Below are 72,089 nucleotides of genomic sequence, written 5' to 3'. Positions count from 1 at the left end.
AAATAATTATCTCTCTCTCCTCCCCCCTTTATATGAGATGAATACCTGGAGAATAGGCCCCCATGGTTGGTGATAAATGTAGGGCTTCATCTTGGGAGTGAAGAGGCTGGAGGCAGGAAACACCTGCCCCAAGGAACTTAAGTATCAGAAAAGGAGAGAAAGAAAGCACAGTTAGGACCTCCCACTAATAGAGAGACCAGATCTGCACACTTTCAAAAGAGGTGCCACCATGTCATGTGCTGAAATATCTGCTTCAACAAAGAAGCACCTCAAAAGGGCTATCTGCAGTGCTTGAACTGGGAAATGGACACAAGGTAAACACATCAGACAACTTGTTGACAGTTTGATAAATATCAACTGAAATGGCTGAGTAACCAGAAGAAAGGGAATGCTTAGATATTTTAGGCCTTAGAATGAAAAGATGAATTGTATCAGACATTTTGTCTTTTCTATTTAATAAAAAATGTAGCTAACACTTGGGTGATTACTAAGGGACAGGAACGTTTAATCTTCACAACAGCTCTGAAAGCTGGTTACTATTAGTCACCCTTTTCCTAATTGAAAATCAGAAATTTAGAGAGCTTAAATACCTTGCCCAAAGTCCTTAGTGCAATTAAGATAGATGCAACTTTTATATAACCAAAGACAATTGAATATTAGGAACATGCTTTTCATCATCTTGTAATAATATTTTAAGTTCTAATATACTATCTAATATTGTGTTCATAATTACTCAATAAAATAAAATTATTGAACAATATGTCAAATTCAATACATCATTCAAAATAATGATCTCATAATATTCATTTCCATAGGAAAAACTAAAAAATAAAGCTTTATGATTTCTCAAATTCTAGAATTTGGTTTCATTAGGACTTCCCATTAGAATAAGTTCTTTAACATTTCTGAAAATCATTTTATTAATATATGATATATAAAATGTAGTGTCTCAATAATTTTACCTGATCTTAGGAAGTATACAGTCATCTTTAGATTTGTATCACACAATTATTAGTTTAAGTTAGGAAAACAAAAATCAACCTGATGCTTATCCCATTATTACAACATAGCATATAGTATGTGAAATCAATGCATCCACCTGTGAATAAATGAATGAAATAATGGAACTGGTAATAAAAAAAACAGGCAACCGAAATTTGATAATCCAAAAAAAATTTATGTATAAAAATAGATGAACATATTTATCAATCACACACACGTTTTATATGAAATTCCAAAATGACTTAATTGACTCTTTAATGAGAAATAATTAAATACTATGTGCATATTTTCAAAGGGAGCATTTGGAAGAAAAGTGCATCCAAACACATATATTAATATGATTACTTCATCACAAATTGAGTTGAAGGACTTTATAGTCTCACATTATTAACCACATTATATTTAATAATTACCCCGATAATGGTACCAAATTTACTGTTAAAAATTTTAGATTTGAATCTATCCCAGTGGTTGATTCTAGCTTTTATTTCTTGTGCTATGGGAGTCCTGTTAAGGAAGTTTGGTCCTAGACCAACAAGGTGAAGATTTGGACCTGCTTTTTCTTCTATAATCTGCAGGGTCTCTGGTCTGATTCCAAGGTCCTTAATCCATTTTGAGTTTAGTTTCGTGCATGGTGAGAGATATGGGTTTAGTTTCATTCTGTTGCATATGGATTTCCAATTCTCCCAGCACCATTTGTTGAAGAGGCTATCTTTTCTCCATTGCATATTTTTGGCCCCTTTGTCTAGTATGAGAAAATTGTATTTATTTGGGTTTGTGTCCGTGTCCTCTATTCTGTACCATTGATCTATCTTTCTATTTTGATACCAATACCATGCCGTTTTTGTTACTATTGCTTTGTAGTAGAGTTGAAGATCTGGTATTGCAATACCCCCTGTTTCACTCTTCCTGCTAAGGATTGCTTTAGCTATTCTGGGTTTCTTATTCTTCCAGATGAATTTCATAATTGCTTGCTCTATTTCTGTAAGGTATGTCATTGGGATTTTAATTGGAATTGCATTGAATTTGTATAGCACTTTAGGTAGTATGGCCATTTTGACAATATTAATTCTTCCTATCCAAGAACATGGAAGATCTTTCCATCTTCTAAGGTGTTCTTTAATTTCTTTCTTTAGTATTGTATAGTTCTCATTCCTTGGCCTATACCCAAAGGACTTAAAATCAGCATACTACAGAGATACAGCCACATCAATGTTCATAGCTGCTCAATTCACAATAGCCAGACTGTGGAACCAACCTAAATGCCCTTCAATTGATGAGTGGATAAAGAAACTGTGGTATATATATACAATGGAATATTACTCAGCCATAAAGAATGATAAAATTATGGCATTTGCAGGCAAATGGATGAAATTGGAGAATATCATGCTAAGTGAGATAAGCCAATCTCAAAAAGCCAAAGGACGAATGATATTGTTAATAAGTGGAGGATGACACATAATGGGGGGGAGGGAAGGGTTAGTGTTAGGGTTAGAGTTAGGGTTAGGGACGGGGGCAAGTATGGAGGAAGGAAGTACTGTATAGAGGGTAAAGAGGGGTGGGAGGGGTGGGGGGAAGGGAAAAAATAACAGAATGAATCAAACAACATTACTCTATGTAAATTTATGATTACACAAATGGTATGCCTTTACGCCATGTACAAACAGAGAAACAACATGTATCCCATTTGTTTACAATAAAAAAAAAAATTTTAGAGATATATGGAAATCTTTTAAGATAAACTAATTCAATGCCTCTTAAACTATCCCAGAGCACAGAAAAAGAGGGAAAACTTTTGAATCAGTTGAATAATGAAAGGAGAAAGTTATTTTCAAAACTGTCAAAAGCACCACAAAATAAAGACATATACAAATGAATTTATGAATGCTAGTTTATAAATATTAAATGAAATATTGTAAAAAATGAAATAGCATATAGAAAGAGTAAAAAAGTTAAAAAGAAATTGAGACTGAATGGAGTTTATATCAACACAAATAGAAGTGTTTCAGTATTATTTAATGCTTCAGGTAATCTATCATAATATGATAAGAGAAAAGGCAAAAAAAGGATTTGAATACTCATTTACATTAAAAGCTCTAAATAAAATGATAACTAATGGAGTTACATACTTTCAATTGAAGTCCATGTTTCATTTAATGGAGACACAAATACACATTTCTGCTAAAATCAAATATATAATGCCCTCTTTTTTAATTATGTTTTTCAATGTGGTCAATGACACTGCAAGTAGACAAGAGAAAAGAAAAAACCACACAATCTGAGAGAAGCGAAGTAAATGTTATTGATGATATGATTTTGTATATGGAAATATTAGTAAATCAATGGAAGAAATGCAATGAAATAAGGAAACAGTATAGTACTAAAATGTAGATAATTCATTTCTTGGTGAACTGTCTGCTTTTGTGTGGTTCCCCATGTTTATTCTTCCTCTGGACATCTATCCTTATGTAGGCTTGAGCCAGGGATTGCTTCTTGGCTGCCTGGTCAATTTGGGACCAGTCACCACCACACCGGTTTGGATTTGGAATCCTATCAGTAAAACTCACCAGCCAGCAAGTTTGTACTGGTTAAAATCCCCACCCCCACCCTCCATAAAAGCATAGGATATCTGAGCATCAGCAAAGCACTAGTTAAAAGCTGAGGATCCCCAAACCTCAAGGTGCCTGAGAAAGAAACCTCAAATATCTCTTGTATCTCTTGGTCTAAAGTTTTAGTTTTACAGTGAGAATACGAGAGCCAGTTTCAAGATAAGAAAAATCATCCAAGGTAGTATGGCTAAGCAGAGGCAGAAACTAGAATCATGTTGCACACTTTTCCCATCATATCACAAGCACAACAAACCCAAGGCTAAAGGTAAGAAAATTTGTAAGTAAACCAAAATAAAGTCTACTATATGAGAGAGTCTGAGGATCTCTCCATAGAATTTTAGCCAAAATATAGGCAAGCCGATCAATGAGAAATGCTGCTCAGAACTGATGTAAATAAGTAACAGGTTATTGTTTTCAGTCAGGAACTGAGTCTGTGACTTCAGATAATATTTCACTATTAGAGAATAAGAGGTCCCCCCATCTCCATCTCCATCTATTCTTTCCAAGTCTTTACTTAAAAAATTAGGTCTCACTCTCATCCCACAACATAAATTAATCAATCTGAATTAGGATTAAGGAGGTACATTCAAAATAAAGTAAAAAGGGGAAAAACATTTTACAAGCAAATCATTCCAGTTCCTAAAAGGTTATGTACATTTCAGATTAATTTACAAAGTAGTTACAGAAATATATAATTTCAGTGAAAATCGATAAAAGAGATCTCATTTTAAAAGAGATCAATTCAGAAATACTCGAGTGAGCTTGAAAAATTCAAAATATAAAATAAATGCAAGGCCTGTGGTTCAAGTACACTCAGGTTGAAGGTGTGCTTGAAGATGCTGAACAGAACCAAATGAATTCGAAGCAGAAAGGGAAACTTCAGAGATCAGCAGACCAATTTCCTCATTTTATACTTAAGCAGACAAACCTGGAGAAACACACACAGCAAGATGAGGGTGCACACAGACCACATTCCTCATGCTGTTTGCAATTATTTATATGTAAAATATACTTAAGATATATAGTTAAAAAATAAGGAGATTTCTGGGTGCAGTGGTGAAGGTTTGTAATCCCAGTGGCTCAGGAGGCTAAGGCAGGAGGATGACAAATTTGAGGTTAGCCTCAACAACTCAGTGAGGCCCTAGGAAACTTAGTGGGACCCTGCAACAAAATAAAAATTTTAAAAAGATCTGGGAGTGTAGTTTAGTGATGAAGCAAACTTGGATTCAATCTCTGGTACTAAAACAAAACGAATATATATATATATATATATATATATATATATATATATCTCAATAAATATCCAGAACATATTACACTCACTGGTTTAAACAGAACATTTCAAGACTGAGGGTAAAGGGGTTAACACAGAACAGCAGCTCACCTCACATGCTACAGAGATTAAACTGAAAGAAGTGATCTTTCAAAGATGTCAGTGCGCAGTTTTCACAGATATAGTGAATTTTCTATCCAACATGCCTACTGAAAATTTGGTACCTTAAAAACTTTTCTTCATCAATCTCCTACACTTTATATATATATATATATATATACACACATATATATATGATAAAGTACAGGTTATATATTATATGTATATTATAATTACAATATATTATATCATATATATATATATATCCTATCTTTTAAAATGGAACACTGGGTGTTTTAAAACTAAGCAACACTATGTTGTATATACATTTATTGGCATGTCTTCGGAATAAATGGAATCCATGATGATTTGGTAACTCAGAGTGTTTTTTATAAAAATGAAATGTTCTCTATCAGAATACACATTTTACTGGAGAAAATAAAACAGACAAATAGATCTATTCAAAGTTGACATCAATTTTTGTAGATTTCAGTGTAGGACAGTCTGTCTTCTCAGAGCTGCACAACTTTCAAGTTAAGATTTTTATTTGAGATTACATTATGTTGTCATTTCTTCTGTAAGAAGATGATACCACATCATCTTCAAGGCAGCCTGAGCCCTTAACAATTTTCTGAGGAATTGTTGGGAAATTTGTCAGACGCCTCTGAAGCACTGGTGGTGGAAGAGCTTGCTGCAACATTTCCAGCAACTGCTGTGGCTGTCCAGAGACAGCTATTGCACTTGTTAGACCACCTTGAACTTGCCACTCTTAATCAAGTTGGATTTCTCTGAGGGAGAATTATCGAACAGATTCAGTGTCTTCAAGGTCAGTTAGGTACCTTGGAAAGCCTAGCTCTCTCCTTGACAAGTTGTTTCTCTATCTGGTCTCAAATTTTGTTCCTAAAGTGGGAGTCACTTTGCCTCTCACAGTTGAAGTAGATGCAGTATTGCATGAAAAACAGCCCTGAACACCCACTGGCAATGGTATCTTTCCCACCATCTTCTCTTAATCCCAGGGTGACCTTAAGAGAGAATCAGCTCCATACTGACAGCAGCTCAGAGTTATGGTTAGAAAAATGAATGACTCAGTCTTGAAAAAAAGATAGTAAATGGAAGGTTGATATGGTAAACACAGCAACCTGTAGAGCATACAACTGTATAATACAAGGCCACAATATGGCCAAAAGAAGTGAAGAGAAAGTTAACAAAAACTATACAAATGACTAAAAATCACATAGATATGTACTCAGCAGCATTAATGTCAGGGAAATACAGATTAAAATAATAATACTGTATGAAATTCAGGAAACAGGTTAATATGAAAAACTGAGAACCCATTGTGTTGGCAATTATTTGAATGTGCAGATGCTCTCATCATCCATTGCTGGTGAAAGTGTAATCTATTTCAACTGCTTAGAAAATAAAAGGTATTGGCAAAGTTAAATATATAACATGTCCAGTGAAACTAAATGATTCTCTGAATTGAGTCAAGGAAAATGAAAACACATGATCAAAATAGATTTGCTATAGTAACCTAAAACTGGAAACAGCCCAATAGGTTATCTACAAGTTCATAGGGAAGTAAGTTGTGGAATATTCAGTATGATAAAACACTTTAATACCTCAAAGTAACTGATACATGCAATACATAGATGAATCTCATTATATTGAGGGCAAGATTTTGGCTATAAATACTTCATATTAAATAATGTCAAAATAAGAAAGAACAAAACCAAAATGCATCTCTAGTTAGAGAATTATAAATGCGGCTTAGAGTTAATTATGGAGGAAAAATTGCCCTGAAAGGTGCCCAAATAATCAACCTTCCTATTATACCCATTCAAGTTTTTTTCTAAATAGTATTTAATTTTTATGTTCTGATCCCTAAAACTTAAACTGAAGTGGGTTTCAATATGTTATTTAGGTCCTGACATTCCTCTCATATTTATATATTTAGTAGTATTTGACGTAATTTTTCTAAAAAAGGACTTTTCTGTCCATTTTCTGTCTAGAAATCTATGAATCTTTGACTCAGAAAGAGTATGTGTGATTAATAAGTTTATTAAAAGATAATGCTGCAAAAAACACGATTGCATCTTAACAGATGTTTAATTTCCATCCACCATTTTGTTTGAGGAAAACTTTGGTAACATCATCTAAATGACAATGTTAATATAATTTTAAGACAAGGATCTTGTGGGAGATATAAATGTAACTGTTTTTCTTTAATTAGATATGGCAAAAGACCTTTACTGTAAAATAACTATATTTAGGTTAATTATCAATTCTTAAAATGACCTTGAAAAATATGTGCCTGTCTGGAGACTAAAGACAGATGGATTTTTATGGATTTGAAAGAGCAACTTAATTTTGCTTATAAAATCTAACAGGAAACAAAACGGGTCACTGAATTCTTTAGTATCACTAATTAGGCATATAGTAAAGATATTAAAATTGCCTTAAGACCCCAATATTCACTTGTTTCCCAATTTTCTGAAAAAACTTATAAGCTATATTACACTATTATTTTTATTTAGAGCATCAGTATTTAATATTTATAATCTATGTAAAAATAAAATAATACATATTGAACTCTGAGTGTCAAAATACAATGATAGCTAATAGCACCACATTTAAAGGAAAAGAAATCAGATTGTTCTCAAATCCTCCCCACTCTTTGTGTCCCAGCTGACTTTTGGCACTATCTAGAGCCTGCTTTTGTTGTCATAACCAGGGCAGGGGTGGAGAGCGCTGCTAGTATCTAGTGGGTAGAGGCCAGGCTATTAATCCTGTGATACACAGAATGTCTCACCACAAGAATTATCTAGTCCAACAAGATCAATAGTGCTAAGGTTTATAAACCCTGGATTATAGTACCTTCTACTTTCCGCCTCTCACTTCTAGTAAGACTAATTTCCCTTTCTTCACAAGTACATTCAAAATAATGTGTATCCTAAAAGGTATTGTAAAAATTAAATGAAGCAACATATCTAAAAGATAATAACTCTGTGTATTCATGCAACAAAAAACTCAACTAATGCCTATTATTTATATAAAATTTGTTTACATACCTATATATCCTGAAATGCTTAAGATTTCTATATTGTTCAGTTACACAAAGAGGAAACATGGACATTTTTCTCATTGCCTACTTCTAGAAGTTCTTCGAAATAAATCAATTGTTAATTAAGTCCCTTCCTCCTTGTGAGTCTATCATTGCTTTTATAGTCTGATTACTGATTTCTTCATTGGAATTCTGAAAATTTTGCACTTGAGCTCACTCCAAATTTATATACATCCAGTCTCATATCCCTCAGAAACATTATGTTATTGATCTCATAAAAAAATCTTAGAGAACATCAGTTTCAGGAAGGGGGAGATATGTGTTGAGTACAGATTTATGTAATTCCACCAAAACAGAAGGAAGCAGAGCTCAGTTTTAGAAACAATGTCCTGTTGTGCCAAAAATCTCTAAAATACGGCCAAAGAGTCTTGTGTGTAATGTAACCATGGTTTCCAGGTAGGATGTAGAACATTTAAAACATCACTTCTTCAATTAACCATAAGGAAAACAAACATATGTAAAACACTGGAATATTTACAAATCCACAGTTTTCTTGAATCCATTTAAATCTGGTGTCACAAGGTCATCATCTTCAAAAATTTAAAAAAAAAAAAAAAAGAGAGACATCTTTAAATATAAAAGCGATACCAGTACTATACTACATGGGACACATGGTGCTAAACAGCAGTAAGAATGAATACAAAATATTGTATTCATCAGTAAAAGAGGAAAAGTCAAAGATTACAGAGTATTTCAACATCATTCGCATAGAGAAATTCATTTCCCTCAGGACCTTCTAGTAGGACCATGTGTGTGCACAAAAACTGTGTGAGACCCCTGAGAGTCTCACTTGGCAGAGTTTACAGTGTGATAAGGGCACACAGGCCGATAGTTCTTCCTAAGCCCCTGCTCAGAGGTCCAAACCAGAAGTCTACAACTGCTGGAAATGCAGCAATAATTAATACAACAAAACATCATTGAACAGGTGAGGATATGGCTCAGTAGTAATGTACTTGCCTGGCATGTGTGAGGCCCTGGTTTTGGTCCGCAGCATCACACACATACACACACACACACACACACACACACACACACACTGAATAAAATCACAGAATATCTAAGTTTTATGTTGTCCCTATTCAATGCTGAAACATATTAGAAAGTTTAATCACAACAATGTGTTATAATTGTACATACCTGGTTATTTTCCCTGTTGACTACATTTATTACGATCTTCATGGTGCACGATATGAATATTTCATTATATTCTAGTTAAAAATGTGTGATTTTGTTAAAACACTTATCTTCATTTTTGTGATTTAAGCATACTGGTTAGGATGTGAATAACAAAAGTTACAGGGGAAGTTACACCTCTGCTGGTTGACGAAGGAGGCTTCATGTCTCAACTGATATATTTAAAATCTAGTAAACCTTCCACTGTCTAAAGCCTCAGAAGTACAGATTTGCCAATCCTCCACCACCTACTTGTGACATGAGAAAATATAGGCATATAGATCAACAAAAGAGGATCTATAACCTACAAACATTACTAGCCCTGCTTGTCTATCAAGGGAAATTGAATAGTGTTCAGTGGAATGAGTAAAAAGGAAGAAAATTTTTAAATGAATGTTGGACTGGCATACCCTAACCGTTCAAATTCAAACAAAAAAATAAATAAACAAGTTATACTAAAATCAACTGAAAACAAATTATTATCCTAAACATAAAACCTAAAACTACAATTTCTCAAATATGCATAGTAGAAAATATTTGTATCTTCAGGTTGGTTAAAATATTTTAAATATGTGATTGGAAAACAATTAAACAATCATAACAAACTGGACTATACTAATATTAAAAGAGTTTGCTCTTCAACAAACCAAGACAGGGATGCCCATTTTCACCACTTTTATTCAACACAGTCCTTAAAACTAGACAGAGCAATGAGAGAAAAAAAAAAAAAAAAAAATCACAGGGATACAAATAGGAAAAGAACTCAAATTATCACTAGTTGCCAACGACAAGATTCTGTATTAAGAAGATTCAATAAATTCCACCAGAAAACTTCTAGAACTAATTAATGAATTCAGCAAATTATCTGGATATAAAATTAATACCCATAAATCCAATGCATTTCTATACATCAGTGATACAGCAAGAGGAATTAGGAAAGCTACCCCATTCACAATAGCTTCAAAAATATAAAATTATTGGGTATCAATCTAACAAAACAGGTGAAAGACCTCTAAAATGAAAACTATAGAATACTAAAGAAAGACATTGAAGAAAACTTAGAAGATGGAAAGATTTCCCGAGCTCTTGGATAGGCAGAGTTAATATTGTCAAAATGATCATACCACCAAAAGCACTATACAAATTCAATGCAATTCCTATTAAAATCTCAATGACATTCTTCATAGAACTAGGGAAAGCAATAATAAAATTCCCCTGGAAACCGAGATCTCCTCTCACAAATTTGCACTCATGCATACAAATTGTCATCTTCAAATAAGATGTTTCATGGCTCTATTTGTTCTTATTCTACTGCTTTTCTCATCTTGTAAACCCTGAGACCTTGTCTATGAAACCAATGCTCTTTTTCTATTAAACTCCACTCGGGTAAACTTCCTTACCCTTTCTGAACTCTCTTTTTTCTAGACAAGGATGATGTAACTCTTAATTTTCATGTCACCATTGATGTCTTGGAATTACACCTTCTATAAAACTATACCTTCACTTTGACTATTACATATTTTAATATAACTTTGTTTCATCAAATTTGAAGTGCCCTTGAAACCAGATTCTGCTTTTTATATATTGTTTTTCAATTAGTACCCAGTATTTAGTATAAGCTAAATCAAAACTTGTGAAATGGTTGATTTGAGTCAAACTGATACATTTTTTACACTGACTGAAAGAAAATACAACTTTTCATGTGACAACATTTTAAAATTTTTAAAAATTAAGTGTAATATCATGATCAAGATATTTTTAAATGCTTTATTTCCTTTGGATTTCCTGTTTTTACTTATTGATTTCTTTTCTAATGGAAGCTAATTAGTGAGATGCCTCATTTTCTATTTCAGCCTGAAATCTCTCAGATCTTTATGCCAATTTGAATATTTCAGTAATAATAGTTTTATTACTTTTCTTGCTATGCTTTGATATAATTCGATTGTTTTTACTGTCTTACTGTATATATAGATATGTTAAGAATATAGAATGTGCACTTTTTGTCTCATGTTTTCTAGTTATTCTTTCAAGAATCTGTGTGGAACAAGTGTTATTAGTCTTTTCCAGAAAAATAGAACCAATACAATGCCTAGGTACATAGACACATAGATACAAATATTTATAGATATAGGTAATTTATGTGTGCAAATATGTACATATAGGTAGATACAGGCAAACGAAAGAGAGACAGAGAGAAAGAGTTATTAGAAATTGATACCTATGCATGGTGACACACACGTACATAATTCCAGAAACTTGCAAAGCTGAGGCAGTAGAATTGAAAATGTGAAGCCATCCTGGGCAACTTAGCAGGACTTTATCAAAATGAAAATGAAAATGGATGACCCAGTGAATACAGTACCCCAGAGTTTAATTCCCTAATTCTGTACTGAAAGAAAGAAGAGAAAGAAAAGGAGAAGAAGGAGGAGGAGAAGGAGAAAGAAAAAGAAGTTGACTCATAAAATGTGGGGGCATGTCCTAAGGTCAGTAGAATAAATCAGAAAGCTGAAGACCCAGAAGAGTCAATGATTAGTTCTGCTCCGAATGGCAAAGGCCTGAGAGCCTGGAGAACCAGTGGTATAGTTCTAGCCTCAACACGTGAAGGCTCAAGATCCAAATCTACATTGCTTCAGAATGTATTTGGAAGAGGGGGATCGTCAAGTTACAGTTCAAAAGTCATTCACAAGAAAATAAATTTCTTAGTGGAGAAATCATTCCAATCATTTCATTTTTCTTGTTTTTGTTTTCCTATTCGGCTTTCAACTAAATTGGATGAGATTCTCTTACATTAGGGATAGGAATATGCTTTACTTAGTCTACTGATTTAACTGTTCATCTCACCCATAAACACATTTAAAAAAAAAAGAATGATATTTGACTACATATCTGGATACCATGTGGCTTAATCAATTTAACACATAAAAATAGTAATCACAAATAGCATGCAGTTTTTTTCATTTATATAATACAAGTAAAGTTTACACTATTATTAAAATGATATAATAATTTCATATTCAATGTTTAGATATTAATGTCAAATAAAAAATCTTAGGGAAGAATTTCTGGGCTATTTAAGAATATAATATAACCATAATTGGAACTGACTATGAGGAAGTTCAGAAAATAATTGAATATTGAAGGTTAGTAGTGGAGCAGAAGTAAAACTTGACAATGATTTTTATAGGAGAAATCAGTGATGCCCCATGACCAAAGAGAAAATAAAAAAGTAAGTAACTTTTTATGCCTGGCACAGTGGCCACTGCCTGTAATTCCAGCAATTTGAGAGGCTGAAGCAGGAAGATAGTGAGTTCAAGTCCTGCAAAAATAAGCATGATGTTGTAACTAAGGATGACATGTTTAAAGGCATTTGATTTTCTCTTCTTGAAAAATGAAGAGAAATAATGGGCTAAATATCTAATTCAAGTGTTTTCTAAAAGTTCTTTTGATTTATTTTTAAATTATCTTTAGAAAATAATAAAGATATTTAGAATATCATAAATAAAGATTCTTGTTGCTGGTAAATTATGCTGGATAAGAAATCTGAGTTCAAAACTATAAATAACTTTTAACTTAAACCTTTATAAAGTAGGCTTATTTTAAATTAATTTCAAAATTACTTTGCTGTCAGTTGTCTAGTAGTGTCCCTTTTTTAATTGATTTTCTTTAGGATACATTTGACATAATCACAGAAGCTTTGAACCTAATTTGCTCTAATTCAGCCTTCAGCACTTCCTCCCTCCCCTCTTTCCTCCCCTGCACCCCTTTCTGGACTCCACTGATCTTTCTGAAATTTACTTATAGGTGTTTGTCTTTTTTTTTTTTTTTTTGAATGAGTGTCCATGGATTAGCTTATCTCCATTCCTTATGTTTGGCAAGCTGCCAGGCATACATAATTATGTGAAAAATGAAAATTTCAGTGTGAAACAATATTATTTAAATTAGTAAAAACTGTTTATTGTTTTAGCATATTAATCCAAAATCTGTTAGTTTAACACAGATGAAGTTTTTTTTTTTTTTTTTCTTTCTTACTTATGTGAACCTGAAATGGATGTTCCTGGTAAAGGTTCTTTCACATGATCATCAGGGACCCATGTTCAATCCTCAGTTTTGCGTCCCCTGCTTCCAAAATGTGCATCCTGTGAATGTAGGAAGAAGGTTGCATGAAGAAGATGAAGGATCACTCCTATGAGATACCTAAGACTAGACCCATGGTTAGAAATAACCCATAGCTTCTTAGGACATTCTGTTTACCACAGCTCAGTCAATGACCAATGATAACTAAGGTGACTGGGCAAATGACATATAGGTAGAAATTTGCAATGAAAATATAACATTTCTCATCTTCTTTTAGGAGACATAATTTTCAGTTGTACAATTCTTCAGAAATGAAATGTTTTATACACATTAGCTAATATGTAAATGTAAGTAGGCATACTTGTTGGAAAAGAACCAAAACATTCCTAAAAGCATATAGTAATCAGTCATGAGATTTTTCCTAATAGCATATTCCTAAAATTCAGAAGTAATATTTTTTAGTTCCAAGTTAGCCACAAAAATATAAAAGTTATAATTTACATTGTGATTAAAAAGAAAATCTTCCAAAATCCTGTGAAAAATCAATAGGAATTTTCAAAAAGTAATAAAAAATTACATAAAGCCTTACCTTACCTCATTGTCAGGTGTCACCGAAATTAAGGGAAAAATGTGAATTATCCAATACAATATGTTTGATTTTGCTATGAGAATTTGAAAAGCTAATTATGAAAATATACACCAAACCTGAAGGCCAATTTTAACCGGTAAATATTCATTCTGAAATTCAAAGTACAAGGCAAATAAACACATAAAAAATTACAATGAAAAGCTATGGTATTGCCAGATCATATGGTACTTCTATTATTAACATTCTGAAGAATCTCCTTAGGATTTTCCAAAGTAGCTGCACCATCACACATTTCCACCATCAATGAAACCAAGGGTTTAAATTTTTCCTTATGCTCATACATATATATTTTTAAGTATGGCCAATCTATCACATATGAACTAACATCTTGTAGTTTTCTATTTAAAATACTGTGATAATAAATGATGTCTAGTGTTTTTTCAGATACCTATTAGCCATTTATGCATCTATATGGAGAAATGTCTGTTCAAATACTTTGCTCATTTTCAAATCAGTTAAAGGCATTTATTTTGTGTTTTGTCTTGCTTGTGTTACTATTGATTTATATCCTGGTCTGTTAGGGCAGCTATAAGAAAAATACAAATATATCTAGCAAATTATAAATAACAGAAACTTTTTCATAGCTCTGTAGGATGGGAAATAGAGGAGGGTATTAGCATGGTCAGATTCTAGTAAGAGCTAAATTTCTTCATAAATATCTTTTTACTACAAAGGCACATGAAAGAAGGGACTAGTTAGCTCTTTGGGGTTTACTTTCTAAGGGCATGAAACAGTTATTCAAGCAGAGTCCTCATAACCTAATGTTACCATATTAGTAATTAGGTTTCAATATATGAACTTTGGGAAAAACAGAGAGAATATAACTAGCTATATAACTACCTCGTATATTTTGAAAATCACCCTTTTATGAGATACATGATTTGTAAACATTATCCCTTGATCCACAAGTTCCTTTTTCATTTTGCTGATTGTTTCCTTTGGTGTACACTTCTAGAAAAGAAGTGTACAGGCCAATATTCATAAGAAAATAGATGCAAATTACTCAACAAAATACCAAGATACTGAATTCAATAGTACATAAAAATCACACATCATAATGAAGTGGAATTAAATCCTGGGATGCAAAAGTGTTTCAACTACTCATATCAATAAATACGATACACCAGAGAAAGCATGTAATAAAATACTTTAGTGGTACAAACAAAACAGACTAGGTATAGAAAAAATGTAGATCAACATAATGAAAGTGATATATCAGAAATCCACAACAAACATACTCACTGATGAAAATTTGAAAGATTTTCCTTCAAGATCAAGAGAATATCATGCTAAGTGGAATAAGACAATCCCAAGAAACCAAAGGCCGAATGTTTTCCCAGATAGGTGGATGATGATATATAATGAGAGTGGGAGCAAGGGGCGGGTGAGAGAAGAATGGAGGAACTTTACAATACATAGAGGAAAATGAGGAGGGGTGTGAAAAATGGTGAAATGAGACAGATATCATTACCCTATGTACATGAATGATTACACAAATGGTATGAATCTACATTGTGCACAACCATAGGAACGAAAATGTGTACCCCATTTGTGTACAACAGATCAAAATGCAGTCTGTAAAAATAAAAAAAATAATTAAATAATTTTTCAAAAAAGATCAGGAACAAGACATGGCTCCATTCACTATTGATGTTCAAAAATGCTAAAAGTTCTAGCCAGATACATTAAGAAAAAATTCATATCAGAAAGGAAAAAGCAAAATTATTTCTATAGATGACAGAGTCCTACATTTTGCCATCAAAAATTCTACATAAAACAAACCTTATAAATAACAGTAAAGTTGCAGGACAAAAGATCAACATGTAAAATGTCAGTTGCGCTTTTATACACTAGGAGCTACATGAAGAGAATATTAAGAAGACAATTCTGTTTATGATACCATAGAAAGAATAATGTACTTAGAAATGAATTGATAAAGATTGTGAAAGTTTGTACAATGAAAACTAGAAATATTGGTGAATAAAAGACAAAAATACATGGATAGCCATGTCAAGCTCATAGATGGAAAGAGCTAATATTTTTATAATTTCCATACTACCTCAATTTATCTACAGATACAATGCTATTTTCATCAAAAGTCCTACAATATTTTTACAGAAATAAAAGAAACAATTATAAAATCGACAGAAACTTGTGTAAAACTCAGGATAGCAAAAGAAACCTAGAGACAAAAAAAAAAAAAATAGACAAATTCATCACACTTTCTGTTTTCAAAATATATTACAAAGCTACAGTAATTAAAGCAATGATACTGGTATAGTTACAGAGAGATGGTATAATTGTATTGATAGGGTGCTCGTGCCCTCCCATTCATATGTTGAAATCCTTCCCCCATGTGATTTAATTAGGAGATTAGACTTTTTGAAGATAATCTGGTCATGAACTTGGAGCCCCCATAAATGTGGTAAGTATAAGAAGATGGCTATTAGGAAAGGTCCCCAAACTGATGCAAAATATGTCAGAGCCTTGACTGGATTTCCCAGACTCCAGAACTGTGAGGCATAATTATTCTGGTGTTTAAACCACCTCATCGACTGAATTTTCAATATTGACTTCAAAGGACTAAGACACCACTGGAATACAATGGAAAGTTCAGAAATACATGTAACTAATCTTCAACCAGGGTACCAAGACTTGGAAAAGCATTGTCTCTCTGACAATGGGTAATGAGAAAACTGGATATCCTCATGCACTAAGTGAAATTGAACTCTAACAGTATATAAAAAATTCACTCAAAATCAAAGAAAAACTTAAATGTAGGAACTGAAACTGAAACTTCCAGAAGAAAACGGGAAAACTTTCTGATGTTGGTCTTTGAAATACTTTCCTGTGGAATGACATCTGAATGAAATTTTAAGTCACAGTCATAGACACACATTTTTTTTCCCCACTAAAAGGATCTGAGAATATAGCAATTTCTTTTTAAAAGTGAGTGATTTTCTCTTTTCTGTTTCTTATCCAGAAATCTTTAATTATTTTTCTAAGTAGTGGACATCCTTTTAATGTTTTGATGCTTGTTGTAAATCTATGTTTTCTGTGTGTGAACATGTTCATATAACAACCATGACTCATGCATCTGCTTTCAGTGCTTCTTAGTCTGTTTACTTAACTATATGGAGAATACAGTTTAACATTCACCACAGCAAGATTAACAGCCAAATTTACACATGCACAAACATAGCAGTGTTAAATGCCATTGATTGTTAGATAATCTCAGAAATATTGAAAAATGACAAATACATTTAACACATTAATATGAAGCTTTTTAAAACTGAAACTTGACTTTGAATTTCCCAGAGTCGTAATGCATGAATAATTATTGCCAACTACAAATGCTGAATTAACACAGAAACAAATACGGCAGACAAAAGGACAGAAAGGAGCAAAAGTATTTCAAAATGAAGTTATGACGAATGTGCAAAATCTGCTTGAAAGTAAAAGAAACCATTAAATGACAACAATCAAGTATATTCCTATAATAAGAAATCCCTACATTTAAGTATCAATATAATTGGCATTAGGTTATAAGAAGTAAAAATAAATAAATAAATATTTGAGTACTTAATGTAACAATTTCTTGTAAGAATTTTATCCCTGAAGATCTTCAATATATTTAAGTCTCTCAAATTATGTAGTCAGTCAAGGATCATTTATACAGATATTACTTGTGAAACTATCATTTTCCCTTCCTTAAAAATATCAAATCCTTTGAAGATACACTGACAATGATTTCAATGTATTTAGGTGACATATCAAAAGCTTTATTTCCAGAAACATTATTCAGATTCTTCATTATAATTTTTCAATACATAATTTAAAGATAATCCCAAAATTAGTGTATCAAGTACATTTGACTGAAAATATTATCATAACTTATTTACATTGTTTTTGTGACCTTTACTGACAGAAAATAATATAGTAGAAATCATAGATGAAATACTGAGAATCTAAATTTCTAAAACAAATTTACTGATTTGCAATTTTCAAAAGAAGTTACTGACATTGCTGAACACCATTTGTCTTCTCCCTTCTAGATATAATCAGTGGGTATGGTCAATCATCAATAAGGGAATTTCCTAATCTATACGTCACATTTTATGTCTCGATATTAAACTAGTCATGACATACAAGTGTCCAGATTTATAAATATTAGATTTGGATTCAATTTTCTCCTATCATTACAGATTTCCTTTTATCCTTTTTACCCTAAATAAGCGTGAACTCAATAATAATTCCCATAGTTGATACTTTTGGATCTCCAGCTGTTAGAGACCACTTAGCTCTTGACAATTAAATTTTATACTGAATATGACCCACAATTTTTTGTTCAGTTTTGTGCTACTGTTTGTTTTGGGTCCTATGACTATGTATGTGACTTAGAATTCTGATTATGTTATTCCACGTTACCCGGTGAAATGTGACCTTATTTTCTAATTTTCTATTACTCTCTTCCCTTTTGTACTCCTGAATTTTATACTTTTTGTGATCAATTATATAAAGCAGCAAATGGGTGGAGGAATTTGTTCAATAAACCTCACAACTTGAGGTAGTCCCAAAGAACCCCAAGGAGAATGCTCCAATGCATCATCAGTGTTCTTTGGCCATTGCCTTGGGTCACCACTAAAATCTTTATATGGAAGCTTTCCTTTCATCTCACTGTTTCTCTTAGATTTCAGTTGATGTTCCTATAGCTGGAAACTGCATGCTGTCAGTTCACAGGTAGTGTCAGTTGGGTTTTGGCCAGGATCTAGACCCATGAGGTGCAAAGTAGCATATTCTTTCCAGCTATCTGTTTGCACAGGGTTGTCTCTGCTGAAGTCTGTACCATGTCTGGGTAAACTCCAGCTTCATAGTACATGTCTTCTTGTCATTGCTATAAATAGTATTGCTGTTTTTCAAAATTGCACATTTTTTTTAATTATTTATTTATTTTAATTAAAAAATAATAAATTTATATAGGGCAATCTTGTTTGATTCATTGTTATTTTTTCCCAGCCCCCCCACCCCTCCCACCCCTCTTTTCCCTCTATGCAGTCCTTCCTTCCTCCATTCTTACCACCCTCCTTAACCCTAACCCTAAACCTAACCCTAACCCTAATGCTAACCCCTCCCACCCCCCATTATATGTCCTCATCTGCTTATCAGCGAGATCATTCTTAATAAGAACAACTTAGCACTTCTGTGGCAGTTTTGAGAAATTTTTGATATAACTTGCATTGTCTTCTAGATTCTTTAGCATAAAACTTAAAAATACAATAGTGATCAGACTTTATGAATGGTGTGGGGAGAAATTACATCCTAGTTTTGACTACAAAATATTTTTCTAAAAGATATTTTTTTCTGGTGCATACTAGTAAAATATGTAAAAATAATCAATCAAAAAAGAAAAAGAAGGGAAAAAACTTTAAATGATTTTCCTCTCAGAAGGCTCCATGTCCAGAGAGCTTTTCCACTTAATATTCTTGTCCTCCAAGAGTGAGTTCTAATTCACAGTGACAGGCCTCTCCCACCTGCTAGCATACTATTTTAAGGTCAGGAACTCATGACACATAGATTAACACATAATCAGAATCAAATTTGAAGGATATTTTCAAAAATTTCCAAATGCATGAGAATAAAGAAATAAAATCAGAAATTCTGAATTATCTGGGGGGCTTAATACTCAAGTCCTCTGATTTTTATAAAATTGAGTAAATGTTAATGGTCATTTAATAACCAAAAACTGGGCAGAGAGAATAATCAGTGATAAAGGAGAAGCCCCAGAAAGCATATGAAAGTACATAGATACAACCTATCTGAGAATGGATTTTAAATAGCTCAGGAGATAGGATAAAACCACTCCAAAATGATTTCACAAATTTTATCTTACAAAATGGTTGGACCTAAATATAATCTTATAAAGACTGAAGAAATGAGATAAATTGAAGATTTCAGAAACTACTTGAAAAATACTTTTAGACCTTGTCAAAGTAAGAATTGTACTGGACACAATCCAACAAGCAAGGATATCTTTATTCAAGATTATTCTAACAAGGTATAAGAATTGAGCTCAACAGAATTCGTACACACACACACACACACACACACCCACACCCACAACCCACCACAAACCTGAACTTTTAGAACTGGGGTGAGACAAATTACAGGCCATCTATGTTTGTTAATTGTCCTTACCCAAATAAAAAATATACTTTCTCTCATTTGCATGGTAATTTTTCAAGGCATTTATTTTTATAATTTGGTGCAAATTATTAGCTACCTAGGCTCCTACTCTCCCAAAGTGACTGGTAGATGGGGAAATATCCCTTGGAACTTTACTTTTGAAGAGATAATTCTCAGGTCCTTGAGAAAGACATTCACTGGGATTTAAAACTGGTAAGAGACTTCAAAAGGAAGTCAGTTACATAAATTTCAAAGAGGACGTAAGAAAACATCTTAAATTACAAATGTCTAAAATACATGCTCTAAGAAAAGGGTTACTAGGGAGCCTAGAGTCAAGAAAAAATTTGTCTAAAATTAAGACAAGCTAAAAGGAAGGCTAAAACTATCTTAGTCAACGTATTTTAGGTACAGACTTAGTGATGATATTTCCACTGCACATGCCACATTTTGTGCATCATTTGCAATATGAAAATTTGGCCTATAAAATATAGGTAGATTGGCAAATGTTCTCACTGGCTAATCTACAACAATCAGTGCTTTGCAAATATCTGCAATAAATAAATAAGATAAAATTCAGATTAAGTTGATTGTTCTTATTCCACAAAGAAAACCTTGTGATCCATGTTTTCCATTGACAACAAGTAAAAAATATTCTGTTTGACACAAAAGTTAGGAGACATTATGAAAAAAATAGGTCTTTTTAAAGACAATTTTGCCAAGGTGAAAAGGCAGAGTCTTCTGAAGTTTCAGGGAGTAACTGTGAAGGGATATATCATACAATTTGCATATATTCCCTTAAGCAAGAAAGGAGGAATTTCTCAACAATCTGAAAAGAAGGAGCAGAGCTTCTGAAGAGCAGACACTATTTTGTCAAAGGTAAACCCTAGTATAAGGTCTATCTACCTCCATTAGGATTCCAAATCTACTTAAGTGGTCTGGGATTTCTAATTCCTTCCAGGCACTTTCACTTATCCAAACCACTGTTTACTTTGGTACACTCACAAAATAACATTTAATTTCTTCTCTATTTCATCTAACTTAGAAGTTCCCCCTTTCTAAATCAAGTTACCAAATCAAATGCTCCTTAAAACCTGCCACTTTCTGATATATTCAAGGACTTTCCACTGCTTAACTTGCCTGAATTTTCCCCATTTCTCATACTGAAGCCAGCCCCACACTTGAGATTCCTGAGAATAGGTCTTCTACTGATGGAGGTAGAGACATCACCTGGAACTCAGCTCATCAAATAAAACAAGAATATATCTGAGTTCATAACCAAATTTTTCAGTACTTTACTAGTGTGAAGCAAAAGTTGGCCTGAGACTCTCAAACAAATAATTGAACAGGGGTTCATTTTTCCCTGTGCCAGCTCTTGTTAGATGTCCAAAATGTATGTAAATGCTATGAATTTAGGCTCTTGTGGGAGCCGAGGACATAAGGAAAATGGCCATGTCCCACAACTTGATTGTCTTCTATTGGTAAATTTGACAATAGCATCATAGATAATCTAACAAAAACACAACAGAGCAAAATTCTGAGGTTAAAAATATCGTTTTAAATAGTACTATAATAGCATTGTGGGCTAATAAAGTGTTTTTCTAATAAACAGAAAGGTTTTTCCAGGGGTACAATTTCATTTTTAGAATATCAATTGTTTGACTTATTTATTGGGCACATAACATTCATCACTCATTTTCTTAATATGGTGAATAAAAAATAAGCCAGGTGGGCAGCTGCTTTCCCAGCTACTCAAGAGAGTGAAGCAGGAGGATTGTTGAGTTCCTCAGGTTATGTTAACCTGAGCAACGGAGTGAGACCCCACCTGAAAAAAATTATAAATTAGAGAATATTTTATTATATTGAACTCTATCAATTTACCAAATTTATTGACTCAATGTCCCATGCTTTATTTATTTGTAATTTTATTTATGTTTTTGAGACCAAATTTAGACAGAAACACTGCACCTATACCAGTTATCATCCTTACACTGAAAATCTTAAATTTTGTAACCTGGTACCCTCTATTGTCTTGGCTTACCCTTGGCTAAGTTAGATGAGGGCAAGCACAAACCTGAACCTGCAAACCTGAGCTGACGTTCACAGGAACAAGCTGCCCTTATTAGTCCATTTATTTCTGACCTTGATTTGAAGGTATAAGATGAGCAAGCAGAGAGTGAACTATGTGACCTAAGAAACAATGTTGTTGTAATTTGGACTTCAAATCACACAAGAATCTGTTATGATGCATCCCAACAGAAATTAATCAGGGAAGATATTTTAGGAGATCCAGTTAAGTGTAGCCAAATAAACATATTACAAAGGTATCAAGTGGGTTTTATTTATTTAATATGTTAAAATATCTGTACTGACAAAATATATTTGTTTTCTAATGATTTTTTAAATGTAGCATTCTATAAAATATAAACAATAAAACTTGAGAAACCAGGGATTATGGCATGACATTATATAAAAACAAAGACAATATGAATTTACAAATAAGTGACAAAATTTTCCAATTGTTGCATTCTTACTTGGAGTATTCGTCGTGATGGAAAACAGTATTTAGGAAGATGCGACACTTCACTGATTACGCTTCAAGTATTTTGACTTATATGCAAGCAAACTTGGCATTCTATTTTTCTTCAAATATTCTCAAAAGTTTTTGCAAATGACCATAATCAAATTTCGAAGAACCTTTCAATGACAAAAAATGCTTCTGCAATTCCAAAAACACATTAAGAAAAGCAAAGTTTTCACATGATCATCTCTGACGGTATACAGTTAAAATTGTGGTGCTCTTGTGTTCATGCTATAGAGGTAGAAATCATTCTATTTTAATCAAAATTATTCAATCATAATAATTGTGCATATCAATGTATTACTTTGTGACACTTCCATACATGCAAATAACATACTTGGATTATATCCACTCTCCCTACTACCCTCACCAATCCTTTCACCTCTTCCCCTTCCACCCAGGCCCTTTCCCTTCCTATTAGTTCTTCAATTTTCAGGTTATATTATTTTTTATTTTTAGTTTACTCATATGACAGAAAGCATGCTTACCTTTTTGTGGTAGTACTCATTCTTTAGACAATGACAAATGTGCTGCAGTAATACATTACTTATAATGCTCACATATGTCAGTTGGTAAAGGCACAAGTGTAAATGCACACATTTTAGATTTAATTGCTTTTTGGGTTTATTTACCTTCCCATACGAGTTTACATTTAATTTTCACTGTTTATTTCTATGCCGATATCCAATCTAAAAATCTCGATATACCTAAAAATTTACATATTTTGTTTCACTAACAATATCAACTAAATTTAGACTCTGCTATTAACACCTGTTATTTAGTGAGAAATCACTAAGCATAAAATGGTTTCATAATGTCTTTATGTGTTTCTATGGTGATGAGGAACTTGAATTGATAGACAAATATAGTTGAAAAAGTGATGGTATCTCTTGCATTATAAAATCTGTTATCATTATCTGTATAACTCATTAATCTCATATTGTTCCTAAATCTTCTCAAAGTGAATAAAAACTTAAAATAGATCTTTTGTGATACTCCATAGGAACTGCAGCTGGGTAATTTGTTCATCTCCAGTAGTGCTGAAAATTCCCAATGACACCTAAATGCACTCCCTGGCATACTTGTGAGACTGCTAACACATCAATTATAGATGCCTCTGTTAAACTTTCCTGGAAGTATGTGTCCCAGGGAGCTAATTTATAGACCTAAAGAATTTGATATAGGTGTCAATTATGTTGAATTTAGATTTCCCATAATCAGAATATGATAATTGAAATGTACATTCCTTTTCAGTATAGGTAATCAGTTCCAGTCTTTAGCATATTCATTCCACTCTTTTCCCCATTTTATTTCAACATATCTCTGATGACCTTCACGGGAAGTTGAGTGTGGTATTATCTAGTGAAGATTTTTCTCTGCTACAGGAACACCACAAGAGCTGATATGTCTAATAATTATACTGAAAAGAGTACAGACATTATGTCATTGGAGTGTCCTGCATGAGCCTTTATTATTTTAATCATCTCTTATCCCAGGGATTTCTGGGAAAATGTCTAGAACCAAAAATGCATTTTTTTCTTTTTTTTGCTTAATGGTTATTTATCTGGACTGTGGTATATGCCTGAAACTCAAAGCTAAACAACATTTTGATAGTCCTCAAATCTTTATTTATTCAGAATTAACCTTAAGTATTCTACTGAGCATTCTCATATCTCATCAGTTTACTAAAACAAATGTTTGGTTTTTCATATATCACTCATTAATTTGGAGGAGTGGCATGAAGTCAATGTTTGCTCAATCTTTCAGGTTCTTAGTCTTTTTCCATTTTTATCACGTGGCCTGAAATCTGCCCTAACATATTCAAACAGGATATACAGAGAAAGATAATATGGAGGATCCCATCAGAAGTTTTAGGGACCAGGCCTTGAAATGGATTGTCTTCATTATTTCTATCCTTATCCCAATGTCTGTTCATTTACCTGCATACCTCAAATGCAAATGGAAAGGAAACTGTAATCTTGAAGTAGCAAGTTTTAAAAAATGCATGAATATTGGAAGATTTTCATTTTATGCTATAATACCTTTTCTTTTTAACCTTTAGTATTAAATACCCTATACTTTGCCAGCATGCCTTCACTCTGAATGTATTAAAATATCTGCTTTCATTCAATATATGAGTTTGATTTGCTTTGTTTTGTAATGATATACTTATTCAATTATTAATATCTTAATTTGTTCAGCATTTGATTTGGCAAACCCTTTATAATTGCATTTTCATTTGAGGATGTTGGAAAATTATTAGGATACACATCACACTTTAGATCCTAATCTGGAAAAAGTGCAATTACAAAATTAATGATTACTTATAGAAAGAAGTATTAGAAATGTACACACATTGTCTCATTCTCTTAGGTAATGCTATTCAGATATCTGTCCTTTAATTTTTGTTCTACTAATCATTCAAAATGTGTTGTGCTTATTATCTGTTAATTTCATGTCATTTTATGGATGTGTTAACATGAACATAGAGTTTGCAATACGGTTAGAAGATATTAAAACAGCAACCACCAAAAATATAAAATAAACTCTTTGAAAGAGCTACCATCAAGGAAATGGCATCATCAAGAGGCCAGATTTCTGGAAATATGGTATATTTGCTGCTCTACTTCTTGTTTTATGTTGGTTTATATTTATTGAAGTGAATATTTTACCCACTGAAAAAAGTGTCATTTGAATTGAATGCCTCTTAGTATGTTTCCTCCTATTATATCACCATTGCTGTTTTTATTTCTAGAGATAATTATTTGGTTTTAGTATTGGCTTTAGGCCATCACTGTAAATAATATTCCAGAACAACAATACTAACAAGACATAGAATGGGACATGAACCTGGTTTCAATGTCCAATCTCAGGTACTTTTCTTCTATATTTATTTTGTAAAACTTGGATACTGTTTCTCAAAGGAAAATTTTTTATAAAAGAATGAACTGCAATACTAAGTTGGGACAACAATAATAAAAAACTTAAGCAAAAGTTTTATCAATGATGCTCCTCCCTTAGGTAGTCAAATCCCACTTCATCCAAAGAGTTAATGAAATCTTTTTATTGGGAAATATTAGAACTTTATGACATACTACACTGGGGATAAACATAAAAATGATCGATTTCCCTTGAGAGCTTCTACAGGAGGAAATTAAATAAATCTTAGGAATCAATTAATTCAGTCCTTTAAGACCATGTGATATTGGAAGTAGTAATAATCCCATTGTATAGAGAAGAAGAGTGAAACAAAAGGAGGGTAATTTAGGCTTTGAGCATTTGCAAATGTCTTATTCCTTTGCAAAGTATGAATTTAACTATTATTATCAACATAGACATAAAATTTTAGAATAGTAAAACCATAGAGGGAATGGTCACAATATACAAAGACCAAACTGACAACTCAAGTTTTCAAAAATTTTTCTGACAGGGAAGTTTGCCTAAATGGGCAATATATTTTATTCTATATTGACTTATGTGATTTCCCTGAATCAAACATATAATGTATATACTGATTTCGAGCCTTAAATTTCTGCATAACAATATCTAAGGATGAAGTCAAAATAAGTTGTAATGGTACATGATAAATGGAGTGGGGTCCATATTTCAGTTACATTAAATTAGTCTATAATTCAAGTGATTTCAATTCTTAATCTCATTCATGGAAATAAAAGTTTCTCATGTTATATGAAAAAACTATTCTTATAAATATTTATGAAGATTATTTGTAAAAAAAGTGGGCCAACTTTTTCTCAAGTTTTTTTGTTCAGTGAGGGAATACAAAATTGTTCTTGTCTCAAATGACAAAATTCCAGTTCATTATCCCTCACCACAATTAATAATGCCTGCTGTGGATAATGGCCCTATGTGGAAAAGACTCTTATTATCAACCTGAAACTGTTCTGTCCAATTCAGTAGCCACTTCCACATTCATGTTAATCAAAATTGAAGTGTTCAAAAGACACTTGTGGCTAGTGACTATCATGTGAAAAAAATCTTTAATTGTAGACATTTCCATTACTAAGGAAAATTCCATGGACAGCCTTGATTTGAGATTTTTTCTTAAAATTCTGAGAGATACTTTAGAATATCTTCACTTTTAATGAAGCATTAATATTATTTAGAACAATATTCTTCATCATGAATATGATCAGTGCAGTAAAATTGCCTAGTATTGGCATTTCACATTATTATTTTATGTGAGTTTAATAGTGGTGTATGTTACAATTTCCTATCAAATTATGAATGAACTATAATTTTTTATTTCATCATTTTGATAAAAAACTTTTAGGGACAGTGGGAAAATAGTGTATTTTCTCTTCAGGGTTCATTAAGCATTCATTAGACATTTATGATCACCCCAAAAAAAAATACCTCTGAGTAATTTCTGAATGATGTAAAAAAATATAAGACCAATATCATCATGTGCTATAAAACTGCAATGTTTATAATAAAAATTAAACACCTATGATTTCACAGCTCTACTGTACTACAAGGAGGAAAACAAATTAAATTCATAAATTAGGCCAAGATTTACATTTAGTTCAATGTACTTTATTTTCACTCAGAAAAACTTTAGTTGGAACTATAAGAAAATAACCAAGCTATTTCATTATTTGTTATACAAAATTGTACACTTGGTGATAATTACACATTAGCACTTTACAGTTCCTATGTAATGTATATATTCCATTCCAGGTACAACTAACTGATTAAAGCATTGAAGGTTTTTGTATGTTTGTTTGTTTGGGTGTGGAGAATGTAATTTCAAATGCAAAGGACCAATCACTTTTTTAGTTTATTCTAATATGTATCATGGCATGTAATGATCACTGGAGCTAACTGAAATAACTTTTTCTACCTTCAGTTTTAGGATTCTGGATCTGAATTAGATGCAATAACTTACCAGCTGGTTTACAGCTAGTAGATGATGCAATCATAATTCAAATATGCATTTCAGTATTTTATTCTGAGACAGTTTTATTTATTTTTTGTCCTGATTGGAATGTTCAATACCAAGAAAGAGACTATCCCAAATATTTCTTCACCCAATATACTTGTGGAAATTATTATAAATTCTTTTGTTAAGGATCTCCTTATCTAGCTATACAAACAACCTCCTTGCCTTAAGCACTCATGCCTGATTAAAAATCTATTTTCTATAATTAGTTTTGCTTCTTAAGAACTTCATGCAAATATTCTTTATTGTTCCTGGCTTCTTCTATGCAAAATAATGTTCTTTAAATTCTTTTGTTTTGATGCATAGTCCATGATTAATTTTAATACTCTGCTAAATAATGCATTGTATAAATATACCACAATTGGTTTATTCAGTCTCCTGTCAATAAGCATTTGAGTTATTTTCTGTTTGGGGTTACTATATTCCTTTGATTGCCCAGGCATGATGACAAGTAAATTTGATTGCTAAGGGACATGAAATAATATTTGGAATAATAGTTTGTTACTTAAGTGTGTTTCAGGTATATTTAACTGTATATAAATAATCTCTCCATTCATATGGTAATCAAAATGAACTATGGAACACAAACTCATTCTAGTCACTACTTTTCTCTTATTTCTTTACCTGTTAACTACTCGCATACTTCCCATCTACTGATTTAACTTGAAGTCCTTGCTATATTTTCATATCTAAATCATTAAAAAGTTTCCTATACATGCTAAAATAGCTATGTGTATTCATTTCCTGAACTTTCTTTCTCTGCTTTTTTATATATTATTTTTGCTATGCAGACATATGACCATGACCATCATTTCAACACACAAGCTGACAACTTTATCACTCTATAGAACTTAGTCATTGGAAGCTATACTTCTGACTGGAGTCAGGTATCACTTCAACAAGAAATGTAGTTAGATGGATGTATTTTATAATCCCTGCTCCATCATTCACAGGTGTGGAACCACACAGAAGATACTAACTGGTTTGGTGTTTGAAAGACACCAAGTCTTTCTAATTCTTATATTTGTCATTACAAAATCAAGCTATTGCAAAATAGAGGGGTTTTAATAAGGATTCAGAGTGAGAATTAAACAAACAAAAAACATGGGGATAAAATCTAAAAGTATGCCATATGACAAACATCTGCATAAGTTAGATTTGAATGCAGTATGATATCAACTTGTATTTTAAAATTATTTTTTACTATTTTTTGCTTTGTGTTTAATATTAATATGTTGATATATGTAGGTATGTGTTTTTGTGTTCAGAGGTACATAAATATATGATTATAATTATAGTAGATAAAATGAAATGACAACCTTAAACATTTATTTTTACAACACTACATACATATTATAATTAACTAAAAGAATATGCTGAAATTTTAAATGATAACACAATCTATTGGAAGCCATAAAATATTTTTAAAACTAAAAAGAAATGATCTAGTTTGTTTAAAAATTTTCAACTCATGATTTTTAATTAGAACCTTATAAGAAAGTCTGTAGTCTTATGTTTAAACTATAAAAATTCTTTAATTCCTGATAAAAGTTCAAAGTGGCTTGGTTTTCTTCTTACCTAGGAAGGAAGACCATTCACAATTTCTTCATTAAAATGTTCCTTCTGAGGTATGGTTTCAGTAAAAGAAAAAAGTTGTAATAATTTACTCTAATTTTATAAAGATAGTATAAATAGTTTCTCTCTATAGATATTTCTAGTGTGCATATAATGATAGAAAACGTTTTCTGTTTATCAAATGCACAAAATTTCTTATTAGAAAGTAAATTAAGAAAAAAATTGCAAAAAAAAGAAAAAGTAAAAGATACTTGGCCCTGAGTGAGGTATGTACACAATTAGCAATCTAAAAAGTTCATTATCTTTTCTCTGCAAGCAAGATAAAGAACTTATTTGTGGGAAGACCCATTTATTCATGTGCATAAAGAAAGGAAAAAATTATGGCTTATTAAATAATAACATTGTTTTGAAAATTGTATTTGCTATAGAATTAACAAAATAAAATCACATAAATATGCCACAAGGTAGAGGAATGAAAATGAAATATTTTCCACATTAACTATTATAATCTTTTTTTAATTGATGATAAAGAATTCTCCTCCTGACAATTACATTACCTTTTTTAAGCATTTGTCAAAGGAGCAATGGATAGTTCCTTGGTTATGGAGTTTTCAGAATTTATTTGGTAGAAGTTTGCTTTTCAAAATAATGTGCACATGAGAACTTCAACATAGATAGAATCATGCTTGTAAAAATCTTATTACTACACAATCTAGCCCAAAACAAAGTCATCACAAACTCAGTGTCCAACAAATCCAACAAATCTTTCAACAAAATAAAACTGGTCTCAAGGTCATTGATGATTAAATTAAAGGAAGTATCTGCATCATTTTGAAACGGCTGATCCAAAGCAAAGTTTGTAAAATTAATGCTGGACCAAAAGGTCCTGCTAAGCCAATGAGGACTTTGAGAAACTCCAAGATAGACCATCAAGAATATGGTGATCTTCTGCCTATGTTTTTCCTTTTAAGCACATAGCAGACAATAGTTGGAATAGACACAGAGGCAGATGGTAGTACTATTAAATGAGCCAGATTTTCTTGCAGAAGTGTTTTGAAATATGATCATTTAATCAAGTGATTGTTTTTAAAATTCCCTTTCTTAAGGGTCAAAATGAAGTGAGAGTATGTGGAAATTCCATTATTGCAATATAGATTCGATGGGTGCGTCGTGAGCAAGCTTTGTCACATTAACCAAATACATTTGTCTTTCCAAAGTGTCAGAAAGTACTGGATAACAATGAATTCACAGGTGACCCCACTTCCGTAGGTGGCAGTCCTCTGAATACTCATGGGTCATCTACTAGTTACAAGGATTCTGAGCCAAGAACACAGGTGGAGAGAGAGATGAATTCAAAGAGTTACTGTAGGTGGTCAGATAAGGATTTTATTGAAATAGTTCTCCATTGTTTTCAAAGCAGAAGTTTCCAAAAGAGGACAGTTGCATTTTCAGAATATGAGCTCAAGGGGTCAGGTTGGAGTTTCTGCTTTAGCTGTCAGCTTAGCATGGGCCATGGGTGGTCATTACAGGCAGGAGTAACTGTGCTCTGCTGAAGTCCAGTGGGATAGGAAATTGGAGATTTGTCACTGTGGCAGTTTTACTAGGCTTGTGGTGAATCAATAGGAGGTGTGGTTTCTCTTTTTATGGGTCTTAGGTAAGGGGTTTGCATCTGGTTAAACTGATAATCTCCTATGTCTGGCATTCCTGATATGACTTGGGATGTCCATGTGTCTAGGGACTCCTTGATATAGATTGATAAAGAGGCATGTGTAAGTTATTTATCGATTTGGGCTTTATGGTTGGGAAGATGGTGGTTGTTTACTTGTACAGACATATCGACATATGGGTATATTACCCCTTCACTATACTTAAAATGAAGCAGCTCATGGCAAACTACTGCTTTATAAAATGGAATAACTCAGATGTGGCCACAGCCTGAACACTGCTTTCTAACATTGTGTAACATAGACCTGGGCAGAGCCTGATGTCCACAGGCCGACTTTTCACTTTATCTCACTTTCACCATCTGGGAGTGTAAGTCTGGAGACTTCTTAGCACATTTTTTTGAAATGATGTCACTGGGGATGTAATAACTGGATCTGAATGGAGCCTCCAGACAGTGACAAGTATCGACTCTCGAATGTCTACCAGAAAAAAGAAAACCAGAAAAGTCAAGTTTATTGACAGACTACACTAAGGGAGAATATATACCATCATAACAGTATTTTGACAGTTTCTGAAAAGTTTTTTAGGAGAGGAAATTTGAGGAAGAACATTTTAAAATTTTCAATTAAAATAAATGTATTAATGACTATCTCCATGACAACCATTACACATCTGAAATATATTTCTAGGATAGGTAGACAAGACACTGTGTGTGTATGCTACAAAACCACATGTTTTCCAATATTTCTTACAGATGCAATTTTTGATTGGCTCAGATAACTCTCCATCAGGTACACTGATTCAGTAATGGCTAAGGAGAAAAAAAAGTAATTTAAATATCAGCATTTTCCTTGTTTCCCTCTAAATATAGTTGAATTTATGACTTATTAATAAAGATTGAAATACTGCATTTTAAATAAGTTTCAACCTTATTCAAAATATGCTTAAAAAGGCAGCTTTTCAATGTATAATTATTTATATTAATATTAATATTATATCACATTATACTCATAATCTTTAAAAATTCAGTACAATAAATTTTATAAAGTATTAAAAAATAAAATGAGTACATCAAAATTATTTGACTCCTTAAGTAGAGAATTAGCAAGATGGTGACACTTGTCCAAAAGAAAAACTGATGAATGGCAGACTTTTATAATTCTCCAGAGGAATGCTGACGTGAATTTTCCAGCAGATAAAAAAGTAGAAATTATACTGATTTTAAAAGAAATAACATTTCGGGTTGTATTATCAATTAGATAATCAATCAATTAAGTGATTTTGCCAATGCCTGAAATATATTCCAACGGAAATACAGAAACTCAAAGATACATTTTGCAGAGAACAAATTTTCCATGCCTGCATCTGTTCTCTAGCATGACCTTACAAATTCATCTATCAATCCTTTCCTTTGTCTCTAAGTTTTGGATTATTGTTCTTTACCACTAACATCAGTATGTTTAAACTTCTTAAAGTTTCAGAATAATTTTGGGCTTATAAAATTTGAATATTTATACAATGAACTCACAAGTTTTTTCAGTTTCCTTTATCTGTATAAATATTTTACCTTGATCTCTAAATGCCATTATTCAATGAAGGAACCAGTGTTCTTATAAAAGTAGTTGATTCTTGATTGTGCTGATGCATAAGACAAGATGTATATAGGAAATATCCTTTTGATTTCAGAAGTAAGAAAAAAAATTAAAAAGAAGTAAAAACAAAGTATATCAAAAGAACAAGAGACAACCTGAAAGATTTCCTAATGATTAATATTAGAAAAACTGGGGGAAAATAATATTTTTATAGCAATAAGGATATCTTAAAGGAAAATGTTCTGGTAACATTCAGTAAATAAAAAGTAGGACTTTCTCACTATAAAATAGAAAAGTAAGAATGCCAAAAGACTACTCTGAAAGGTTTGTTTTGTTTTGTTAATTGTAGTATTTAGAGTAACTGACTATTTGAAAATTACTCTGAGTATTCAAGCTTACACACATCTTGGAATATCTGTGTTAAAAAAAAAAGGTGATTAGCTTTACCAGTTTGAAAACAATTGGTACAAAATGTAGGCTTTCTAGTCCACATTTACTATGATAAAAATAAGTATTTACTATAACAAAGACTATAATTGGTATTTATAGTAATAAATAAACTCAATACACAATAAAAACAGTGTAACAAATAGAATAATAAACTACTGTAAGTATTTAATGTAATAAAAAAGGAGAGAAATAATTTATAAACTCCTGATTTAATGAATTTAGGGATTTTTGTTGAATGTCTACTGTAAACTAGGTACTCTCTGAGAGCCCTTTCTTTCTAGAACTTCCATTAGAGTGAAAACATTTATCCAGCACGTAAACATGAACAAGACACATTTCTAAATACTATACACATATCCAATCATTTAATTTTTAAAACTTTGTGAAGTAATTTGCATTAATATGCTCTCATTACAAATTAAAGCCAAAATTTTAAAAATGAATAAAAAAGTGAAACAGCAGAGACAAATACTTCACATTTGATCATTTACATTCTAGAACTCTTACTTTCAGGTGTCGTGTTGCAATATATGTGTGTACTTTCAAATCACAAATTGATAACCAAAGACTCATTATTAAGGACTTTTAAATACAGCTCTGCAAATAGCATTATTTAATTCCACTAAGAAAGATAAACAAAAATCAGCTCTAGTGATTGCTAAATTTCCATGGAAACTAGAACCATGTATTTATAGAAAACTTGATAGTTTATAAATACCAAAATTGTACCATCATCTACAGATGAGATGTGCCAGTTCTGTCAAACTAAGCCAAAATTATGTAACTGTTTCCAAACCAAAGTGTGATGAAAATGAGATAAGATGAAAATGCCATTTCTCTTTCTATCTTAAAATTTTAGAAATTTGTACATAATGAAAGACAAAATTTAATTTCTATTTTAAGATTAAAAATAAATTTTATATCAAAAATCTGATCATAATTTGCTACCAAACTCTTAATATGAAATTTGGTAATATTTCTTAATCCTTTAAAAATGTGCTTACAATGTCTTCTTTCAAAATTTTGAAACTGTTAAAAATTAAGGAGCACAAACCTAGTGAAAGCAGTAAATTTTACTAAGGTATTTTTGATACCTTAATAATAACATAATTTTAGTTATTTTTTCATAGTGCGAAAGATGAATAGATCTTGTATAGCAAATGTAAAATGAATGCAATCTACTTTTGAACTAATCAAAACTGGGAAAGAAGAAAGATTTTCTTTTATAACTTGCTTGCTACTTCCTTCTCTCATTCTTAAGATGCATACTTTTGCATTATTTTGTGTTACAAAAAAGAAAATGAAAACTAATCCATTCAATAAATAATTCAACAAGGATGATTATATAATACTTTTATTAGCCAATTCTTGGCACAAAATATGAGAGTGGGATGTATATTGTGTACTAAATGTACATTTTTCCTAGCAATGCCAATCACGATATTTGTGTATGCTCCTTTGTCTTAAACATAACATGGAAATAACAATCAAGAAATAAGTGATTAGTGTATATAAATGTCTAATGAAACTACACAGTACTAATTTCTACTTTTCTCACTTCTGTTTTAGATAATTAACTTACATTAAAATATTACTTAAGCTTTGCTATGTACTTACTAAAATATATATGCCTTTACATTACTGCTATATCTACCACATTAAAGATAATTTAACTTTTTCTATTTTTATACTTTAATTGAAGTCATTGGTTCAGATGAATCTGCTCAAATTATTTATCAATTATTCAACCATTCCTGTTTAATAGACAACAATTTTCCCAGGTGTCTGTCAATGCAACCTTATCATTAGGTTATTTTTAAAACTACCACATCCTTTTCATTTGTGTATGCATGCTTATATCAGTTCCAACCTTTGTTGATAGCAATTTGGCAGCAAAAGTCCAGGTTATCAGCCTTTCTGAACTGATGAAAGTGGTTTCCTTAGCAACTGAAGCACTGTAGAATCTCTCAGAACACCTGTTTTTCCCACTCACGATTCCTGCAGATGAGATGTATGCACTTGAAAACTGCCTTTTTATTTTGACTTTTGCTTCTACATGTTCAGGTAGGTTAGGATAAGGGGAGTTTGCTGAGCTTGACTTCTTACATAGTTCAAAAGACTCAAGAATCTGCATGCTTTAGATGTCTTGTCATGGCTAGCAATTAGTATTTCATCTTCTCAACCCTCAAAGTATTCCTCATGTATTTTCCAAAATCCTTAGTATCCAGCAATAATGGTAAGATTTGCAAATCCAGCTAGGGCAGTGAACATTCTGTAAGTGTGAATGACAAACGTGGCTCCTTTGTCACCCTCAGGCTTTTTATTCAGCCAACATTCATAATTCATTGGGCCTGGTAATATAAAAGGGCAATGTGCCTGACTGCTTCAGAAAATTACTGTCATATTTTAGCTTATAAATTTTTAAAATTATTCATTTTCTTGATTGTGTAAGGTCATTCTTCTCTTTTTCTTGAAAATTTAACTGAACTTATTCAGATGTACTATGTGTATAAGAGCTCATAAGAGCAATTACTCCCCCTCCAAAAAAGTTCACTCAGTTATTTTCTCTTAGAACAAGTTAAACAACCTAAACTTAAGTTGCATTTTACCTTTCTACTCTATCAATTCCATGAAAAGTTTCTTCTGATTTGAGGATCAGCATTATGAAGGTACATTTTAAAGAAATTAAGTGTATCAAAGTGCAAAAATGTGTCTACACAATAATACAACACTTTCCATATTATGAAATGTGTCACAAAACAAGAGCTCACACAGAGAAATTAAAGCTACTTTCCCACATCTTGGTCAATCATTTCTCAAAGTTTTCTTCCTATAGCAACAGACACTATTTCATTTAATATTTTCCTTATTCCTTAGTCACTTTTTTTTTTTTTTTTTTTTTTTTTGGTACCTACCAGGGTTACTCAACACTGAGCCTTATCCCCAGTCCTCATGTATTTATTCATTTTTTTGACTTTTTTTCTTTTTTTTTGAAACAGGGCCTCACTAGTTTACTTACACCCTCCCTGAATTGCTCACTCTGGCTTCAAACTTGTGATCCTCCTGCCTCAGGCTCCATAGTTGCTCAGATTGCAGATGGGGGCCATCACACCTGGCTCATTAGTCACTTTTATAAATAAGGTAAGTCACATCCTCAAAAAGTTAACTTTTTTTCAATTAATTAAATACTTTAAGAAAATGTTCACGCATTAGTTCCATATCAAATTGAACTGTAATTATAGGCAATTATTATTTCCCTATTGGTAAAAAGAAAGCAACTATGCAAAAATTATTACCAATTTTTCATCTATTTTTCCTTCAAATATGCCTATTTAAAATGATTTTACAAATATGTCATATTTTGTAATGGGCTTTGCCCTACTTAATTATTGTGACATAAACATTATAAACTATGTTATTGAAGATCCATGTATATTATGTATATTAAAGATGAATTAATTTTTATTTTCTCTTCGCCCTCAGGAACAGCTCTCTTTCTTCTGGAAAGTATATGTATGCTATCATGTACTTAAAATCCTAAGAAAAAATATATTTTTAAAATTCCTTTTATTGTTCAGAAGTTCTACTGCTTTAGGACATCTTCGTTATTGCATTTTGAAATATAGACAGGACGAAATAGCATAATAAAATTTTAGATTCCATTCTCTGATAGCTTTTTCTCAAGAAGTAACTCATGCTTGGATTCCACCATTCTGACATCAAAACTTCCTTCCTCCTTCCTTCGTTTGATTCCTCCTCATCCTCCACATTCTTCTCCTTCCCATTGAATTTGTTGTACTAACAGTAGAAACAGTTTTTTCTGTCTTCTTCAACACTGTATCTTCAGAGACAAACATATGTGCCTAACTTTTAAAATGGGCTCAATTTAACTTTTATTGTCTACAATCATTTACAATCACACATAAAAAATACTAACAATTTTACAGCTAACATCACAAAAGCATTACAGTTCTTAGGGTAATTCTACTTGTTGGGCAAGTAAATTCCCAAATTTTTTGGTGTAATGTTGTTGACATTTATTCCGCGCTCAAATAACAGTGTTATGGCAATACAGTCTCCATTATGCCTGCACAGTGATCCAGGGATGAGGACCCAGGAATTCTCCATTGTGGTTTCATACTCAGGTCTTTGGCATTCTTACAGTTAGTGGATTTCAAAACATGAAATACAGATTTTAAAAAATATTAATTTTTCTGAATAATGTTATGAATAATTTAAGAAGTTACTACAAAGACTTCCTATACACCCCCACTCAGTTTTGTCTATTAACACTTTGTGTTAACATGATACTTGTTAAAACTAATTAACCAATATTGACCCATGTTTTTAGCTAAAGTCCATACCATAATAAATGTTCTTATCTGTTCTTGATCACAAAGAGGATAGGTGATGCCACTTAAATTTAATTAATATATTTCTTAGGCTATGCTTGGGTGTGACCATTTCACAGTATTTCCATGTTTTTGATAACCTTGACCACCCAAGAATTTGTGGAATAGTCCTCTGTTATAATTTCTGTGTTTTACTTGTAATTTGGGGTTGTATTATGGATGTTTGGGCAGAAGACCACAGAGGTAAAATGCTGTTTTACTGGACTGGGAATGTAGCTCCGCAGGGTTCAATCAAGGCCCTGGGTTCAATCCCAGCAACACAAGAAAAAATTAATGCTGTTTTACCAAATCACATCAAGGTGTCTTTTATGAATATTGTTTTCCACTGCTTGTATTGACCTTGATCACTTACTTGAGATAGTGCTTGTCAGATTTCTCCACTATAAATTCATTAATTTTTTGTCTTTCAGTTTCACACTTGGAGGGAAATAAATTATGCAGCTCACATTTATGGAGTGGTAGTGGGGGTTGCAGGGTACCTATGGGAGATATTTAGAATCCTTCTGTGTGAGAGATTTGTCCATTCTCTCATGTATCTTTATTCAACAATTTATTTATAACAGTATTCAGTATTAAACATTTATTTATCCCTTTTTTGTAATCCAATGTTGCTTTATAATACAGAGTATATTTACCTTCTGAAAAATTACCTGTGCTCCCATATTCAACCATTCCTCCTCCCCTGAAACCCCTAACAATTACTATTATTTTTAATTTGGCTTTTCAAGATGTGATGTAATTGGAATCATACAGCATGTAGCTTTTACAGAACGACTTCTTTCACCTAACAACATACATTTACAGTTCAGCGATTTTCTAGGACTTCATAGTCAATTCTTTTCATCACTGAGAATTATGATGTATGGACATTTCCTTTTATCAATTTATCTATTGGAGGACATTCTGTTTGCTTCAAGTTTTTTGGTAAGCATAAATAAACTTCCATAAAATACACACATGCAGAACTTTGTATGAATTTAAGCTTTAAAACTAGTTTGGTAAATTCTGAGGGGTACAATTTGTGGACCACATGATAAGACTGTGCTCGCCTTGTAAGAAACTGAAAACTGCTATCCAAATTAGCTGTGCCTTTTGTATATCAAGCAACAAGAAATGAGGGGTTTTGTTGCTTCACATATTCACCTGCAGTTAATATTATTGATTTTTCTATTTTAGTCATTTTATTAGGTGGTTAGTGTTATCCCACTGTTGTATTGATTTGAGTTTCTGTTATAAAAAAATATAGTTTACATCTTTTCATATATTTATTAGCTATCTACTTACCATTTTAGATTCATATCTATCAGAACTTTTGCTTGGGTCTTTAAGAGTTTTCTTAATATATTTTATTGTTGAGTTTTAAAGTTCTTTGTCAGTTTTATATACACATTCTTAAGTATATATGTTGTGTGGAAAGACTTTTTACCACATAATTTTATTCTATTATATGTGATTAAACAACTCATATTACTACATATTGCAAACTTTATCCAGTAGGGTACTAATATAATAATCATAATTATCTTATATTTCCTGCCCCCAAATTCCAAGAATATGTTACATATAAATGTGGTATTGAATACTTTTAAAATAAATGTAAATGTTTCTTAAGTGTTTTCCTGTTAAATTTTATAATTCAACATTTTAGCACTTTTTTATATTTGATATTCTGATTCAGCATTTTATCAAAATATTCTCAATAATCGTCATTTTCATTTCTGAGATATTTGAAAACAGTATTGACTCAGCTAAATCTTAAATCTCATGTTTTTACTTGTTACTAGGCATTTTATTTTATTGGTTCTTTTTAGTTATACATGACAACAGAATATATTATGACATTATGAAAGTATGAAGTACAATTTGTTCTAATTCAATTCCAGGTATTTCCCCTTCCTTTTTTATTTTTATTTTTTGATCTGAGTTTCATTCTTTTGCCATGCCTTGTAAAACCGTTTTGGAATCCAGACATGCTTATTTGAGAATAGAAACTTGGATAAATGGTGTTAGTATGATGTTTTGCTTTATCTCATTTATGTAATATTCCTATTTAATATTTTCTTAATGTCTTGTTTTTGTTTACGTAGCTGCAGTTGCCATAGCCTTTCAAACTCCTCTAGGTTCCTGTGTTATGTCACACTTGCTGTCTTCAGGCTTTCCAAAATACATGTCTCCATATGAGGGTCTACGCCTTGCAGTCCTTTCACTTGAAGACCTATTGGTTCAGTGTGAAACTGGAAAACAGAAAATATTCTGTAATCGTATGTTTAAATAAGAGTCTTTTAAAGGACCTCTCAACCTCAGCTGTGACCTTAAAAATTATGTGTCCTTCCCTTCCCACATCTTAATTGAGATGAATTGGCTAGTTGGAGTGGAGTTGTGTAATAGTTCCTCTCATTGCCTAACTAAGGCTTCCCTGAGGTAGCTCTCCTTCTGAGCAGGCCTTTTTTTTTTTTTCCTAGGGAATTGGCTGGGCAATTCAAAATAGTTATTTTTTCCCTCCCTCTGCCAGAACATTAGAGGTCTCCACAGACCTTCATAAGAGGTTTAGCACTGAAGAATTGGTAGAAGCGTGCAGTGACCTTAAGAGCTTGGAGAATTTCTCAGGCACACAGTTGTCTACACTCCATTTTTAGTAATTCTTCCCAGGCACTGTTCAAGTGTTCATGCCAGTTTGTTCCTCTAGCATGTTCCACTCTTGGGAAGTGTATTGTGTATGCGATTATCTTTACTTACTTTTATCTCTAGGCTTTATGGTCACAGTATGTCCTGTGACCTCAATTCTCTGATGGTTCAAGGAAAAAATTCTTTGATTTTGGTGTGTTTATCTATTTCCTGTTTGCAAATCTCAGAGTGACAACTGTCAATCTCTGCACATGTTGTAGTTTGAAACTGAATGTCCGACACGATCACTTTTAGTATTCTTTTTTGAAGAGGCACATCATGTAGATTTCAACATAATTAACAAAAATTGTTAACATGGTTCCAGTTAGCTGCAAAGGGTTCTGAGGAATATACTTCCTTGCTGAACATCGACATTGTTTTGACAATGCCTTGTGAAGAATCACAGGAGTTGGTGGACATTTGGATTTTCAACCATGATGCCTGTGAAGACAAAGACAAAATCAACATTTCGAAAGCAGTTTCTGGGTTCTGAACACTATGCATTTGTTATGGTTTGGATCTGGAATTATCCCCCATAGTGCTCATATTTTGAAAGCATGGTCCCCAGTGCCAGTGCAGCAAGGTTCAGAGGTGAACCTTCAGGAAAAGATTGGATGATGACAGTTGTAGCCTCATCAGTGAATTAATCAATTTGATGGAGTAATAATTTGAATACACTACTGGATGGTAAATATAGGGAACAGAGAAAATTGGAAATTGGTGACTGGGAATCTGCCTATGGGATTATATTTTGTCCCTGGCGCGCGCGCTCGCTCTCTCTCTCTCTCTCTCTCTCTCTTCTTCCTGACTTCTGTAGGCAGCATGATTTTCCTAACCATTCCCTTCTGCCATGATGTTCTGCCTTACCTCAGGCCCAGAGCCATGGAATCAGGAGAACATGGATTGAACCCATAAAACTATGATCCCAAGTTAACTTTTCTAAGTCATTCTTGTCAGTTATTTTGGTCACAACACAAAGTTGACTAACAGTGATGTATTTTACATATGTGATTTCATTTACAATTTATACTCTTTAATTAACACAAAAGATTATTAGACCATGTAATAAACTGGATCAGAGAATGTAGTTAATTGTTCAGGGGCATACCTAATTCCATATAGCTCCAAAGCCTACTTACTATGGAAAATAATTCAGCTGGGTAAGAGAATTTATTGAAATTTAATGTAAATATGAATATACTTATAAAAGCTTTTCAGAAAACTTAATCATTTGTACAGAAATGTTGCATTTTTCTTCATTTAGTCAACTTATTTCTCATATATTTGCCATGTTTCAATGTAAAACATACACCAACCTCACCCCAGATTTTCCTAAGGAAAACCAGCATTCATTCAGAATTTTTTTTTTCTGTAAGAACTTGCAACCTAAATCAGCTCTCCTCAGCAATCCAGAACTCACTTTACCCTTTGTATTGTGTTCATTTGCTATTGTGAATTGTGCATTCCAACTATAATGTCTCTTAGAATTTAGTATAAAAGAATATTTTTGAGATGGTAACTGACTTCCTTATTGAACTCAATTTTAATATTTTCTTTGTTGAATGTACTGAGTATACCAAGCAGTCAAGCATATCACTAGAAAATAATAAAACCTTTTCATTCTTAGTGTCATATACCTTTTATCTTGTTGTACTTGCTGTGATATTATAAAACAATAACAATAGTAGTATCCATGGGTGTCTTATTTTGGGGGGTGGGTATTGTACCAGGAATTGAACCCAGGGGTACGTGACCACTGAGTTAGATCCCAAGCACTATTTTTTATATTTTATTTAGAGACAGATCTCACTGAGTTGCTTAGTGCTTTGTTTTTTGCTGAGGCTGGCTTTGAACTTGTGATCTTTCTATTGCAGCCTCCTCAGCCCCTGGGATTACAGGCATGGGACACTGCCTGGCAGCTTGTGTGTCTTTTATACATCAATTCCTCCTGTTAATATTGCAGTGATCCCCAACTAGTCTCTGTATTCCATATAATCAATCCCGAATATCATCATGTTTACAGTTTTGTTTAAAGTTTGATTTGTGTTGGTTAGATCAATGACAGAAAATATGAAATTTATGTCAATGATAATTTTCATAGAAATTTTCAAAGCATCCACAGCAAAACGTGTGCCCTATCTCTGTAGTTTTCTTTAAAATTTTCCTAGTCCTTTGAAACATCTTGAATAACTATACAGAATAAATAGGAAAAAGAGTGTCCAGTTAATAACCATATTTAAGGATGAGAAAACTACCAGAATCTGTAGATACTGCAATTTGGGGATTCCTGATGCACGGCAATTTGGCATGGAGAGTGTTGTAGAAATTGAAAGTCCATCCTCACTGTCCTCCCACATTCTTACTTCTGCCAATAATTCTATCAGACAAATCCACCTGGAAGCCAGATCCTGAGGGAGCTCATTAATGATGTCCAGAAAAGTGAGCTTTACTGGACACTGAGCAGAATGGAAAAAATAAGAAGCAAAGGAATAAGTCTGTGAAATTACAAAGGACATGATCCAACACAGTTGAGTCCTATCCATCCTAGAGCTGTGCCAGACAAAATATTGTTTCCCAATGCATGGCATGCATAGTCAGATCAACTATTGTAATGTTGTGTGGTAAGAGCAATTAAATCATACTTGCTTACAATCTTAAATTATTAATTTCCACCAGTGACTTTCATACAATTACGGACAAAAGAAGGAAACAACTATTTAAATAAGTTTGAGTATCCCTTGCCTCTGTTGCTGTTATCAGGACACAAAGTCTAAATAATTTTCATTTTTGCAATCATTCCTTGAAATTTTTAAGCACCTTGGGAGAATCGAGGACTTGAAGAAATGACTCAAATCTTTCTTTCTGTGATATCTGAGACCCTAATTTTAGGGTTTGTTTTTATTTCTGTACTTAAATAAAAACTTTTAAAATAGTGACTATTACAGAATATCTCCCTGAGTAAGCCTGGTTCCAGACATGGTCCTTCTTACTATGACATCATTAGAACAATAAAAATTATTTTTGTGAATCAGGATCTGTTTCTATTGTTACCATCCTAATGTCTGTTGTTTGAAACTAGAAAACAGCCTTAATTTCAAAGTTAGCAGAAAAACAAAGCAATATATATGTGCTAATAGAAACTTTCCTCTCCTCTAACTACTACTTTCACACCCTCTGAACCAAAGCTCATGAAGGCAGGAAGCAAACATGTTATTCAGTGTATTACTTGTTGTCATAATGATGAGGGCTATTTTTAAGTTCATCTCATGTTTCATGCCACTGCATTTTGATTGCAAGGATATGACACACCAGCGTCATATTTGGTGAAATAAAATCTCCCCAAGTATCTTCCAAAGGGATTATAATAGAAACATGAGTAGAACATGAAACCCTTAGAACAAGCCAGTTATTCTATGGTATTGGAGCTCTGAAAATTTTAAATTTATGTTTAAGTTTGTTACTCTACTAGTATTTCCATAAAAGGAGATGGTTGGTATTCTATAATTCCAAACAGTGGTGACTGCAGAGACATTACAGACAAGGAAGGTAAATCTATCTTAAAAATAACTTATCTAATTTTTTAAAATTTAGTTTTATGTAAACAAATGGGATACATCTTGTTTCTCTGTACATGAGGTAAAGGCATACTATTTGTGTAATCATACATTAACACAGAGTAATAGTGTTTGATTCATTCTGTTATTTTTTTCCTTCCCCCCACCCCTCCCACCCTTCTTTTCCCTCTATACAGTCCCTCCTTCCTCCATTCTTGCCCCCCTCCAACCCCCCTATTATAAGTCATCATACACTTATCAGTGAGATCATTCATCCTTTGGTTTTTTGAGATTGGCTTATTTCACTTAGCATGATATTCTCCAATTTCATCCATTTGTCTGCAAATGCCATAATTATTATTGTATTATTTTATATTGCTGAGGAATATTCCATTGTGTGTGTATATATATATATATATATACCACAGTTTCTTTATCCATTCATTAATTGAAGGGCATCTAGGTTGGTTCCATAGTCTGGCTATTGTGAATTGAACAGCTATGAACATTGATGTGGCTGTATCTCTGTAGTATGCTGATTTTAAGTCCTTTGGGTATAGGCCAAGGAGTGGGATAGCTGGGTCAAATGGTGGTCTCATTCCAGGTTTTCTAAGAAATCTCTGCAGTGCTTTCCAGAGTGGTTGTACTAATTTGCAGCTCCATCAGCAAAGTATGAGTGTACCTTTTTCCCAACATCCTTGCCAACGCCTATTGTTGCTTGTATTCTTGATAATCACCATTCTAATTGGAGTGAGATGGAATCTTAGGGTAGTTTTGATTTGCATTTCTCTTATTACTAATGATGTTGAACATTTTTTCATATATCTGTTGATTGTTGTAGATCTTCTTCTGTGAAGTGTCTATTCATTTCCTTAGCCCATTTGTTGATTGGGTTATTTGTATTCTTGGTGTAGAGTTTTTTGAGTTCTTTATATATTCTGGAAATTAGTGCTCTATCTGAAGTATGAGTGGCAAAGATTTTCTCCCACTCTGTAGGCTCTCTCTTCGCATTGTTGATAGTTCCCTTTGCTGAGAGAAAGCTTTTTAGTTTGACTCTATCCCAGTTATTGATTCTTGCTTTTATTTCTTGTGCTATTGGAGTCCTGTTAAGGAAGTCTGATCCTAAGCCAACAAGGTGAAGATTTGGACCTACTTTTTCTTCTATAAGATGCAGGGTCTCTGGTCTGATTCCAAGGTCCTTGATCCATTTTGAGTTGATTTTTGTTCAGGGTGAGAGATAGGGGTTTAGTTTCATTCTGTTGCATATGGATTTCCAGTTTTCCCAGCACCATTTGTTGAAGAGGCTATCTTTTCTCCATTGCATATTTTTTTGGCACCTTTTTCTAGTATGAGAAAGTTGTATTTATTTGGGTTTGTGTCCATGTCCTGTATTTTGTACCATTGCTCTACCTGTCTATTTTGGTGCCAGTACCATGCTGTTTTTGTTACTATTGCTTTGTAGTATAGTTGAAGGTCTGGTATTGTGATAGCCTTGCTTCACTTTTCCTGCTAAGGATTGCTTTAGCTATTCTGGGTTTCTTATTCTTCCAGATGAATTTCATGATTGCTTGCTCTATTTCTGTGAGGTGCATCATTGGGATTTTAATTGGAATTGCATTGAATTTGTATAGCACTTTTGGTAGTATGACCATTTTGACAATATTAATTCTGCCTATTAAAGAAACATGGGAGATCTTTCCATCTTCTAAGGTTTTCTTTAATTTCTTCCTTTAGTGTTCTGTAGTTCTCATTGTAGAGTTATTTCACCTCTTTTGTGAGATTGATTCCCAAGTATTTTTTTTTTTCCGAAACTAATTTGAATGGGGTAGTTTTCCTAACTTCTTTTTCTGCAGATTCATCACTTATGTATAAAAATGCATTGGATTTATGAGCATTGACCATATATCCTGCTACTTTACTGAATTCACTTATGAGTTCTAAAGGTTTTCTGGTGGAATTTCCCAGTTCATCTAAATATATAATCATATCATTAGCAAATAGGGATATTTTGAGTTCCTTTCCTATTCATATCCCTTTAATTTCCTTGGTCTGTCTAATTGCTCCGGCTAGATTTTCTAGGACAATGTTGAATAGAAGTGGTAAAAGAAGGCCTCCCTGCTTTGTTCCAGTTTTTAGGGGGAATGCTTTCAGTTTTTCACCATTTAGAATGATATTGGCCATAGGCTTTTAGCATAGATGGCCTTTATAATGTTAAGGAATGTTCCCACTATCCCTATTTTTTTCCAGTGTTTTGCGCATGAAGGGATGCTGTATTTTATCAAATGCTTTTTCTGCATCTATCACAATAATCATGTGATTCTTGACTTTAAGTCTATTGATACAGTGAATTACATTTACTGATTTCCGAATTTTGAACTAACCCTGCATCCCTGGGATAAAACCCACTTGATTGTGGTGCACTATGTTTTTAATATATTTTTTTGAATGCAATTGGCTAAGATTATGTTGAGAATTTTTGCATTGATGTTCATTAAGGATATTGGTCTGAAATTTTCTTTCCTCGATGTGTCTCTGTCTGGTTTAGGTATCAGTGTGATATTGGCTTCATAGAATGAGTTTGAGAGGGTTCCCTCCTCTTCTATTTCATGAAATACTTTGAGAAGTATTGGAATGAGCTCTTCTTTAAAGGTTTAGTAGAACTCAGCTGAGAACCCATCTGGTCCTGGACTTTTCTTTGTTGGTAGGCTTTTGATGACTTCTTCTATTTCATTACTTGAAATTGATCTATTTAAATTGTGTATGTCCTCCTGGGTCAATTTAGGTAATTCATATGTCTCTAGAAATCTGTTGATGTCTTCGACATGTTCTATTTTGTTGGAGTATAGATTTTCAAAATAGCTTCTAATTATGTTTGGTATTTCAATCATGTTTGTTGTGATATTTCCTTGTTCATTCCAAATTTTAGTAATTTGGGTTTCTCTCTCCTTTTCTTTGTTAGTGTGGCTAAGGGTATATCGATTTTGTTTATTTTTTCAAAGAACCAACTATTTATTTTGTTGATTTTTTTGATTGTTTCGTTTCAATTTCATTGATTTCAGGTCTGATTTTAACTATTTCCTGTCTTCTACTACTTTTGGTGTTGTTCTGTTCTTCTTTTTCTAGGGCTTGGAGCTGTAGTGTTAGGTTGTTTATTTGTTGATTTTTTCTTGTTTTATTGAATGCACTCCATGGAATAAATTTTCCTCTAAGTACTGCTTTCATAGTGTCCCAGAGATTTTGATATGATGTTTCTTTGATATGATGTTCTCATTTACCTCTAAGAATTTTTTAATTTCCTTCCTGATGTCTTCTGTTATCCATCCATCCTACAGTAGCATATTATTTAATCTCCAGGTGTTGGAGTAGTTTCTATTTTTAACTCTGTCATTTATTTCTAATTTCAATCCATTATGATCTGATAGAATACAAGGTAGTATCTCTATCTTCTTGTACTTGCTAATATTAGCTTCGTGGAATAAAACATCGTCTATTTTAGAGAAGGATACATTTGCTGCTGAGAAGAACTTTGTTGGATGGAATATTCTATAAATGTCTGTTAAGTCTAAAATATTGATTGTGTTATTGAGATCTATGGTTTCTTTGTTCCATTTTTGTTTGGAGGATCTTTCCAGTGGTGAGAGAGGTGTGTTAAAATCACCTAGTATTTTTGTGTTGCTGTCTATTTTTTTTCTGGAATTGATAAGGATTTGTGTGGTGTATATGGATGAGCCACTATTTGGGGCATAGATATTTATGATTGTTATGTCTTGGTGATTTATGCTTCCCTTAAGCAGTATGAAATGTCCTTCTTTATCCCTTCTGTCTTCTATGGCTTGAAGTCCACATTATCTGATATGAGGATGCTGTGTCCATGTGCATGGTATGTTTTTCCCCATCCTTTCACCTTTAGTCTGTGGGTATCTCTTTCTATGCGATGAGTCTCTTGCAGGCAGCATATTGTTGGCTCTTTCTTTGTAATCCAATCTTCCAGTGTATGTCTTTTGATTGATGAGTTCAAGCCATTAACATTCAGGTTTATTATTGAGATAAGATTTGTATTCCAGGTCATTTGGTACTTTTTTTTTTTTTTTTTTTTTTTTTTTTTTGACACGACTTGGTTTCTCCTTTATTTGTCTGTTCCTTAAGGGTAGTTCCTCCTTTTGTTGATTTACATGGTTGTTTTTCATATCTTCCTCATGCAATATTTTGCTGAGAATTTTCTGTAATGCTGGCTTTCTTTTTGTAAATTCTTTTACTTTTGTTTATCACGGAAGGATTTTATTTCATCTTCAAATCTGAAGGTAAGTTTTGCTGGGTATGGGATTCTTTGTTGGCATCTGTTTTCTTTCGGAGCTTGAAAAATGTTGTTCCAGGCTCTCCTAGCTTTTAGGGTCTGGGTTGAAAAGTCTGCTGATATCCTTATTGCTTTCCCCATGGATGTAATTTGATTCTTTTCTCTCACAGCCTTTAAAATTCTATTTTTATTTTGTATGTTATGTATTTTCATTATAATGTGCCTTGGTGTGGGTCTGTTGTAATTTTGTGTATTTGGGGTCCTATAAGCCTCTCGTACTTGATTTTCCATTTCATTCTTCAGATTTGGGAAATTTTCTGATATTATTTCATTGAATAGATTGTTCATTCCTTTGGTTTGTTTCTCTAAACCTTCTTCAATCCCAATAATTCTTAAATTTGTCCTTTTCATGATATCCTATAATTCTTGTAGATTCTGTTCATGATTTCTTACCATCTTTTCTGTTTGGTCAACTTTGTTTTCAAGATTAAATATTTTGTCTTCGATATCTGAGATATTGTCCCCCAGTTATCTATCCTATTGATTATATTTTCTATGGAGTTTTTAATTTGGTTTATTGATTCTTTCATTTCAAGGATTTCTGTTTGGTTATTGTTCAATATCTCTAACTCTTTATTGAAATGTTCTTTTGCTTTCCATATTTGCTCTTTTAACTGTCAATTGGTGCAATCATTCAATGGCTGCATTTGCTCTTTCATCTCCTCGTTTGCTTCCCTGATCATTTTAATTATGTACATTCTGAACTCCCTTTCTGACATTTCTTCTGCCATGCTGTCATTGGATTTTATTGCTGTACCATCTAGGTTTGTTTGGGACATTTTCTTCCCTTGTTTTCTCATATTGCTCAGGTATCTACCTGTCTAGTATTGAAACTTGGGTTATTGCAGATTTTCTCTATTGACTAATATTGTCTCTGTTGATTTCCAATAACTTACCTCTTAGCCTTCAGTATCCTGATGTCTTGGACAAAGTTGATAATGCGGTGCTCCACTAAGAAGCTGCCACTCTAGGGGTGGTGGCCTTTAGGTGGGGTATATTTCCTGTTAGTGGGCAGAGGCAGCTCCACTTGTTGACTGATGGTCTGCCAAAGGGGGACAAGACTGCAGACTGGGGCCTGTGTCTCTGGTTCTACTGCCCTGATGGGAAAGCCTTGCCCAGTGGGAAGACTCACCTGGTTGGGAAGTTTCATTGGGCAGCTGTCCTCGGAGAAGTTCCCTTCGGTCCAGAACTACCACCTGAACTGGGAAGTCTTCCTCTGCGATGTTCCCAGAGGTCCTGACCTACCACCTGGTCTGGGGAGCCTGGCCCTGTGAGGGACTCCCTTGCTGAGTGGCCCTCCTCTGCTATGTTCCCTGGGGACCAGAGCTACCACGTGGGCCACGGGCCCTCACTCTGTTTCGAATCCTCTCGCTATGCTGCCCTCCTCTGCAAAGCTCCTGGTTGACTGGTTACTGGGCTCCAGCATGGGAGTCTCAATGGGCCACTCTACTCCATGAAGTTCCCTGAGTTTCAGGACTACTGTCCTGCCCAGTGGGAGAGACTCATGTGGTGGCTCTGAGTTGGTCTCCAGTCTCTCAATACCTCCTTTCTTGACTCCTGGGTCTTGTCAAAGGTCCTCTAGTGTCCTGTAGGTGTCTCAGGAAGGGAGCTGTCCTTCCAATGATGGCGGCCACGCCCTCAGGAAAAATTCAAAATGCCTGCACCAGCCTATAAAGAAGCCTCTGGCTAGCTCTGCGATGCAGGCGGGCTGGCTTGTCTGCCGGCTTCCTCCTCTATAGCGACAGACCTCGAAGTAGTATTGGGTGGGGTCTCTCAGTGATGGTGTCTGTCTTCGGTCTGGTGGTTGGGCGGGTTGACAGCCCACCACCTAGCTCCGCAAGTCAGATGTTTGGGTGCCCACTGGCTACCTCCGCAGTGCAGATGGCCTGACTCACCCGCCAGCTCGCTCCACGACTGCGACTGATCAGTGATGGCACCCGTCCTCCATCATTATCTAATTTTTGGCCGTCTTAAAAAAGACCTAACATAATCCAAACATTTTCTTGGCTCATTGAGAAAAATTATCCTACTGATGGGTCAATTTTCAGTTTTAGGGAAGTGAGCTCTCAAAAATAGCAGAATATTGGTCAATCCAGGCATAGTTCCTTTTTTGCCACTACAACAAAATTTTCCTTAGACCTCTTGAACAAGATTTCAGTGATAATGTGTAAAGGCTAGGAAGCATCTATAACACTTCAGAAAAATTGTTTTTTTCTTTAATCTACTGTGAGAAATAAGATTTTTGTAGTAGCAACACATTTCTATGAGACTTCAGATATGTAAAGTTTGTTGTCTGTACAATTTCTACTGCAACTCATATCTGCACCTATAATCATAAAAGCACCCACAGATCATACATAAATGAATAAATTAGATGGTGTTCCAATCAAATTTAATTTACCCAGTGTGACAGGTTTAGGCTGTAAGCATGTTTTGCCAGTTTCTGACCTACTTGGTTATTGAGCATTTATTCATCAGTCTATAAGCTAACTCTCTGGTAATTGGAAGCTACCAAGAGTCCAGTTCATGTTTCTGTTGATTGAGCTTGATGCAGTGGTATGCTGGAGCTGGTGTAACAATGCTTCCACAAGTCAATTACACACTCGTTTCCAATATCTAAGTGTTGACCAGTTTAGGAACACTATACTATGGAAATGAGCAATTGCTACTAATCAGGGTTTTGGATCATCTCCAATAAGAAAGCTAGTTGCTATCACCAATACACAACTTGTCTGAACTCTTCCACATACAGTTTAGTTATCTTCAGGCTTGGTTTAATGTTTTCCAGTTCTATTTTATTTACAACACTACTCTAGACATCTGGTTTTATGACTAGGTAGGCCATACTACACTTAATTTATGTGATCCTATTAGATTTCTCACTTTCTAATAATTGATTACATATCAAATAGAGTCTTAGTAGTTGCCCAAGTTGATACATAGGAACCCCATTATCAAGCAGCCATTATTCAGATCCCTGCTGTTGAAAACATTAGGAGAATCACTTGACTTTGTCACTTGCTCTGATATTTAAGTTTTTTGGGTTTTGCTGATTATACATAAAACCCAGTCTCTATTCCAATACTAATAATTTTACTGAGATTAAATAATAAGAACAAAAAATTTTTAAAATAAATTTAAAAAGAAAAAAATAATTCATTCAACTTAATCATGATTTCATTTGCCTTAATGTCTGTTTGCATTATGAACCTCCTCTACAGATATTTCCAATAAAGTTGGTGGCTTCCTCTTCAAGGGATTCCTTAAATAGAGTACAGCTGACAGGTCCCTACAGGATAATTTTAGTATATAACTAATTAAGAATCATATAATAGATATATTTCATAATTTTTCTCTAATAGTCTTAATTTCTTTCAGTTCAAAAATAGCAAAACAATTCAATCAACCTACTTTACTCCATAAATTCAATCATCTAATTAGCCAACTACCAGATTACCAATGACACCCCCAGGTGATTGATCCAACATAACCTATGGAGGCCTCTTTTTCTCTCCAACTCTATCATCAATTATCCTGTGAGTCAGATATCTAATAAATCACATTACACAGTCAAATGGGTAATTGAATATTCTTTAAGAAAGGAGCTATTTTCAAGTAAGTGGGTAAGGATTAAAATCTGCAAGTAACAGTATGGTTCTGAGGTAGGAGCAGTTGAAATTTTATGACCAAAGACCTGAAGAGAAAGGGAAAGATGTTTCTCTCAGAATGGATGCCCATGAGTTATTTCAGCCACAGAGAAGCACACTAAATATGTAATGATCTGACATGATGCGTACCAGAGTAATAATTACCCCAAACTAGCAACACTCAATTGACAGACACAGTGTTAGGAATACTGAGGCTGTCCATTAAAAAGTCAAAGCTCTTAGATTACAGATCCAATTTTATCAAGGGTGAATCTGTAAAGGTCATAAGAAAATACCTAGCACAGACATAATAAAAAGTTGCAGAGGTTGTTAAGTCACAGAAAATTACAAATTTGATAAAGTGTCAGGGAAAAAAGTAGTACCAAAATAGCCGAAGGGAAAATGTCAGAGGTAAATGACTTGATCAATAATGATGCTGACAAGAACTATGATAATTTTAACAGCTTTAATTTATTACGTATGTAATGTTTCCTAGGAACTGGAAATATATCATTACGTCTTAAAACATCTACATGTAGCATGGAATTTTTTCCTAATCATAAGGAATATGTCACAGAGAGGTTGTGCAAGATCTCGAAGGTTACACAGAATAAACTTAAGCCCAAAGTCAGATCCTCAAATTCTGAACTTTAAATAATAAATTCTAGAATTACGGAGCAGTTAAGAAAGGAAAACATTGTTGAATTTGACAGAGTTGCTAGTAAGTAACTATAGATTGCTGGTGTTAAATTGAGAGACTCTGTAAGAGGTGGAGCAGCAGTTATAAATCACACTTTCTCAGAAATTTTGAGAAATGGGTATGATTGTAAATAAAGGCTGTTGGTTTCAAGCAAATGCATATATTTACATATGTACAAACACACATGCACTGATTTCTTTATGTCCTAAAAATTTCAGATGTTTTAGGATGTATTCTGTATAATAATAAGTAGAAGGTGATATTTTGAAATCAATACTTTTCTTACTTTTGCTACTGACCTGTAAATTATTAGTCTTTAAAAAAAATTTTGGTGTTTTTTGAAAAATTAAATGTAATTACCCAGGCTAGCTTTCTGAAGAGTCTGCACAGTTTTTGAAAAGTAGAAAATGAAGTAATATTTATGATTTCAAACACCAACCAAATCTTATTTCATTTTTTCCTTTTGAATGAATTCACTGATATCATCACTTAATCTCTGTGATGGGTTTGCTTCATCTCCTACGAATATGGGAACATCAGCCAAAAACGACAGTTCTGAAACCAAATACAATCCCACTTTAAGTGAAGACCTAATAGTGCTTTTTTACATTTTATATCAAGTTGGTTAATTAACAGAATAATAATTACTGCCATGCCAGTGACCATTTACTATATGTATGGTACTGTTCTGAATAATTTTTATGATTTCATTGCCATATCGCTTTTCTGAGAAATGTTCAAGTAGAACTGCATGCATTTCATAGATGCAGAATAGTAAGAGGTGGTTAAATAATCAGCCAGATGTATGAAGAACAAGTTTTGAAGCTGCCTGGCTGTTGATATCGAGAGCCGTCTTTTTAAACACTACTCTCCAAAACTCAAGTCTAGAAACCAAGGTCCTTAATATAAGCTGCGTGTTTTAATCTCCATTGTTAATCACTGGATTTGTACTGAATGGCTGATGGAGAAGACGAAAGTGCAGGATTTCCTTTTCTCTGACACAAGATGACCTAAGGCAGCATCCTAAGTGCAATCACTGCATTGCATGATTTTTGAGAGGGAATTCAAATATTTCATAATGAAATTTGAACTAAAATATAAATGAAAACAATCGTTTGACATTTTAATTTTAGGGAAGTGAAACAAGTTTTTTTTTTTTTTTTTTTCTTAGCTGTCTTGCTCCTGCCTTCAAACCTTATCCTAGTTAAGTCAACAAATGCTTGTTTTGTGTATCTTATGGGAAAAAAAAACAGCTACAGAAAAATGAGGTGTCAGGATATCAAAAACTAGATAAAACTAGTTTTATTTACAAAAATAATTTGAGTTATACACTTTATTTTGGACCTAGCTATCATGTCTTATTTCTATATAAGAGAAAGATGAATTCGTGACATGATTCTATGCATTTAAAGATGTAAAAATGGGGTATACTCATTATTTCACTGAAACTTAATCTGATATATAAAAGATTAAATCTCTACATGATAGCATAACAGTGTTAAAATATTTATAGGTGTTATTTTAAATGTATTCGAATCTAATTCAATATAGTTTTTGATTTCACAGCATATTCAAAATTACAATTCCATAGTTTATGTACTTTCATGAAAGGTAATGTTGATAATTTTGACTTCAATATTAATAATTAATTGTGTTCAGATGAACAAAACAATACAATAGGAATACGTGACAGTTCTGCAAAATGATTAAGAAAATAGCATCTCTCACATTAGTTTCAATGGTGGAAGATAAATAAAATATTATTGAAAAAAATTACCAAATGTTCTCTAAATTTGAGAGAAAAAAGTACATGGAAGATAAACTACCAACACTGTAAATGTGATTCAACCTCTTTTAAGGAGGAAAAGGGATGGTTTGTCAAATGTGTCTTCCCAGGGACAGATTTTTTTTCTTCTTGTCAAATATAGTTTTTACCATTTTAGAAATGAGTTTGGTAAAGAAAAAGTAAAATTGTGCTAGAATCTAGAAATATTATACATTAACTACATTCAAATGCTCCATTCTTCCTAAGTGTGAGAAAAATTTAGTTCAGATTTTAAGATTTAAAAAAAAATAAAACTATGTCTAATGATTTTTGGTATCTCTCAAATATTCATATTTGGGTCATTATCTTTCCGAGGGCAGTAGAAACTTTGATTCCCATGTTACTTAGTGGGCATATTACTTTAGGCATCAACAACTAAGAAAGAATTTTAAATTGGACTTATGCCTAATGGAGAAATGCATGAAACAATTAATTCTTGTTATTCCTTTTGCTCTAAGTTCTGCTATTTTAGTTCAGTTTGTGAGGCACTAAACTTCTCATTGACAACAACATGACCTTTCTTCAAATGCTTCTTCTTCCCTGACTTTCACTCTGCAAAATAAGAGTTAAGTATGCTAATGATATTTGAACATAAAATGTAAAATTGAATTCTTTTGGACAGTTCTTCTACAAAATATGGAGACTAAAACATTGCATAGTTCTCTACAAGGTGCTTGTCTTGAATTGCTTTGATGTGTTGAAAAATCAGTTATTTTCTATTTTACAATGGCATATTCAATATTAGATATTTTAATAAAACATTTGTAAGATATTGCATATTGTTTAAATTCATTTATATAACATGAAGACATACAGTTTAAATTATTTATATAAGGTATAAAGTTCAAACCAAATATTTCTCCAAGTTATAGTTAGTATTGTGATATACCTTATTTTAATAATGTTTTGGTAATTCTTGAAGTTAAAGGAAAGCAATTTTAATTCACTACACTAATCAGCTAAGTATAGTTTGACTATTTCTATTTTATTTATTTCACTCTCCTAATAAGGTGAAATGCTTTGAGTACACATTTGTAAATTATATGAATTGTTGTCCCTATATTCATGAAAGGTATGTAGCCCCAGGAATAAAACTTATCCTTGATAGCTAGGACTACAAAAAATAATAAAAATATTATGTAATTACTACTTAAACCAATACTAATTTTTAAATTTTAACATAAAATTTATGTTTCTTTTCAGATATTCAAAGGCTTATCTAAATTTTATTATTTGTTCTGTGCAAGCAGTTTGAATCAAATTATATATATATATATAATTTATTTATGTATATAAATAAAATACTAGGCTTACACTCAAAAGATGCATATATGTTACACTAAATGATAATTATGTTAAAATTAGTGTAGGATAATTATGTTAAAGTTAGTGTAGCATTTAAATAAATTCTGAATGAATTAAACATATCTGAATATTGGTTTCATAGTATTTTCATATTATTGTCAACAATCATCCATTAATTCAATAAGATTTATATATTTTACAATACATAATAATCTTTAATTGTCATTAGTATGAACTATCATTTATTTTAATGCCTAAGATTTAAAAGACACTAAAATAAAGGTTTTATAACCACTATTTAACAATCTTTTTAATTCTTCAAAGCACCTACTATATATTTTTTATGTGAGTATGTAATTAACCTGACCAAAGTCATAGAGCAATTGGTTGCTTATCAATATCTGAATGTAAATTTCAAGGTACTTCCATTATACTCCTTTGCTTCTACATTACAATTTGCAATGTACAGAGAAATTTTGTGACTTCATGTTGGGGGTAGGTACCTGTGATTGAACCCGGGAGCACTTAACTATTGAGCCACATCCCCAGTCCTATTCTGTATTTTATTTAGAGATAGGGTCTCACTGAGTTGCTTAGTGCCTCGCTTTTGCTGAGGTTGGCTTTGAACTGGAATCCTCCTATCTCAGGCTCCTGAGCCACTGGGATTACAGGCCTGTGCTACTGCTTCTAGCCCAGAATAAAAGTTAAACTCAACATTTTCACATAAATTTTCAGTCCAAACTGAATTGTGAACCCCATGAAAGCGATCACACATATTTTTATTTCCTCTAATTTTTTGCAAAGCAAATAGAAACAATGGAAAATATGTAGTCTTAAAAGTTGATTGCTCTGGTACAAGTTCTCACTCTTAAGAGTCTGTATGACTTCTATTTCCTCATCTATAAAATGGAGACAAATTGTTATAATCTCATAACTTTGCTACATGTAGTCAATTAAATCAGTATATGAAAGACTGGCAATTCAAGACATTCAGCACCTTTTTGGTTAGCATCTTTTCAGGATAAATATTTACTTACTGATTTACTTATTCCTGTATAGAATTCCAAATATATTTTTGAGTATCTCCCTACAAATTTGAATCCATTGACCATTATATAAACTAAGGTTAAGAGATAATTGATTTTAAAGGTATTATAGCTTTAAATTTTTCCTTCTGTATTGTCTGAACTAATGGAAAAGACAAAATTGTCTATCATCTTCTCAGCTTCCTACTGGAGCCACAGAGTCTGTAGTGAATGTCAGAGTTCCTTCCCTATTTAAGTATTAAACTTTTAAACTCAGAAACATGCTCTCTTTCAGTTTCCAGGGACTGGGCGTAGGCCCAGACACATAGGTCACATAAGCCTATGTGACCCTGTGGAGGCCCTTTGAGAAATCCCATCTTGACCAAGAACTGAAGCTGATGGGTGAGTATGGTCTGCAGAGCAAACGTGAGGTCTGGAGGCTCAAATTTACCCTGGCCAAAATTCTCAAGGCTCCCTGTAAACTGCAGATACTGGAAGGAAAGCATCCCCGATGTCCGTTAGAAAGCAATGTTCTGCTGAGATGACCTGTCAGCATCAGGGTGCTGGACACGGGCAGGATGAAGCTGGATTACATATTGAGCCTAAAGATGGAGGATTTCTTGGAGAGACACTGCAGACCCAGGTCTTTAACCTGGGCCTGGCCAAGTCCATCCACCACACAGGTGTGCTCTTCCGTCAGAGCCACATCAGAGTTCCCAAGTAGGCGGTGAACAACCCGTCCTTCACTGTCCACCTGGACTTCCAGAAGCACATTGACTTTTTTCCCAGGTTTCCATATGGGGTGATGTGAAGAGGAAGAATGCCAAGAAAGGCCAGGATGGGGCCGAGTCTGGTGATGAGGAGGAGGAGGATTAAGCCCTTCCCTCATGGGCTGGAGGATTGTTTTCCAGCCAGATAATGAAAAAGGATCAGCACTTTACAAAAACAAACAAACAAACAAACAAAACCGCAGAAACATGAGACAACTTGCATCAGAGCTCCACTGTGATAACACACTTGAAGAAACAACATCAACACATCTGGGACTCAGGCCTTGTCTCATTCAATGAGCAAACCAAATACCGGTATCCAAATACCTCTTCCCAAACCCACTCCCTCCGTGGGTTATACTTCCTCCAGCAAAGCAGAACTTCACTGCTTTCTTCCTAAAAGTTTTAAAGAATCACACTTAAATTCTCAAACTCTGGGTCATTTCGGCAACTACATGGCTAACATATCTAATGTAGGATCTATGATGTTGCTTACTGCCATTTATCTAATTTCATTTGACCATGAATATTCACTCAAAACATTTATTCTAGAGACCGTGAATTCAAGTACAAACTATTTTTGTCATTAGATATTTCACGTCCATTCAATCCTCTTTCATTTGACACACGGACTCAAATTCTAAATCCTTGGAGATGATCAATCCTTTTATGACTCTCATTTCCATTAATGATTTTAGTTCTCCTTGTTAAATTATTTCCCAAAGAAATTCCAGTCAATCTGTTTCTTGCAATAAACTTGCTGTACCTTTTTCCACATCTGGACACATTCCATTGATGAGTCCATCCCCTCTTATCTTTAATATGTTAAAGCTTCAAAAAATTGTTAAAGAAAATCACTCAGCCTCTAGCACTGATTCAAGACAGCCAGCACCAACAGAGGTCTGAACGTCAACTAGCAGTTCTTTTTACTGTCTCTGTTAACTTCTCCTTGCCATGTTCCACTCAGGTTATGGCATGTTTTCTCTTTAACCCAAGCCCCTTCTTCCCCACATTCTTCTGGCCTATAGGAAAAGCTCGTGCTTTGATAATCCCCTTAATTTCCCTCTCATTGTTTTTTGCTCACCCCTGTGAAGTCTTTAGCCTTTTTTCAATAGTGTTTTAACCATGCATGGTTAGTCCTTTTTGTAAAACCAACTAATGGATAAACAAAATAGCTCTCCTTTGATCTATTTATTGCTGTCCTCTACTTATTCTCTCCTCTTCATCCCAGTAAATTTTTTGAAATTAATTTGCATAACTTTGTCTTCACTAACCTCCTACTAATTTTCCACTCACTGCTATATAAATACAGACATCTTACAAATCATGACTCTGAAAAATTATTTTCAAGTCAGTAAAAAATTTGTGTGTACATGCATCTTTGTATATTTATATATTTATACATTATTCCCCCCCATAAAATATATATATATTTATTTGATGTGAGTCAAATATCAAATGACCCTTATCCGTCCTTACCTCAATACACCTCTTGGAACTATATAATGGCCCACCTTTTAAGAGGGCATCATGCTGGGCGCAGTGGCACATTCCAGCAATCTCAGTGACTCCAGAAGCTGAGGCAGGAAGATTCCAAGTTCAAAGCATGCCTTAGGAAATTAGCAGGCTCCTAAGAAACTTATAGAGAACTTGTCTTATAATTCAGAAAAATGAAAAAGATCTCCCATGTGGCTCAGTGGTTAAGGGCTCCTGAGTTCAATACTGAGTTCGAATTATTTCATAGTTCAGTGTTTCAGCAAAACAAAAAAACAAAACAAAACAAAAAGGCTTCATGGTACTCTTGCTTTCCTGTAATCATTAAATTACTTCCCAGTAACATTAATATAAATTCAATGTGATGATGAACAGATTCATGAAACAGCCTCTTGTCATAGCTTATATTGTTCATTTTTTAACCTCTCTGTTTCTTTTTTTGTCAATGTTTAGTACCCAGAAAATATTTTCACGATTTCACTTAAGGGCTTTTGTAAAGATACTTCCTTAACCTGGTAGACACCTGTCTTACAAATACCCGCCTCTTTCATTTGTATCACTCATAATAGTTCTTTATTTTGATACCACCAGTTATTGGTGACCAATTCTGCTTTCTCAAATGTTGAAGTTTGAACGTTAGAGGAGCACACAGAGGCAAGCATACAGGGCAGGTTTTATTTAAAGGTAGTAACACAGACTTCTCCCAGAAGGAGGCCGTGGCTGGTATTCTGGTATTCTAAGAAGTGAGAGCGCCCTGCCCCTTTTATAGACTTAAGTTTCCTTTGTTCTCCCGCTCTCCCGCCTTATTTCTGCTTCCTGCTTAGGCCAGAGATGCTGGTGGGATGGCCAAAATATGGAAAGCAGATGGACAGAGGGCCAAATGGACTGATCCAGGCAAGTAGCTGCCCAGGGGGTATTAATTAGCAACTCCCTGTCTGTAGCCTTTTGGGAGGGGTAGTAGAGGCAGATAATCTTGTGACCAAAGGGCTCTGGAGACACTGATATTCCAATCTCCCAGGGATGGTCTCCAATTTACCAGATCCATACTGACTTCCATTTCCTGGATTCAACCTGATCACCTACCTGCCTGTCTTTGATTCTGGCTTCAATTTGTTAATGTGCTTGAAGCGTCCCTTTCTCACACTCCTGCAAAGCTATCTCATTTCTAAGTTCACATCTAAATAACACCAAATCATTACAGGCTTCATCATCATCCACTTTCTGCTCCAGACATGACACAATGTGAGAGCAAATCATTCGTTCACTCAGTATTCTTTCACTTAACAGGAATTTGTTGTGCTTAAAGTGAAACTTTGTATTTATTTTTAAGATAGAGAAGTGAGCCATTACTGTCTGATCTTATTCTTTAGATGAGACATATCCTGAGATAAAAACAAAATATTTATCTAATATCAAATATTTTAAGTTTTATGAAAGAAAATTATGAGGCAATTTTTAGAATAACTGATTGTATGTCAATAAAACAGAATTTTAATTATAGGATTTAATTTCATTAATTACTTTATTACTTGTAGAAAATCATTTCATAGTTCAGTGTTTCAGCAAAACAATTAATTGCATTTATTACAAGCAAAGTGTTTTAAATGGATGCTTTTTATCTTCTATATCTATATTATTATAGAATACTAACTGGAATGTTTCCTGTTTTGCTAGCTTAAGCTTAACTCCAAATCTGAGAGAAAAAAAGAAGGTTAATAGTGTACATTACAAGATTAAAAACTAGTGGATATTAGAGCTAGTCAAAGCTCACAGGATTTCCTGAGAGAAATACAGAATAATTTGAAAGGGAATAAATTAATTACAGCAAAGAAATATCACTTTATAGAAAGTTTTACTCAGATTAATAGTAGTAGGTGAGATGAAATCAGGGAACCTTAGAAAATACAATTTTTAACTATCTATTTTGAAAATCACCCTGAATTCTTGCTCAAAACCATTATTACCCATTTCTGAAAGTGATTTGCTGAGGAAGGGAAATAAGCAAGCAAAATAAAGCAAATTAAATCCCCCTAAAGAAATCGAATTCCTCTCTAACCAAAGGTTTGTATATCTGTATTCTCTCCAGCCCTGACATTTAACATTGTGTGTAGCATGAATAGTAGGTAAACGCTCTGAGTCTCCAGAGAGAATGTGTAATGCTATTCTTGCTTTGTGTAACTGACCTCAAAGAATCTATGTGAAGTTAATATTCATGCTCCTTTTGTGTTGGCATACAATTCTGAAAGACAGAGAAGACCTGGGGTCAGAACCTAGGTAGTGAACTTCTTGAACTTTCATGCCCTGCTTATTTGCATAGCTTTGTGGTTCATAAGCTCACTTAACAGAAACTTTCTATTCTATTTAAGCAGTTTTCTCAATATACCTGTTGTTTCTATATTTTTTCTAGTTCTTTTATTCATGTTATGATTCTTCTTATCTATTTTTATAAATTGATGCTACCTGACTAGCACCAGATGAGACACCTCTATTTCTCTGTCCCTGAACACATTCCTAGCAACACTTATTAATAAAATTCTGATTTAGGAATCTGATTGAAATACATTGTTTTCCACTATGTCTTTATCTAGAAGGAATTTTCAGTGGATAGTCAAAGTCATGGATATGCACCATATTTTAGTGTTTATAGGTTATAATTAATATTTTTATTTTTATTATTATAAATTATGAAGGTATCAAAAATATAAGTATGCCCTAAGCTGTTTTCATGAAATGTCAAGCACCTATTTTTAAAGTCCTGGACTGTACAAGGCAAGCACAATGACTAATTCATGTGTGTGTGTGTGTGTGTGTGTGTGTGTGTGTGTGTATGTGTGTATGTATGTGTGTGTTTAAGTGAACATGTAATAGATTTGTATGAACAAAATAAATAACAAAGACATCCCAAGAATGAATAGAGAAATTAAGATGAATACCTGAGAATTTCTCCATGTCTACACAAAACACTGCAGCAAAAATAATCAGTGTGAAAAATGTCCCTCCAACATCAAGAAGTAGTACAATAGACCATAATGTTTATTATTAAAATGTTGCATTTGTTTTTGCAACCAGAGCTATACATCCTTACAGAGAATTTTTAAATTACCCACCTATGTTCTTCAATGCTAATCTCAGAATAAATGCACTTGACATAAGTAAAAAACAACAACAAAAAAAATCAAAGGAAGCAAACAGTTAAAATAATCGTGCTATAGGATCATTCGTTTATGATTAGCTTAAAAGCTGGATCCTATCAGAACAATAATTTGTGTCCTTAATAAGCTAATTCACAATAAGGGGAGGGGGATAGGGAAGAATAGAGTTACTTTAGATTAAGTAGAGGAGAGTAAAGGGAGGGGAAGGGGTATGGGGATAGGAATGCTAGTAGAGGGAAACAGACTTTATTACCTCATGGACACGTATGACTGCATGACCAATACGATCCTGCAATACGTATAATCAGAAAATGAGAGGTTATAGTCAGTCTATGTATGAGCTATCAAAATGTATAAATGTATTCTACAACTAATTAGAACAAATAAAATTTTAAAAAAATTTGAAAAGATTGCTATCTCTAGTGCTAATTAGCTTTATGCAAGCTCTAGAACCAAAGTTTATCAAAAATAGGAAATATTTCTATTTTTATTTCTGGCCTTTAAATACTCACCTATGCTTTAAGAGGTAATATTAAATTTAATTGACTTTATTTGCTCAGAAAATCTTAAACCTGTAATTTCTCATTTATAGTTTAAATGATGCTACCTTATGGGAAAGGGACAACATGGACAATTTTCATGATTTTTATATATCAAGTAACTATATTTTCATACTTAACATTTCATTATCCCTTATTGATTTTTTGATTTATTTTGAAAATGGAAGCCTTCTAACACTATTTGGAAAAAATGCTCTTTCACAAGTAGAAAAAATATTGAATCTCTAGAGTGTGTATTATTAAAGTTTAATTAAAAAACAAAATTTCTTTTTTAAAAGATTCACAGAGAGCCTTAGGTTATTCCTAAATAAGAAAACATATACAAAATCATGTAACAAAAATTAAAACTGAGATGAAATAAGTTGAAATTGCATACTTGAGATATAAACCAGAGATAGGAAAGATATTAAATGGATGAGTATGACTTTATTGGGTGGGCTAAAATTTAATTTTATATTGTGTTGCTGGGGGGAAATAAAGCAAATTTGTTCAGCTACACAATTATAGTAATGTTAGAAAAAATGCAGATACATTTCAAATAAACATTCATAAACAGGACATAAAACTAAATCTATCTTTGACAAAATTCTAATGGAATATTCAGTAGTTACTGTCATTGCTAAGAGAATGATACCAATACCTTTTAGGAAAAAGAAAGGCATATCTTGGCAGCATAGATTGTGTGTGTGCATGAGCTGGATGCTCAATTCCATTAGCCTGTATGAGTATTTCTTTGCTGATCTGTGATAGTCAGCAGCATAGGTAGTATATTTCCAATGGTGGGGGAAGTATGTCTGTCATTCAGTCGTTCCTTAGTGAAAAGTGTGTCCTCAACCCCGACACCATGAAGCTTTCAGCAATAATCCCAGCCCTCTATTTATAATTTATTTCTGGCTAAAATTATTCCAGTATTTGGTATTTAACCTCCAGTGTAGGAAAAAATGTATGCATATAAAATATATCCTGAGTTTACTTATTAGAGTTTAATTAATCTGCATTTATGGTTTTTAAATGATATGCGGAAAGGTCTATAGCTAGTTGCAAAAGTTAGATATTGTATGTGGAAGAGAGTGATATGTCTTTGAACGGATAATAGAACTGAGGTTGGTGAGGGCAAGATTGATATTTTTAGTGAAAGTTGAGTTGTTTAAGAGGAGAATATCATGCTAAGTGAGATAAGCCAATCTCAAAAAACCAAAGGACGAATGATCTCACTGATATGATCTCACTGTAATGATGACACATATAGGGCATGGGAAGGGGGCAAGAATGGAGGAAGGAGGGACTCTATAGAGGGAGAAGAGGGGTGGGAGGGATGGGGGGAAATAACAGAATGAATCAAAAACTATTACCCTAGGTGAATGTATGATTACACAAATGGTATGCCTCTACTTCATGTACAGACAGAGAAACAAGATGTATCCCATTTGTTTACAATAAAAATGAATTTTAAATAAAAGATTTATTTGCCTATAAGAAAGCTAATCCTTCCTTTGCTCAAACACCTCTCAAAATATTGCCTTAAAGCTGTGTGAGTAAACAAGCATTCAACCACAAAAGTCACAAAAATTCACTCCTTACTTCAAAGTCCTAGTAATTTTATACTTAATGAAAGAAAAAATAAAGCTAATTTTCAGCATATATTTTCTTTTTTCAAAATTAACCTCAATAATGTTACCAGTTGTCCAACTTGAAACAATACTGCTCACATATTCTTCAGGATAAACCATATATGAACTATATACCAAGTGAATAATTTGAGATAACAAGTTACAACTGCTTTTTTAAAACCAGGTAAGAATCCCTCCATCAAAATTAATTTTATTTAATTTTTAAAATTTTTTTATTATGAATGTCTTATCTATATGATATCATGTATTATGTATAAATATATTAATCATACATAAAATATATAAACATATACCAGTATCTATCTTAAAATTAAAATTTTTGAATTTAGAAAGAAGTTGCCAAGATAGTTCAGAGAGTTCCACATACCCTTCACCCAGCTCTCTGTGTTAAGCCCCTTACACTATTATGACACACACAAGAAACAGCATGGTACATTACTACTAAAGGGATTCTAGACTTTATTTGGATTTCTCTTCTTCCCCAAAAATCAGATTGATTATCCAACCAAATAATGGTTTCAAAATTTAGCACAGCAAATAACTAAACTTTGTGAAGAATGGAAGAAATAAGGATTTCTAAAGTTAATAAAGAAAATCATGTCAATGAGAATCACATTCTATCATTCATTGTCTCCTTTGGTACTTTACACATTCTGTTGTAATGGGGATTTTAGTATATATTGTTACAAGGAGATACCATGTTACATCTTTTTTAAGATGTGGGTATTCAAAATAAAAACAATTCAGCAATTCAGGGCAGTTGAACTTGCTACATGAATTTTGGGGAAAAAATTCTAATAACTCAATGAACCTTGACAATGTTACTCTCCAGGCTCAATTACCAGCCAATTTATTTCGGAATCAATGCTCATTGTCAAAATACTATGATTTCTCATGGCAGAATTTTAGTAGAGGTATGTTTTATAAATTGCTTAAAAATCAGTACAAAGTTAAAGTTATGTAGAAGCAAGAAGTTCTAGTGTGTTATTGCATGACAAAGCTAGTAAAAAGGATTTTGAATGTTTTCATTATAAAGAAATAATACATGTATAAGGAAATAGACATGGTTAGTCTGCCTTAAACAATAAAAAGAAGATTCTAATTTACTTAAGATATGTTACAGAAAAGCTAAGAGAATATTTACTGTGCCAATATATTCTAGGACTTAATGTTTTATTAATAGAAGTGAAAAACATATTCAACAAAACATGGACAAATACGTGCTTTATTTTAAAATTCATGAGGCTCTAGATTATTTAGAACTTTTCTAGTACTTCATTTAGCTTAGTATTTCATTTCTTTTGTTTTTATTGGATTTTTTTTTTTTTTTTTGAAATGTGATCTTGCCATGTTGCCCAAGTTATTCCTGATCTCCTGAGTTCAAGTTATAAACTCCATCAGTCTCTGCAGGAGCTGGGACTACAGGAACTCAACCAAATCACCAGTAGCTTCGCCTTTTCTATGCTTTAACTACCCAGAAATTCTGTGTGTGTGTGTGTGTGTGTGTGTGTGTGTGTGTGTGTGTGTGTGTGTGTGTGTGTCATTTGCAGGTAAATAGATGGAGTTGGAGAATATCATGCTAAGCAAAATAAGCCAATCCCAAAAAACCAAAGCGGAATGTTTTCCCTGATAAGTGGATGATGATATGTAATGGGGGTGCGGGTTGGAGAGTGAGAGAAGAATGGAGAAACTTTATGTAGAAGGAAATGAGAGGGAGGTGGATATGAAAAATCTTGGAATGAGACAGACATTATTACCCTATGTACATGTACGGTTACATGAATGGTGTGAATCTACACTGTGTATAATTATAGAAATGAAATAATGTACCCCATTTGTATACAATGCATCAAAATGTAGTCTGTAAAAAAATAAAAGAATAAATAAATAAAGAAAAAAAGGAATTTGAATGTTTTCATTATAAAGAAATAATAAATGTGTAAGGAAGTAAATATGTTTACCCTGATTTAACCCAGATCCTCTCACTTCTGCCACTGAGCCAGACCCTGAGTTCCTACTCGGTAAATTTTAATAAAACAAATACTAGGAAATAAAAGCCAGACCCTATAAGATTTGTTATTATAATTTTAGTCTAACAATTACTATTGTTACTCACTGTTAACTACATTCATACACAATAATAACCTCAGTTAATGAGGTTGAAACTGTGGAATTTTAAACTGTCCCCTGCGAGCACGGGTGATCACAGGTTTTCAAAGCCCCTTTTCTGATCATTTTTATGAATTCATAAGTGAAGATGAACTCTACAGCAAGAGTCAAAACAAGAAAAGCACTAGCACTTCACTTTGAATTTAAAATGTTTATTCTAAAGGAATTTCAAAACTGCAAATGGTTATTGATAATATAAATATGGGTAACACATGGTGTTATAACATCAAGATATGTAGCATTACTTAATTTCATATATTGTAAAATATTTGCATTAAATTTGCAAAACTCCTGAAATGTAATCAAGAAGAGATTTTATTTTTGTTTTTATATAGCTTTTTAAAAAGTTGTTTGAGGAGGGAATAGTATTTCCTTGCTTTCTAATGAAAAAATGTATACATTTCCTTGAATTTCTCATCACTCTTTGGTAATAATAATGTCTTACAGTGACATTAAGGTGCGACCACAAAGCATTAGTTTGGTAATTGAATGTGTCCAATCTGACAATTAAGACATCAATTTGCATTTAAAAGTGACTCATGCAATTTTCCAAATCAGACATGGCTAAAAGAATTCATTTGTTTTGTGGTTTTCCATTTAGGTCTTCAAGTCATCTTCTCACTGGAAGCTTTGCATTCAAAAACAAAGGAAATGAGAAGAGTAATAATAACCTGAAATGCAAAATAATGAAAAATAAATTTTAAAAAGGCATTTCATTCCAGATGATCCTTGATTTATGAAGAGATCACATCCTGATAAATGCATAAGTTGTTAATATCATGCCAAAATTAATTTAAGACTACTAACCTATGAAACTTCATAGCCTCACTTTATGGTACAGAATAGGGTATCAGCAGGTCTCCTCTGTGATCACTTGGCTAAGTGGGAGTTGCAGCTTGCGGCAATTGCCCAACATTGTGAAAGAGTATCATATTGCAGATCACTAACCCCGGAAATATTCAAATTCAAAATTTGATGTACAGTTTCTACCGAGTGCTTGTCAACTTTGCACCATCAAAAAGTAGAGAAGTAAATCTGGGCTTGGTGGCACATGCCTAAAATCCTCATAACTCAAGACTGAAGTAGGATGGTGGCAAGTTCTAGGTCAGTCTCAGCAACGTAAAATAAAATAAAGAAAAAGGTCTGGTACTATAATTCAGTAGTAGATCACCCCAACACTTGAAAGGCAGTAGAAAAGTGTAGTAAAGCTACTGTAAGTCAGAGACATGGTGTATTCCTCTGCAACTTTGGGACTTTGTATTTCATCAGCCTAACTTACCTTAAGCTAAGTTTCCAGCACTATCATTTTCTGTGTGACTCCAGCTTTGAGTTGAGCACAAGAGAAATTTTCTTAACATAAGGATGATGGAGGTAAAACACCATGCATTATTTTGCTCAGAAAGTAGGAGTAAACCAGGCATTGTTGGAACTTGGATATGTTGTCTCTCATCTACCAACCCTCCTTGGCTTGGGCTACCTGCAGGAATTGCAGATCCTTTGGTGTCCAATATATCTCCTCCTTCACCAACTTTTAATCTTAAGCAGGATTCAACTTTACTTCTGTAATGAAGGAATGCCATCTATTGTGCAGGTAATCTGCACCAAAGGAATCATAAATCAAGAGAAAAAAACAAAGGTCCAATTTGTCCTAATGGGTTGCAGTTTCTCCTTACACTCTTCATGTTCAATGTGAACTCTTGATAGGCAGAATGTATACATGGACTATATAACCACCTCTCACATGTGACTGGGGTCTAAATTCTATAATAAACAGCTTATATTCAGCAGTCACTTGCAAATTTAGATTGGATGTTTTCAAACACCACTTTAAGCATATCTTTACACAGTTCCAGGAGACACACATAGAAATGAACACAAATTTAGTGACTATATATAGAGAGAGATATATAGATGTATAGAGATAGATATCAATATATATCATAGACTGTTTAACCACCTTTCACAAATATGTAGAATTTAAATCCAATAATAAACTTACATAATGCTAACATTAGCATGTTTAGATCATCTTTTTGTTAGGTGTCAGATAATCTTAAATATCACTCCAAGCATATCTTTACAAATTTTCAGGAAGGTATACACAGGGATAGACATATAGATAGATAAATATGTATATATATAGCTCCCCAATTTCAGGAAGCATTTAAGTGATTCTTTCTAGGGAGGTTCTTTGAAGCTTTACTTGCTAAATCCAAACAGAGAGTGGTCTGTTAGCAGAGATGGTCATTCACTCATCCTTGCATAGACTGAGAATCAGTACCATATTTCACCAAATTTATTCACCTTACAAAATCTTCTCTTAATCTCTACACCCCTGACTCATATATAATCTGCTTGTAAATTTAAAAGTCATTGGAATTAAACTTTTAAATTTCAAAAAACTGTTTTGGTGATCATTTTACATCTTGGAGTTATTTCTAAAATGAATATTTTCACATCATTTATGTAATAAAAAAATTTAGATTAACTCATTCAAATAGCCCTGCCCAAACTACAAAGTAAACACTGAGGTTACACTTTACACAGTAACTGGTTGTTTTTGTTTAACTTTTCAGCCAATCTCACTACAGAGCTATGTTCTATTGCTATTTGTTACACAACCTTTACATAAAATTTAGTAAAGAATAATAAAATATAGAATATTTTTCTCCATCTTGAAATAGGTCTATATGTATAAAACAGATTTTTTTTCTTACTTATCTCATAGTATTAAGGACCTAACATTGGAGTCAGGTGGAAGACCTCCTTCATGGGTGTTCAGTTTGATTAAGGTTATTTCCATGAATAAACCTCTACATTGAATGACAAAAGGATTCAATCACTTTCTTCACACAATTTTATAAAAGAGCCTAGCAACTAAATTAAAGAGAAAAATTTTATCCAGTCTTGTTGTCTGTTACAATGAATCATTCTGACACCCAAATTATTATAATATATGCACATTCACTTTTCTGTCATTGGTCAAACTGGGCTTACTTACATGGACTCTAATTCCTCCCCCTTGGACTTCAACCTATGGAGTACATACTTCCTAAGGATGTCAAAATTACATCTAGCTTATGATTCTTTTGAATAGAGAAAAATTCCAAATTATGCACATGTTCTACCACAGAATAACCTAATTTAGCTAGCCAATGAGTTCAATAAAGCGTCAAGATGTGAAATCAATACATAAATACGAGCTGCTTTTATTTTCACCAGTAATGATCTATTATAAAAAGACTCAAGAAAACAATCTCTTGATAATATCATAGAATTAAGACATGCATTTAACCAAGTAAGCAAAATTCTTTACAATGAACACAATAAAATATTGATGAAAAAAATTGAGAAATACACAAAGAAATAAAATGATTTCCCATGTTCACTTATTGGAACAGTTAATATTGTTGAAATCTCCATACTACTCAAAGCAATAAAAAGATTAAATGAAATTCTATAAAAATTCCAGAGACATATTTCACAGAAATGGAAAAAAATAATTCTAAAAAAAAACTTGCAAGGGCCCCAAATAGTCAAAATAATCTTAAAGAAGAAAAACAAAGCTGGAGGCATGACACTTCCAAATTTTAAATGACTTAACAAAGCTTTAATAACCACCGTAGAGTGATACCAGAAGAAAGCAGACATGTCAAATAAAGGAGCAGAAATCAGAATAGAGTAACCAGGCATAAACCCCAAAACTATGGTCAAAAACTATTGCCAAGACCACCAAGAAGACACAATGAAGAAAGAACAGTTTTTAAAAGTGGTATAGGAAAAATTGATATACACAGGCAAAAGAATGGAACTGGAAACTTAAGCCACATGTAGTAATAAAACTAAAAATTGAGTGAAGGCCTAATATAGTATTTTAATCTGCAAAACTCCTAGAAGAAAACAAAGAAAGTCCTTTGACATTGACCATGTTACAGATTCTTTTGGATATCACACTGGAAGCTCAGACAACAAAAGCAAAAATGAACGCATAGGACTACATCAAACTAAAAAACTTATGCATAGCAAAGGGAATAGTCAATAAAATGAAAAGTCAGCCCATAAATCAGGAGAATATATTTTCCGAACTATTTCTAATAAGGGTAACATTTAAAAAACTTACAAACTTAAATCAGAAAACAGAAATAACTGAATTTTAAAATGTACAAAGGATCTGATGACACGTTTTTCAAAAGAAATAAAAATAATCAACAAGCATATGAGGAGTTTCTCAACTGCACTGATAATCAGGTCAAGGTAAATGAAAACCACAATGTGATATCAATTATGTCATCCCTGGAGAATAGAATAGTAAAACACCCTGTCTCTGAAGTGCCCCTTTCCATTCTGAGAGATTTCAAAGAAATATATATTGTGGGGTCATACTGGGGGTATTCGCCCCCAGAGCTACATCCCTAGCCCTATTTTTATTTTATTTAAAGACAGGTTCTGGTTGAGTTGCTTAGTGCCTCCCTTTGGCTAGGGCTGGCTGTTTATCTTCAGAAACTTATCTCACCTAATGGAGGTGGTATAAAGCAAAAACAGAAAACCAGGTAAAGTACCATACTGAGTAAGAACAGTGAGGCCACATATCATGTAGTATGAGGATTCTGAATTCAGAGATACTAAATAATCTGGGTTCAAAATGTGTTGTTTAAAACCTTGAACTAGAATAATTTTGTATTCAAAAGACTGATAAGAAATAACATTTTCGAAAGAACTTACTTTCCTATGCCGAACCATGAATTCTGAAGACTTTTCTAATATAAATAGTAAGACTTTTCAATGCTCTAATCTTCCTTGATATAATTTAATAGATACACATAATTAAAAATAATTTACAATAATTTACAGAGAAGAATTAATGTATCACTTCATAGAGAAAGTTATCCTTTTAATTAATAGAAACCACTATTTCATGTTTACCTCTATGAAACCATCAAAATACCCTAAGGGCAATTGACTAATTCTTATATCTAATGAAATTAATATTTCAATATATACCTTTGTGGGTAAAAAATTATGTACTGTTTTTCTTTAGAAAAACAGGATGCTTTTATTCTTTCTTTAGCAAGGAAAAATGTTTTCCAGCAACTCTGTTTTCCTTTTTTCACATCATTATAATGTTGTCCTTCAATCTGTTTCTGTAACTATGAAGTTATTATATTCACCTAAAAATATTTTAGTAATAAATATGTTCAACCTGGATAAATGAGAATTTTGATTTCTTTTTCTCTTACCTACCTGCTTTCTCTTTTTTAATTTTTAAAAAAATTTTATGGACTGCATTTCGATTCATTGTACACAAATGGGGTACAACTTTTCATTTCTATGGTTGTGCACAATGTAGATTTATACATTTTGTGTAAGCATACGTGTACATAGGATAATGATGTCTGTCTCATTCCACCATCTTTCATACCCCTGTTTCCTTCCCTCTCTCATTTTTCTCTATGTAATCTAAGGATCCTCCATTCTTCTTTCACCCCCCTCCAACCACCCCCATTATATATCATCATCTACTTATCAGGGAAAACATTTGGTCCTTGGTTTTTGGGGATTGTCTTATTTCACTTAACATGATATTATGAATTTCATCCATTTGTCTGCAAATGTCATAATATTATTCTTCTTTATGGCTGAATAATATTCCATTGGTTATATATACCACTGTTTCTTTATCCATTCATCAGCTGAAGGGCATCTAGATTGGTTCCACAATCTAGTTGTTATGAATCGAACTGCTTTCTCTTTTGGAAACACATACTGGAATTAAAAAAAAAAGACACATTTTCATATTGTGTCATTTTAAAATATCCATGAG

At 33.0% G+C, this 72,089-nt stretch overlaps 1 pseudogene across 1 annotated transcript; it reads left to right on the top strand.

Moving 5' to 3' along the window:
* Positions 1-52,864: 52,864 nt before the first annotated feature.
* Positions 52,865-57,368, top strand: LOC306664370 (small ribosomal subunit protein uS4-like; annotated as a pseudogene). The gene is made up of 2 exons: positions 52,865-52,919; positions 56,832-57,368. The product of its transcript is annotated as a small ribosomal subunit protein uS4-like (transcript).
* Positions 57,369-72,089: the final 14,721 nt, after the last annotated feature.

This window comes from Sciurus vulgaris (assembly GCF_902686455.1).
Source record: "Sciurus vulgaris genome assembly, chromosome: 6".
NCBI lineage: Eukaryota > Metazoa > Chordata > Mammalia > Rodentia > Sciuridae > Sciurus > Sciurus vulgaris.
Note: the sequence above shows the minus strand (reverse complement) of the source record. Positions and strands in the feature narration are given on the sequence as shown.